General features: G+C 46.0%; 1 protein-coding gene across 6 annotated transcripts; it reads left to right on the top strand.

The window, feature by feature from the left end:
* Positions 1 to 34,111: 34,111 nt before the first annotated feature.
* Positions 34,112 to 62,115, top strand: SUCLG1 (succinate-CoA ligase GDP/ADP-forming subunit alpha). Of its 6 annotated transcripts, none has more exons than XM_084855362.1 (9): positions 34,112 to 34,194; positions 38,708 to 38,811; positions 42,359 to 42,475; positions 44,909 to 45,121; positions 45,859 to 45,916; positions 47,503 to 47,586; positions 53,028 to 53,179; positions 59,108 to 59,296; positions 60,273 to 62,115. In XM_084855362.1, the coding sequence occupies exons 1-9, from the start codon at positions 34,143 to 34,145 to the stop codon at positions 60,297 to 60,299; spliced, it is 996 nt and encodes a 331-aa protein (XP_084711488.1). In that variant the 5' UTR covers positions 34,112 to 34,142; the 3' UTR covers positions 60,300 to 62,115. The 6 variants fall into 6 exon arrangements, with proteins under 6 accessions (XP_084711488.1, XP_084711487.1, XP_084711490.1 ...); XM_084855361.1 differs by lacking the exon at positions 60,273 to 62,115 and adding an exon at positions 59,745 to 59,886; XM_084855364.1 differs by lacking the exon at positions 42,359 to 42,475 and having other exon boundaries at positions 60,273 to 62,108.
* Positions 62,116 to 71,665: the final 9,550 nt, after the last annotated feature.

The raw sequence follows: 71,665 nt of genomic DNA, 5'->3' as shown, positions 1-71,665 counted from the left end.
TCTAAACATGCATAGGATTGTGTCCTTAATCATGATTAAGGCCGCAACTCTATACACACTTGCCCAGAAGGAAGTCTTATGGAATTTGAGTAATGTAATATTGTATTATATATATGATTGATTTGCATGTTTTAGGCTGCATCAACCCTGAGTGCTCATTGGAAGGACAGATACTGAAGCTGAAGCTCCAATATTCTGGCCACCTAAGGCAAAGAGAAAACTCCCTGGAAAAGACCCTGATGCTGGGAAAGATTGAAGGCAAAAGGAGAAGGGGAAGGCAGAGGATGCGATGGCTAGATAGCATCACCGATGCAATGAATATGGACTTGAGCACGCTCTGGGAGAGAGCGCAGGACAGGAAGGCCTGGCGTGCTATGGTCCATGGGGTCACGAAGAGTCGGACACGACTTAACGACTGAACAACAACAACAACCTATATATTCCTGCATTTTCAACCAGGCATTTAAACTAGAGCTGTGTGCAAATGGCCTCTCAAAATTCTCCACCCTATTTGTGGGCAATGGGGGGGGGGCATTTTCGCCGAATTTATCCAGGGGAAGGCAAAATTCTCAACATTTTCTCACAGGTGGGGCTCACCGTTGGCAGGGGTTGTAGCACAGCTTCTTTGCACAGCTTAAGGGTTTTTGAGGGGGCTTGTGCTGGTATTGCAAGTGGCAACAGCATCAACTGTGTTGTAGGGATGTACGAAAATCACTTACCATTCGGGGATTATGCTAATGGTTGGGGGGGAGGCGCTCCGTTCCTCCCCCCCCCCCCGGAATCCTGGCTGGCCAGCTTCGCTCTGCAGGGATTCTGCGGAGCCCCTGGCCGGCTCCGCCAGAGGCCGGACATCCGGCCGCTGGCTAGCAGGGACGCTAATGGCGGCGGCTGTAGCCACCGCTGTTTGCGTCCCTGCAGTCAGCCATGATAGGCTACGTAAACATTTACATAGCCTTTACATAGTAAAAGGAAACATTTACATAGTAAAAGGAAACATTTACTATCATGGTGTTTTTAAAAAATCTAGCCGTGATAGGCTATGTAAATCTTTACGTAGCCTATCACGTTTTTTTGTTTTTTGTTTTTTTTAACTGGAAATGGCGGCGGTGGCAGCCGATTGGAAGACCGGCCGCCGCAGCCGCCGTTGGAGCCGCCACTGCCAGGAAGATCCTCCCAAGGTAAGTCCTGTCCTGGTGGGGGCGGGGGGGCAGACCATTCCGCCACCGAATTTGGGGGGCCGAATGCGCTGGCATTCGGCCTCCCCGAGATCCGTGGCGGAATTCTCTGACATCCCTACTGTGTTGGCAGCCTAGCCCCCATTTTGCATCCACTACAACGCAGGTGTCAGGGAGGCAGTGTTGTGTCCAGCTCCAGGGAAGAGGCAGAGCTAGTCCTGCGAAAAATCTGTCCCCCGATTTCCTGAAAGTTTTCTTCTCTCATGAAAGAGGCTTCCATTGTTCTGCCTCATTCTCAGGGTGTTTTAAAATTTATTTTGGTAGTGTTTTTGAGCATACCTAATCAGTGTGAGGTGGCTGAGGGTGTGGTGTGTGTGTTTCGTTTCTATTACCCATCTCCCCATTGCTCTGCAGCCTCTTAGGCTGCCTGTACTTCCAGACAGAACAAGTTCTCTGGGAGGAATTACCTCATGATGTCTTCCCCCTGGGCTTTAATTGAAGCATGGGAAGCTGAGGAGGCTACAGGTTATGGGAGAGATGATTGTACAATGAAAAAAAAAGGACATTTGCACACACTCTTCAGCCACCTCAGAAGTAAGGTAAGCACAAGAACCCCAAACACAGCCCATGAGAATTTCTCTGAAATTTTCTTCCCCTTTGAATTTCTTTTCAAATGCAATTTCTTTTCTATTAAATTGAATGAGAATGGTTGAAAATGATGTGGGAGAAATGTTTGGCACAGCACTAACTGAAACACACATTGAACAGGCTGTGAGACATAGGCTGCAATCCTACATAGTGACCTTGGCTGCAAAATTAAGCCACAGCTAAACATACTGCTTTTATTTTAAGGAGGAGGATGGTGAAATCCACTGTCTGCCTTTCGCCTTCCCTGAAAGCTTGCTTAGAACTGCTGCTGCTGCTTTGGATGGCCAAGTGATGGATAAAAGCAGCAGGTGCGGCCCAAGATGGATAAAAGCAGCAGGTGCTGGAGGAAAATTCTGAGAGTGCAGTGGCGACAGCCGACAGGGAGCTCTGGCGTGGGCTGGTCCATGAAGTCACGAAGAGTCGGAAGCGACTGACCGAATAAACAACAACAACAAGCGGCCCAAGGGACCCCTTTTTGTAGTGCCAAGGTGACGGATGCCATTCCCTCACAAAGCTATTCAGTGTCCATGTCAACAAAAGTGCGGCCTGTAGTTCCCTTTAGGGGGAAAGATCTCTGTCTTCAAAGCAGAAAGGAATGGGGCCAGATGCTGTTTCCAGCTGAACTACCGTACCATTGCAAGATGTGACATTCTTTCCCCTGTTTCTCCTGGAAGTTAACAGAGAAACAGGCGCTTTATAGGTGAAGAATTTCCAGTAAAGCTGCCCGCAAGAATGTGCTGTTCGTGCAGAAGGAGAGAAGTGTGTGTGTGTGTGTGTGTGTGTGTTAGAGAGGCAGAGAGAGAGAGAAGCTTGCATCAGATCTAAACAGCAGAGACTCAGGTGTAGGAAACACAACAGATCATATATACTAATTGCAAACTCATGCTCTGGCTGCTGATCCTTTTATGGCCAAAATGGCATCACCCGGATGCCAGAGGGAGGTACCAGCAGACTTGAGGGAATCCCGAAGTTTGCAGAAGTGCAGAAAACAAGAACCCGAAATTGGGGCGGTGGCGGGGGGAGGAGACCCAAACCAGCCTAATTAAGGCTGAGCATGCCCAGTGGCCACAAAACACCACTATTGGAAGGAAAGAAAAGGAAAATTGGGATGTGGGAGGAGGAACGGAATGGTGTATCATGTAAAAGAGATAGGCCAGTAGCACTCTGCACTGCAGTTACACACTAACAGAGTTGAATACACAAGGATTCAAACCCAGACTTTTGGAAGCAAAGCACTCGAAGCCCTGGACTTGGAAGGAAGAATGTGTCAGTTCTGGTTTCTGCCATTTTTTAAAACTTTAAATCTGAAATTCTTTAAATCCGTTATATTGTATTTTATTCTTGCAAACATTTGTACTGTGTGTTATATTTTGAACTGTTATATGGCATTTTAGTTTTTTTCGAACTGTGGTGCTGGAGAAGACTCTTACGAGTGCCCTGGACTGCAAGGAGGTCAAATCAGTCCATCCTAAAGGAAATCAACCCTGAGTGCTCATTGGAAGGACAGATAATGAAGCTGAAGCTCCAATATTTTGGCCACCTAATGCGAAGAGAAAACTCCCTGGAAAAGACCTTGATGCTGGGAAAGACTGAAGGCAAAAGGAGAAGGGGACGGCAGAGGATGAGATGGCTAGATAGCATCACGGATGCAATGAATATGAACTTGAGCACGCTCCGGGAGAGAGCGCAGGACAGGAAGGCCTGGCGTGCTATGGTCCATGGGGTCACGAAGAGTCGGACACGACTGAACGACTGAACAACAACAAATCTGCTCAGAGGACACTCATTATTGGGCGGATTAGAAATATTTTATTTTTGTCTCAAATACGGAGAACGTTGTGAAATTTGGAAAATTCTTATCAAGACTGAGCGTAAACATTTTTTTTTCCTCACCCATCCTTAGACACAACTTGCCCCTTCATAAATTCTATACCTTCCTCCATTATGCTAGCTCCCCAGAAAGATAAACGCTTACCCATACTTCCCTCCCTCATTTCTCCCTTCCATGGGGGCTGAAAGAACACAAGGTGACAGCTGGGGATATCAGAGAATTCCGCCACGGATCTCAGTGAGGCCGAATGCCAGTGCATTCGGCCCCCTGAAATCCGTGGCGGAACGAAGCCCCCCACCCCCCCGCCCCACGAAAGGTGCACGAAACGGAGCACCTACCTGCTACCATTTGCGCTGCCATTCGCTTCTTCATTATAGCCATGATTTGTTGTTGTTCAGTCGTTCAGTCGTGTCCGGCTCTTCGTGACCCCATGGACCATAGCACGCCAGGCCTTCCTGTCCTGTGCTCTCTCCCGGAGTGCGCTCAAGTTCATATTCATTGCATCGGTGATGCTATCTAGCCATCTCATCCTCTGTCATAGCCGTGATAGGCTACATAAATACTTATGTAGCCTATCACGGCTAACGCAGGGACACCATTTGCGTCCCTGTGGAGGCCATGATAGTCTACGAAAGTATTTCCATAGTCTATCACGGCAAAAAAAAAAAAAAGGGGGGAACGCAAATGGCGGCAGCTACAGCGGCCGCCATTTGCGTTCCTTTTTTTTTTGCTGTGATAGGCTACGTAAATATTTACGTAGCCTATTACAGCAAAAGACAGGGGCGCAAATGGCAGTCACTACACCATTTGCAGCCCTGTCTTTTGCCGTAATTGGCTACGTAAATATTTACGTAGCCTATCACGGCAAAAAAAAGGGAACGAAATGTCAGCTGCCGTAGCCGCCGCCATTTGCGTTCCTGTTTTCTTTTGCCGTGATAGGCTACGTAAATATATACGTAGCCTATCATGGCAAAATAAAGGGACGCAAATGGCGGCGGCTACGGCCACTGCCATTTGCGTCCCTGTGCAGGCTGCCCAGTGGCTGGATGTCCGGCTGCGGGCGGCCCCAGACGGCGGCTCCATGGAGTCGCCGCAGAGCGGAGCCAGCCGGGGAGAATTTCGGGGGGAGGGATGGAGCGCCTCCCCCCCACCGTGAATGTCACCCTTCGAAAAGGTAAGTGACTTTCGTACATCCCTAGTGGCAGCCACTTCCAAAGCATGACCTTGTACACAGGTGTAAACATGGCTTACACTGCATGAACAGCAGCCAAAAAAATTGTAAGAGGGAGCCATAATCTCACTCTAAGGTGGATAAACTTTAGACTTGTGGGATCTCTTTGAATTTTTACTGAACCCTGAGGTCCACCAACTAGAGATAGGAGAACTAGGGATGCTCGAGTTCACTGAGATTCTCCAAACTCCTCTGTAACTCGGTTCATCTCACTCCCATTCTCGTTTTTGACCTGTTTTTCCTCTTGTTCAAAGGGAAAAAAATGTGCATTTCAAACAGAAAAACTGCATTTTCATGCACACTTTTCTCCCACTGATTACAGCATGAAAATATGTATTTTTTTAATGTTCATTTAAAGTGTGCATTTTTCAAAAGACACATTTCTTGAATGAGATCACAAGATCGGGAATTTGGGAGCTGTTCCCCAAAAAAAAGAAAAAGAAAGATCCCATTTGCATTCGGGATTATGAGCTATTCGCAAATGGATATGAAATACTTATACATCCCTACTGCCAACTGAAGCCAAATGGGAAATACTGACTGGGGGTGAAGCCAGACTCCAAATACTAGCACAGAGGATGGAGCACTTTATCTACTCCACCCTCAGGAGCCTTACACTGAGATAAGTGCATATACAAGTACAAATCTACATCTGAGCTACTACAAAGCAGAGATGCTAACACAAAACTCTAAAACTCACCAGGAGAGCAACATAAAGAGCATCTCTTCTTGTTGTTGTTCAGTCGTTAAGTCGTGTCTGACTGTTCCAGCCTAAAACCCTACATTTAAAATGGGGCTTTCTGCTTCTGTTTTAAATGCAGGATCACGACAGACCCCCTTTACATGTGCTTTCTCCCTGCCTCCCCCCCCTTCTCCCCCTATCTGAGCTTTGAATATGTTTCATTTGTCTCGCTCCTCTTCTTGTGGCTTTTCCTTTTTTCATGGAGGGAACTCAAGCGGGATACAAGTGGGGCAATTTGATAGCTCATGATCTCCGATCTTTTAAAAAATGGAATAAAGGTCATTTAGTGCGGGAGACACCCTGGAGGTTGATGACATCATCTAATGGACCCGCAAACTTCTGTGAGTAGCCAATCTCAATAGCAGGATAAAAGCTCCATGTGAAGAAGCCCAAAGACTTGGACAAAGGCAAAGAATTGCTATTCATATTTTACAGCTGAGCGACACTGAAGATGAGAGGTAAGTGTTAGCATAAAACCAGCCAAGGCAGCCAACAGTGTACTTGTAATTTTACTCATGTTGGTTGAACTATTGCAAGTCAGAAATCTTTGCCTACCCACTGTGAATCACCCAGAGGTCTGTCTTCTACCTGCCTCCAATTTGGCTCGCTTTAACGGCTTGAGCACGTCCACTGTTGAACCTTAGTGCCCTGGCTTGAATATTCGGATGAAAATTGGTTTCCACAGATCAGAGCATCATGCACATAGGCTTCCATGTGTATAGTGGAGTCACTCTGTGTGCATGCTCTTCTGCTGTGTAGTTTTTTTTTGGGGGGGGGGGCTATCATCAAATTGTAGCGTTGGAAGGGATCTCGGAGGTCAGGACAGGTAGTCCTACCCCTTGCTCAGTGCCAGAATCTGCAGCTACAGCATCCCTCATGGTCGGCCACCTAGGATTTTTTCAAATCCCTCCAGTGAAGGCGAGCCCACCACATCTGGACAGTGGAGGCTGGTGGCTCTGATTTCAGTGGGGCTGTAAATCCATTCTGGGTTTCAGCCAGAACCAGCCAGAACTCTGAAGGAGCTATCCAAGGTGGTGAAGCTATTTTAGGGATAGGGTTAAGCATGTCAGATAGTTCCTTTAGACTTCTGGCTGATTCTGACTGAAACCAGGAATGGATGCACAGCCCCACCGAAATTGAAGCCACCAACCTGCACTGCATCCGGCATCAGTCTCTTCCAGAGTTGAACAGCTCTTGCTCATAGATAGAACATTTGTCCTAATGTTTAGCTGAAATGTGCTTTCCTGCAATTCGCACCCATTGGTTCTGGTCCTACTGTCCCAAAGCACTGGTCCCACAGGATAACCTTGCAAAAGAAGGAAAATGAATGCCCTTTCAAAACTTTTGCAGCACTTGCCTTTTGCTGGGCTCTGCTAGGGTCTGCACGTTTGGCTGAACCTTAGCACGGTGAACTCCATGATGAATACAGCAGCTTGGTAAGAAAACAAGCCCAAGAGGAAGAAGGAGTCCATTCTTTTCTCAGCTGGGCAACTTGCTACAAACACAGAGGGCTTTGCAAAGCCAGGGTGGTAAGAGGGATTGTGCAGAAAAACCTGGCAATGACCATTATTCCCTGAGCATCAGATCAGCTATGCTGATTTGTCTCCATTCTTCTAAAGATCAGGTGAAAACACTGGGTGACATCAAAGGCTCATAGCAATGAACCAGAAAGGCATGGACTAGACACTGGAAAGACTCAGGATGCATTTAAGTCTGAAACAGCATAAGTGAAAGAAAGAGGGAAGGAAAATGTGCGTTTGACCTCAGAGGGTCCTTATCAGATTGCTGCTGCCCCAGAACAATCCATCCATCTGCGAAGCTCATTTGAAAGGGGCTTTTAAATCAGCCCAATATTCTTTTCTTTATTTAAAATTATTTAAGGGTGTAATCCTATGGCTGCTGGACAGCATCTAGACCACAATAGGATATTTTATTTTCTGAGAACCAAAATAGCAGCGCGGAGGAGCAGGGCAGAGTGGCCGGAAAGGGGGCATCCCCAGGGGTTGGGAGGGGATTGCGGAAGTGCCATTATGACACTTCTTATGTGCCATCTGGCCTCCTCCCGCCCCCCCTCTCCGAGGCCTCCCAGTTAGACAGCTGAAATCGGACGTCTAGGCACAAATGCAGGGGGACAAGTTCAGAGGTGGCTGACTATCTCCATAGGATTGCACCCTTAAATGCATTTACTTAAAATTATCATTTTGTTTCAGAGCTTATTTAATTTTCCAGCAGGTTGTGTAAACTTTCAGAGCAGCACCTGTGCTAGGTTTTTGAGAGCTCTTGGGCAAGACACCTTCAATGGGCTCCTCCCTCAGTGAGTCTCCCTTCTTACTGCCATTGTCACCAGCTCTTGCTCCTCATCCTTTCCCATCTTTGTGACCACTTGCTTGCTTGATGGGCAGAGAGCCAGTGAGTAAGCAGGAAGAGGCATCTACTGCTCTTTATTGGGAAGGAAACTCAAGAACTTTGGGGCCCAGATAGTTTTCTCATCCATCCTTCCAGTAGTTAGAAGAGGGATAGAAAGGGAATGAAAAATACTCCGGGTGAATGACTGGCTACGAAGGTGGTGCCGACGAGAGAGATTTGGATTCTGGGACCACGGGCTATACTTCCTGGAAGATGGGCTGTTGGCAAGGGACAGGTTGCACCTCACAAAGGATGGGAAAAATGTGTTTGGCCACAGCATGAAGAACTTCATCAGGAGGGCTTTAAACTGAATCCTACGGGGAAGGGAGATGTAATGTTGGGGGTAACAATGGATGTAGGCGCATGCACTGCAACGGAGAGAACAGCTCTGATAGCGCCCAATAATAGTCTTCAGACACATGTAGGAAGAAAGCCAGACTATGAAGCACATGGTCTTCAATGTCTATATACTAATGCCCAGAGTATGGGAAACAAACAGAACGAACTTGAACTCTTAATACTGGAGGGAAATTATGACTTGATAGGAGTAACTGAGACTTGGTGGGATGACTGTCATGACTGGAATACAGCAATTGAAGGATATAACTTGTTCAAAAAGAACAGGAGGAACAGAAAGGGAGGTGGGGTTGCACTGTATGTGAAAAATACATATCTCTGCACAGAAATACAGGAGGAGGAGCTTGGTAGCCCCATCGAGAGCATCTGGATCGAAATAAATGGAGCAAAGAATAAAAGGAACCTGGTGGTCGGAGTCTACTACCGGCCACCCAACCAAGGAGAAGACAAGGATGAAACTTTTGAAAAGCAAATAGCCAATGTTTTAAAGAAGCATGATGTAGTAGTAATGGGGGACTTCAATTTCCCTGATATTTGTTGGGAGACAAATTCTGCAAAACATGGCCCCTCCAGGAAATTCCTGACTTGTGTGGCGGATAACTTCCTCCTACAGAAAGTAGAGGAAGGAACTACAGGATCAGCTATCCTTGACTTGATCCAAACCAACAGAGATGATTTAGTGGATAAAGTAGCAGTTACAGCAACTCTAGGGGAAAGCGACCATGTTGTACTTGAGTACTTGGTTCTAAGGGAAGCAAAAGCCGAGTGTAGTCAAACGCGTACCCTGGATTTTAGGAAAGCTGATTTTAATAAACTCAGAACAATGATCAGTAAGGTCCCATGGCAAGCGACGCTAACAAGAAAAGGAGTCCAAGATGGGTGGGAGCTTTTAAAAAAGGACATTCTTAAGGCACAATTACAAACAATTCCAACAAGAAGAAAAGGTGGAAGACAACAGAAGAAGCCAATGTGACTTCACACAAAGCTTAAGTTTTTTAAAATACCCTAACCCACCCCAAATGCCTGCCTGAACAACCACATTTTTAATGCACGACGGAAGCTCATTAAAGAGGGGGCATGACGGAGTTCCCTAGGGAGGGAGTTCCACAGAGTGGGGGCCACCACAGAGAAGGCCCTCTCCTTCGTCCCCACCAGTCTAGCTGTCCTGGCTGATGGGACAGAGAGAAGGCCATCTGAGGCTGATCTTGTTAAGCGGCCTGTCTGGTGTTGCTGGAGGCGCTCCTTAAGATAGGCTGGGCTGGAACCATATAGGGTTTTAAAGGTCAAAACCAACACCTTGAATTTGGCCCGGAAAACAGTTTACATGGCTCAACAACACTACAAGCGAGAAAGATCTAGGAATTATTGTCGATCACAAGCTGAATATGAGCCAACAATGTGATGTGGCTGCAAAAAATGCAAATGCTATTTTGGGCTGCATTAATAGAAACATAGCTTCCAAATCCCGGGAAGTACTAGTTCCCCTCTACTCAGCACTGGTTAGGCCTCAGCTGGAGTACTCTGTCCAGTTCTGGGTACCACACTTTAAGAAGGATGCAGACAAACTGGAGAGGGTTCAGAGGAGGGCAACGACGATGATCAGGGGACTGGAAACAAAGCCCTATGAAGACAGACTGAAATAACTGGGCATGTTTAGCCTTGAGAAGAGAAGACTGAGGGGAGATATGATAGCGCTCTTCAAGTACTTGAAAGGTTGTCACAGAGAGGAAGGCCAGGATCTCTTCTTGGTCATCCCAGAGTGCAGGACACGGAATAATGGGTTCAAGTTACAGGAAGCCCGATTCCGGCTGAACATCAGGAAAAACATCCTGACTGTTAGAGCAATATGACAATGGAACCCATTACCTAGGGAGGTGGTGGGCTCTCCCACACTGGAGGCATTCAAGACGAGGCTGGACAGCCATCTGTCAGGGATGCTCTGACTTGGATTCCTGCACTGAGCAGGGGGTTGGACTCAATGGCCTTGTAGACCCCTTCCAACCCTACTATTCTATGATTCTATGATGCTATGATTCTATGTTCCATTGTTGGCTGAGCTAGAGCGAGAGGCAGGTGACCAAGCAGGTTGCAACAGCGAAGAGGAGGAGCACGTCCAGGGGCTCTTGTCAGAGGGTCCCTGTTTGGGTGTGGGCTTTCCGCAGCTGTCCAGCCATGCTTACCCTTCAGGCCAGCCCTGTTTCAGAAGCTTGGGATCTGAAACTAAAGTTGTTTGGACCCTGGAGACAGAATACTAGACCACATGAACCTTTGGTCTGATCCAGCAGGGCTTATCTGACCAAAGGACCATCTGGTCAAGCATCTTGTTTCCAGCTGCAGCGAATCACATTCCAGTGGGAAGTCTACAAGGAGGACTTAATACCCACCCCTCGGGTTTATCACCTTCCGATATTCAGCAGTACACTGCCTCTAAACATGGAGGTTCTGTTCATCTAGCCATGGCGAAACCTATCCTCCATGGATTTGTCTGTACCTTTTAAAAACAAAACAAAACATCTAAATCGGGGCCAGCAAATTCTATATGTGAAGATATATAGAATTTGCAGGGGAAATTACTTCCTGTGGGCTGTCTCAAACCTCCTGCTAATTGATTTCATTGTACCACTGCAAAACTTTCTTGCATGAAAGAGCACATTTTGTTACCTGGAAGCTCATCTCTTTGCTCTGTCCCAGAGCCATTGGCTGAAATGCAGTGATGTCATAGAATGTTAGCATAATCACTGCTCCAAGTGAATATATCAGTAGCAGATTGTTGTTAAGCTTCTGGGAAAGGGAGACAACTTTGTTTAGATGGGCACAAGGCCTACAGATAGGAGGGGCTCTGTGTTTTCACTAAGTGGAAAATGGACAGGCAAGTTTTGGAAACAACAATAAGAAAATGTCATGAGTTTTGTGTTCGTTCTGCAACTCAGAAATGACTCCATGTGAGCATTAAACTGAACCACTGCTTCCTATTGTGTCTGGCTCTATCAAGAAACCCATTCCAGAGGTTTGAGGAGGGCAATGTTCAGTCATTTATCATACAGAACCAGTGTGAATCTAGATACTCCTGAATTATGAATTTGTGTGGTTTGAAAGCTTGGCAGTGGGGAGGGGGGAACTGCCACTAACATCCTACTGAAATGTCACCCTGGGTTCTATTATTATGCTGTTGTGGAGAACTGCATCAAGGAAGAATTTTCTCTCTAACCTTTGAGTGTGTGTCAGTATACTGCAATGGGCAAAGCAAAGCAATTTTTTAAGCGAGTGAATGGCTGCTACTGAGAACAGCTTCATAGTTGAGTTGGGTCTTCCAGCAATGAAAGACTGGTGACATCTAGCGGATTTTGGAGGAACATTAGCGAATTAGAAGAGAATAGCTTAGAATCATAGCATCATAGAATAGTAGGGTTGGAAGGGGCCTATAAGACCATCGAGTCCAACCCCCTGCTCAATGCAGGAATCTAAGTCAAAGCATCCCTGACAGATGGCTGTCCAGCCTCGTCTTGAATGCCTCAAGTGTGGGAGAGCCCACCACCTCCCTAGGTAATGGGTTCCATTGTGATATTCCTCTAACAATCAGGACGTTTTTCCTGATGTTCAGCCGGAATCTGGCTTCCTGGAACTTGAGCGTATTATTCTGTGTCCTGCACTCTGGGATGATCGAGATGAACCCTCCCCCCTCCCAGAGAACCCTTGGCTTGGGAAGGCTTGGGATCCCAGAGAAGGCTTGGGATCTTCTTAGCACCCTCCCCAAACTAGATGTCCCATGATATAGGGGGTGGGGAGTGGAAGAAAGCCATGCCATTTGAACTAGTATGAAACTAGTCTCTGGGTAGTGTCTATGTATGCCTTAGAACTCTTTCCAGCCTATTTCCTCTCAAAGCAATTCATGTTGCCTGTATTAACATGCCACTAGCCCATCATGATTTGACATATGAACAGGTTGCCAGCTCCAAAATCAGAGGATCAATTTTGCAGCCCCATTTCAGAATCCAGGTGAAAGGCCCAGGCTTTGACATGAGTGAGTCCGAAAGGCCACTGGGCCCAGCGGCACTCCTGATGATGAATTCAGGAAGCAGTTGAAGTCTGAGCACATCTGGAGGGCATCTGGTTGGGCAAGATTGCAAAGGACTTTTAAACTGTGGAGCTTCGTTTGCTCCTTCTGGCAAGGTTCAGACATTCCCTGATGCCCTCATCCCTTCAGATAGCTCTGTGGTGTGGAAGGGGCAGGAAGGAGAAGCTGGAACTGTACTGGGAAAGGTACAGTCTGCAGGCCCCAGGTGACTTCCAATGGCCTATTTGGGAGGTTGTAGGGAGTCTTCTAGGACTTCAGCCTAGAAGACTCCCTACAACCTGCCTGGATAAAATCCTGTCATCCGACTTACCCACACTTTGCATTAGGGCAGGAGTAAAAAATATGTGCTTATGGCAATTATGCCCCACTTGAAATCATACAAACTAAATTTTTGAGAGCCATATTTGAAGTCCTGAGTTGTTTGTGTGCCCAATGTAATTTTATTACTAGAAGCAGGGCAGATTTCTGTAGAAGCTCATGCATGGGTTTATAAGATAAATCTTTGGTTGAAGATGATTTTCTTTCCTGTGGGATTGGCCCCATCAATTTTAACTGATGCCTTTCAGACAAAATGGATAAGGACATTCAATGAGAAGTTACGAAATCTGGGATTCCCCCCTAATGCCCTTGTAGCTCTCGGATACGAAAAAGCCAAAGTTACTATCTGTTAGCGAATGTGGGATATTGAATTGCAAAAGCGTTTAGGTTTGGCCATACTATACCCTGATTTCAGGGACAATGGGAGGGCACTTGCCTGCAAATTATTTGTCAAATCTGATTATTTCCAAATTCAGAAAGGCTTTTACGTTGGCCAGATTCAGTGTTTTGCCATCTGCACTCTTGGAAGGCGGATTTAAGAGGGTCCCATATCAAGAACGCTTATGCCCTTGTGAAGCGGGGGAAGTGGAGACAGTTGGACACATTTTTATTGTTCTTTTTATCGTGATATTTGATGCACTTTTATTACCCCAATTTTACAACAAATCCCTAGCAGATCTGTTTTGTCTTACTTATATTTTTTATCTGATCAGAATCCCCATATAACAGCAAAAGTGGCCAATTTTTGTGTAGCTGCTATCACTTGCCAGAGGATGTTGACAAAATAATATTATTTTAACATTATTTTAACATTGTAATGATTTTTTATATTGGGATTGTATGTTTTTAATCATGTATTGTGCTTATGTGGTCTGATAGCATGAGTTTTGTATGTTTGTTATTATTTATGCACTGGTCTTGGACTGAAATAAAAATATTCATTCAAGGCAGGAGTAGAAGAGATCTGTGGCATCTAGGCACCATAAGATGTTATCTAGGCCTGTCAAGTGCCAAGCCTCCGGGCATCTTTGTAGTCACATAAGGAAGATGTTCTCTTGGTAAACTTTTATTATGCAAATCACAGTCCTAATTACAGATTACAGTACAGATTAAGTCTGTAATGCTCTTCACATTACAGACCTAATCAACACCCAGAAACACAGAGCTAAGTTCTCTAATCAGCTTTGCACAATACTAATTAGACAATAGGAAGTTCTCTTTGTTGAATGTAGTATGGCAGGACATTGTGACACAACTGGCTCCCGTCAGCAGTGGGAAACATGAGTGGCTATTCCAGACCTGCCCTCAAGGAGGGTCTTCCCCTAGGGACCTCTTTTGGGAATAGGGTTGAGCATCTGGGATATCTCCTTTAGAATTCTGTCTGGTTTTGGATGAAACCCAGAATGGATCCACAGCCCCACCAATATTGGCACCACCAGCCTCCACTACTGGAGGGTCCATTAGCTAGGGATGTAGGAATGTCACTTACCTTTTCGAAGGGTGACATTTCTGGTGGGGGGGAGGCACTCCATCTCTCCCCCCGAAATTCTCTCCGGCTGGCTCCGCTCTGTGGAGATTCCATGGAGCTGCCGGAAGGGGCCGCCCACAGCTGGACATCTGGCCGCTGGGCAGCCTGCAGGGATGCAAATGGCGGCTGCCGGAGCCGCCGCCATTTGCTTCCCTGTATTTTGTACGACAAGGCTGCATATTGTCACCCTGCTTATTTAACTTATATGCAGAGTACATCATGAGAAATGCCGGGTTGGATGAATCAGAGGTCGGAATTAAGATTGCCGGGAGAATTATCAACAACCTCCGATATGCAGACGATACCACCCTAATGGCAGAAAGAGAAGAGGATCTCAAGAGCCTCTTGTTGAGGGTGAAAGAGGAGAGTGCAAAAGCTGGTTTGAAACTCAACATTAAAAAAACTAAGATCATGTCATCTGGCCCTATCACTTCCTGGCATATAGAAGGGGAAGAAATGGAAGCAGTGACAGATTTTACTTTCTTGGGCTCCAAGATCACCGCAGACAGTGACTGTAGCCATGAAATTAAAAGACGCTTGCTCCTTGGGAGGAAAGCTATGGCAAACCTAGACAGCATAGTAAGAAGCAGAGACATCACCTTGCCGACAAAGGTCCGTCTAATCAAAGCTATGGTTTTCCCAGTAGTAATGTATGGCTGTGAGAGCTGGACTATAAGGAAGCCTGAGCGCCGAAGAATTGATGCTTTCCAACTGTGGTGCTGGAGAAGACTCTTACGAGTCCCCTGGACTGCAAGGAGGTCAAATCAGTCCATCCTAAAGGAAATCAACCCTGACTGCTCATTGGAAGGACAGATAATGAAGCTGAAGCTCCAATATTTTGGCCACCTAATGCGAAGAGAAAACTCCCTGGAAAAGACCCTGATGCTGGGAAAGACTGAAGGCAAAAGGAGAAGGGGACGGCAGAGGATGAGATGGCTAGATAGCATCACGGATGCAATGAATATGAACTTGAGCACGCTCCGGGAGAGAGCGCAGGACAGGAAGGCCTGGCGTGCTATGGTCCATGGGGTCACGAAGAGTCGGACACGACTGAACGACTGAACAACAACAACATTTTGCCGTGATAGGCTACGTAAATATTTACGTAGACTATCACTGCATAAAAACAACTACCAGTAGACGCAAATGGCGGCAGCTACGGTGACCGCCATTTGCGTTCCCTTTTTTTGCCGTTTTAGCCTACGTAAATATTTACGTAGGCTAAAACGGTGGGGAAAAAAGGGAACGCAAATAGCAGCCACTACACCATTTGCGTTCGCTTTTTTTTCTGCCGTAATATCCTACGTAAATATTTACGTAGGCTAAAACGGCAAAAAAGAGGGAACACAAATGGCGGCTGCCGTCATCTGCTGGTTTGGGTTTTTTTTTGCCGTGATAGGCTACGTAAATATTTACGTAGCCTATCACGGCTATAGTGATGAAACCATTAGCAAGTCAGTGCAAACGGCAGCAGTTTGGTATCCCGTTTTGCACACCTTTCACAGGGTAGGGGTGTGTGGGGCTTTGTTCCGCCACGGATTTCGGGGGGCCGAATGCGCTGGCATTCGGCCTCACCGAGATCCGTGGCGGAATTCTCTGACATCCCTACCATTGACATCCCTATCATTAGCTAGCTTGGCTAATAGCCTTTGGCATTCTTGTCATTGGTATGGATGGGCTACAGCTCAATGGTAGACAGCACATCCTTTGCGTGCAGAAGGTCCCAGGTTCAATCCCTGGCATCCCCAGTCAAACAGAATCAGAGAGCAGGTGATGGAAAAAATCTTTCTCTGTCCCAGAACCTGGAGAGCTACTGCCACTCAGAGTAGACAAAACTGGGCTAGATGGTAGGGATGTTGGGGGAGTCCAAGAAGGGGGTAGAGTCCAACAGATTCCCCCCGCCCCCGCCGCTGGGCCTCCCAGCCCCATTCACTGAGCTGCTGTCACTTACTGGACCCACTTGCTGAGCGCCCACAGCCATAAAGGGGCCATTTACGAAACACTGCAGGTGTGAATGGCCTGTAATGTTGCGTAAATGGCCCCTTTACAACCACCATTTACATAACAGACCACTTTACCTGTCTCCTGAGAAACCTGTACGAGGGTCAAGAAGCAACAGTAAGAACCGGACATGGAACAACCGACTGGTTCAAAATTGGGAAAGGAGTACGACAAGGCTGCATATTGTCACCCTGCTTATTTAACTTATATGCAGAGTACATCATGAGAAATGCTGGGTTGGATGAATCACAGGTTGGAATTAAGATTGCCAGGAGAATTATCAACAACCTCAGATACGCAGACAATACCACCCTAATGGCAGAAAGCGAAGAGGATCTAAAGAGCCTCTTGTTGAGGGTGAAAGTGGAGAGTGCAAAAGATGGTTTGAAACTCAACATTAAAAAACGAAGATCATGGCATCTGGCCCCATCACTTCCTGGCATATGGAAGGGGAAGAAATGGAAGCAGTGACAGATTTTATTTTCTTGGGCTCCAAGATCACTGCAGACGGTGACTGTAGCCATGAAATTAAAAGATGCTTGCTCCTTGGGAGGAAAGCTATGGCAAACCTAGACAGCACAGTAAGAAGCAGAGACATCACCTTGCCGACAAAGGTCCGTCTAATCAAAGCTATGGTTTTCCCAGTAGTAATGTATGGCTGTGAGAGCTGGACTATAAGGAAGGCTGAGTGCCGAAGAATCGATGCTTTCGAACTGTGGTGCTGGAGAAGACTCTTACGAGTCCCCTGGACTGCAAGGAGGTCCAATCAGTCCATCCTAAAGGAAATCAACCCTGACTGCTCATTGGAAGGACAGATACTGAAGCTGAAGCTCAACTATTTTGGCCACCTAATGCGAAGAGAAAACTCTCTGGAAAAGACTCTGATGCTGGGAAAGACTGAAGGCAAAAGGAGAAGGGGACAGCAGAGGATGAGATGGCTAGATAGCATCACCGATGCAATGAATATGAACTTGAGCACTCTCCGGGAGAGAGCGGAGGACAGGAAGGCCTGGCGTGCTATGGTCCATGGGGTCACGAAGAGTCAGACATGACTTAACGACTGAACAACAACAACAACAACATAGCAGGAAAACCCCAAGTCTCCATTTTTACATGAAATGGAGGCTTGCTAAAAGAATAGGCAGCCCTGCAGCACTTGCAAGGTGCTCGTTGGGTGCTCCAGCGGCATGAGCGGCGAACAGGGGTGAGTAGTGGTGGCTCAGTGAGTGCCTGGTGAAACCAGATGGAGGTGAGTCCATCCATCCCAACTGGTTGGACCAATGTTTGTTTGTTTATTTGTCATTAACGTCTATGTGCCAAATGTGGCAGCCCGATTAATAACAGGGACTAGAAGGTCCAAGTATATAACACCAATTCTGGCCTGCTTGCATTGGCTGCCTGAATGTTTCTGAACACGATCTAAGATGCTGGTTTTGATCCATAAAGTCATACATAGTTTGAGACCAGAATACCTGCCGGGGCACCTCTCCTGAGTTGAACCTACCTAGACGCTATGATCAACATCAGAGGCCTTCATCCAAGTCAGTGGAGGCTGGTGTCTCCGATCTCAGTGGGGTAGTGAATCTGCTCTGGGTTGCAGTTGGAAACAGTAAGAACTCTAAAGGAGGTATCCAAGGTGCACTGGTGGACCAGGATCTCTTCTTGAACATCCCAGAGTGCAGGACACGGAATAATGGGCTCAAGTTACAGGAAGCCAGGTTCCAGCTGAACATTCACTGGTTCCCGCCAGTTTGGCCCCCCAGATGCCACTCCGCAACTTCCTGCTCTTGCCCAACTCGGCGCAAGCAGAGTCAGGCAAGCGCGGCGGCCCCACTCCTTGCCTGAGCAGTGACAGCAGGATGGGAAACCTTCTCATTCTGCCCCTGAGAGCAGCTGCACCCCTCTCTGCCGATGCTTGGCCGAGAGGGCTGCAGTTGCTCCGGGCGGCTGCAGAGATGGCTGGATGGGAAGCAAGAGGGAAGCGGCGCTTCCCTCTCACTTCCCATCCTGATCCTGCCACCAAGAGCAACTGCACCCCTCTCTGCCGGTACTCTCTGCCGGTACTCGTCAGAGAGGGATGCAGTTGCTCGCGGTGGCGGCAGCAACAGTGTTTGCTGGGCCCCTGTGAACCACCAGCTGGCTCACATCTCAACACAAACCAGGTCCGGCAGTGGGCAGGGTTCCAGCGAGCGGGTCGCGAGGCGGACTCAGGTGAGTTCGCACAACCCTACTAGATGGCCATAGGATTGGTTGGTCCCCAGGATCCGACTTCAGAGCCCGTGTTCTGAGGTCGGTTCCCAGAGAACCAACCCCCACCTGCGCTGCCTTGTAGGCAGCGCGGATCGGCCCAGCGCTCTGCACTTGGAAGAGCAGTGTGGCGTGGGGAAAACGGGGTGTTCCCGGGGGTGGGGTGAGGAGGTCGGAAGTGCCAGTACAACACTTCCTATGTGTCGTCCGGCCGCCTCTCCCAGCGCTCCAAGGTCCCGCGGGCGGCTAGACAGCTGAAATTGGCTATCTAGCCGCAAAAGCACTGTGGCGGGAGCACAGAGGAGATCCGCTCACCACTCCTCCCACCCTGCAGTGGATAGGCGGTTGTCCCCAGGCTCGGAGGTGACCGTCGATCCAGACAGGATTGCTCCCTAAAACAGCTACCCAGCTTAAAAGGCTAGATTACATGGTAATAAGGCAGCTTCCTATGTTCCTAGATTTAGGGCACAGTCCTACACATATTTAGACAAAAAGAAATCCTACAGCTCCTAGCATTCCCCAGCTAGCCATGCTGGCTGAGAATGCTGGGAGTTGTAGGCCTTTTCTTATATCTAAACATGCATAGGGTTACACCTTTATTCTCCTAACCTATCCTGTGATGAGGTTCTGTCTAAACATGCATAGGATTGTGCCTTTATTCTCCTAACTTTAGTTCCCCCAAAGTCTAAGAGAAAGAAAAGGACCTCACCTCCCTCCAGGCATTGCTTGCAAAAGTTTTGGCTGTAAGGGTCGGGGGAAGAGGGACATATAATGAAATCTGATATTCTGGAAGCAATGGCTCACTCCCCAAATCCTGGAACTTGTTACACCCCCTCTCCACAAGTCCCCTGTAGTTGTTGTCTTGAGATCTGCTGTGAGTATCTTGACTCACATGTGGAGATCCAGGCCTCTGCAGAGAAAATTGAATCCATGGAGCTACGGAGTTTCATGATGCAAAAGAGGAGATGCTACGGAGATGCAAAAGAGGACAAGGCTCCTGCACTGTTAACAGCTGTGTAGCCGAGGGAATTTCAGCAGGCATGGCTTGCTGTCCTCTGTTTTTAGCTAGCCCACCCTAGCTTCAAGCCCTAAAGCTTTGTGGGTTGCAGAATAGTCTTCATTTCCATTTGTTTTGTTTTCGTATATTCAGACCTACCTGTTTTTACTTGTTTCCCATGTAACTGGATGGTCAAGCAGGCTGGCCGCTTGGAAGGAGAGCTTGACACCTGCAAATTCCCCCAAATGCACACTTCCAGAGGTGGTACTGATTTTCTGTGGCTTGACACCTGCATTTTTGGGAGATACATTTTAAAAATGGGAAGCCCTGCACTTGAATAAATGAATAACAGCCCAAAAAGGAGGGAATGTTAGTGGATCGTGTTTGCCTCCTCTGCCTCTGGCCCACGCAATTGTTACAAAAAGCAGTCAAATGTCAAGGTTGCCTTTAACAGTTTGACGTGACTGAGCCATCCCAGGGAAATTTACTGAATAACTCACTGTCAGCCTCGATAAGATTCAACAGGCGATCAACGTGAGACAATGAGATAGGGCCAATGGGAGGGGAGGGAGGGAGGCTAAAAAAAAAATGGTAGGAGAAAAATATAGAATTGAAGGAGGTCCATGAAATGGGCAGCAACTATGTGATTGAAATTGTGAATGAGGTATTGCAGAGGAAATTAACTTAGGATGCAATCTTATGCATATTTAGACAGAAAAAAATCCTACATCTTCCAGCATGGGAGCTGTAGGACCTTTTTTCTGTCTAAATGTGCATAGGATTGCACCATTAGGGTATGAGCATTTTGCAGGGGGAGAGATGAATCTCCAAGATACAGAAGATAAAGTCAGTATCCCAGCCTAGACAAATATTTCAGCATGTGGTAGACTTGTTTCCTGGGCTGCTTCCAGACAGGTGGCTTCTAGAATAAGTAATTATTGCTCATCTGCTGTAAGCTACAAACACAATTGCAATTGATTCCCCACGCCATTGGGGCTATCGCATATTTTTGGCATGTTGATCCCATTTTGTTCCATGTACACCAGTGAACGTGATATGGGGAAGGTGCAATTCAAATCAGCAGCCATTTGAGGCGCTACAACCTTTATAGCGGGGGCCATTTTATCACCCCATGTATTATGATTTTTAGGTCGCAATCCTATGCAGATAGGCGGCTGCCTCCAAACTCGGAGGCGGCTGCCTATCCAATGCAGGGCAGGAGAAGCATGGAGGGTATCATTCCCTCCATGCTTCTTCTGCCCTGTATTTTCGGCTAGACAGCTGATTGCATCTGTCTAGCCACAGGAAGGCCAAGCGGGGGAGGAAACTGTATGACACACTGGATGTGTCATACCGGCGTTTCCGCCCTCCCCGCCCCAGAATGCCCCCCAGGAATGCCCCATTTTGGCCGCTCTACACTCCTCTTGCTGTGTGGGGGAAGGTCGGTTCCTGGAAAACCAGATATCCTATGGCTGTCTAGCCACTGACTAGCAGCCATAGGATTGCTCCCTCCATCACTCTTAAGAGTGTGATAGAGCTGTTGTATAATGCTAACTTAAAAAAAAAAAAAATGATGGAGGGGAGACCCCTTATGGTCACTGTGATTAACCCCGTTGTTTAAATGGCAATGACGAGTGGTGGTGGGGACCCATTTAAACAAACAAAACTTGGCAGTATAGCATCATAGTGTCATAGCCGTAGAACACTCTTTCATTTAAATGGCATATCGGCAATATTTTAATGTATATATGTATATATTTTTTACATAAAATATAGCTGGAAAACAATTTTTGTGCTAATTAAAAGACTGATGAAAAAATAAACAGGTCAATAAATAGTACCAACTGCTACAGTGAATGTGTGCTGAGCTGTGACGGGCTCACCTGCCCAATATGTCACTGTCTGTGTCAAAATTCCAACCTTTTAAAAAGATGGGAAAGTAGCACTAAGGGCAACGAGTCTGGTCAGAGTGATCCATGCATTGGTAACCTCAGGACTGGATTCCTGCAATGCACTCTGTGCGGGGCTTCCCTTGAGGCTGGGCCAGACACTGTAGCGAGCGCAGAATTTGGCAGTTAAGTTGCTGAGTGAGGCAGCCTCTCACAAACAAATTACACCTTTGCGAAAAGAACTACACTGGCTGCCAATATATTACCAGCGCAAGTTCGATATTCACATATAAGACCCTAAGCAACTTGGAACTGGGCTACCGGAGGGAGCGCCTTCTCCCATACCAACGTGCTCATTCACTGAGATCCACACATCAGGGTGTCCTGGTTGTCCCATTGCCTGCACAGGTACAATGCAGTGTGGTGTAGTGGTGTAGTAGAGAGCCAGTGTGGTGTAGTGGCTAGAGTGTTGGACTGGGAGTTGGGAGATCCAGGTTCTAGTCCCCACTTGGCCATGGAAGCTTGCTGGGTGACTTTGGGCCAGTCACAGACTCTCAGCCCAATCTACCTCACAGGGTTGTTGTTGTGAGGATAAAATGGAGAGGAGGAGGATTATGTATGCCGCCTTGGGTTCCTAAAGGAGGAAAAAAGGTGGGATATAAATGTAATAAATAAATAATACATCTGACGGTAGGCCAAGGGAGGGTCTTTTCTGTTGTGGCACCCCATCTTTGGAATCCCCCCCCCCGCAGTGTGGCAGGCAACATCTTTGACAGTATTTAGGCGCCTGTTGAAAATGTATTTCTGTATACCCAGGGATTTGCTGATTTGAATACCTATCTTGTTAGATTTTCTTTGTTGTTGTTTTTATCTTTGTATATTAATTATTGTTTTTAAGGCATTTTGTACACCCACCCTGTGATTTGATAATGAAGGGCACTATATATTTTAAATAAAACAATAAAATAAAGCTATACCTGTGGAGATTGCAATACAATATTTAAAGAAGTCAGACTTTCTGCAGCTTGAGAAAAGATGGAAGACTCACAGGGAAAATACAGAATGACAGTGACTTGATGACAGTATTGTGTGGCTGCCCAATAAAAAGCATGTGAACAAAGCATGGCAATTCCACAGTAAAAGTGTTGAAGCTGGACTGTAACACTTCAAATTATTTGCGGGGGGGGTGTGCATAACTGAATGCTCCTTGGATAAGAAATTCAAAAGAATGTAAGAAAAGCACTGGGGGATCAGACTAATATCCATCCAGTAGTCCAGCATCCTGTTTCCAGCAGATATTTCCAGGGAGCTCACAAGAATGGCATGCTGCCCTGCACATAGAAAGCTAGGAGCGGATTTGCAGCTTAGGAACGCTCCAGGATCTGGTGTTGCTCCTGGCTGTTCAGGGGGCTGCTGTGTCCAGGAGTGCTTTTGCCCAGCTTCAGCTGGCACACCTTCTTCAAAAAGGCAGATCGGCCACAGCAGTGCTTGCTTGGTCACCTCCTGATGAGATTAGTGCACCATGCTCTACGTGGGGCTGCCCTTGTAAAGTACTCAGAACTGCAGCTGATGCATGATGTGGCAACCAGATTGCTCTCTGGAGTATGCTTTTCAGACCACTTTACACTAATTGTATGTCAGTGTCACTGGCTTATGCTCTGTTTCTCGGTTAGATGGCTTAGGCCAGAATATCTGAAGCTCCATCTCCGCCCTATGAACCCGCCTATCGTTTGAGATCAGTTCTGGAGGCCCTGCTATATGCCCCCCCCCCCCGGCCTTTTCTGTGGCATTACCCTGGTTATGGAATTCTCTCCCAGTGAAGTGAAAATGCTCCTGCCCCACTTAGCTTCTAATAATTTTTAATATTAAAGGTTTTAACTCTGCTCTGCTGGTGTTAATTTTTGTTCATTTGGTTTTATTTATTTTTTTCATTTGATGTTGCTTTGTTTTGTAAACTGCTTTGGGGCCCCTTGTTAGGACGAGAAATACTTGTATAAATAAATAAGTAAATGCATACATGCATAAATGTTAAGAAGAACGTTTTAGCTTAACCTTCTTGATGTCATATTAGTTTGCTGTGTTTGGTGTGGCGTGTTTTTTTTAAAAGTTTTTTTTTAATGTATTTTTGTAATGGGGGGATTACACCTACACTCCTAGAGACCCGTTCTTGGCTTCCGAAGCCTTTGCACACCACTTTTTCATCTACTTTGTGAAAACAGGCAGTTATTGAATCGGAGCAAAGTCTAGTCTGGGTTTCAAGGCTTTTGATTTACTTCTTGGTCTCTTGAGTTTATTGCCTTTGAAGAGAGTGTTTACATAAGTCCAGCAGCAATTTTGGACTGAGTTGATGTTTCCTTAGTGTTTTACAGCCTCAATCGACTTCAGAGCAAGGGCAGTCTCTGCCTGGGGTTATATGTGTCCAAGGAGAAAAAAAATGTGACTTGTAAAGCACAGTTGGTGCTTTACAAGTCAAAGTGGTGAATCTACCATCAATGGTGAATCTACTGTCTAAAATGGAAACTCTGTGTGTTAAAGAATAAGGTGAGGAAAACAAATTCCATGTTATGGAATGGAACTGAATATGACACAGCAGAGTTTTGTGTCCTTTTTTCCTCTATTACTTATTACAGAATATATAAACTGTTCCACATCAAGAGATATTGGAGTGGTGTACAAGAAATAAATTCACAAAATACAAAAAGTTACAATAAAAACAAGTAGATCACTAAAACAGTGTCCTTGTCAGTCAGAAAATACTTGCCTGAAAAGAAGCCTTCAACAAACATGGAAACCAAAGCAACAAAGGTGCAAGCCTGATCTCATTTGGAAGGGCATTCCATAGGGTGGGACCCACCACATTCAAGGCCCTACTCCTAGGGGCTTCCAAGCAGATCTCTGACCCAGGTGAGACCAGCAGGAGGTGTACAAAATTATGGTGTGGAGAAAGAACATAGGGAGACATTTTTCTCCCTCTTTAGAACCTTGAAGCTGACTGGTGGGAGATTCAGTACAGATAAAAGGAAATACTTCTTCACACAGCACATACTTAAACTATGGAATTCACTACCATAAGATGGCCACCAATTTGGATGGCTTTAAAAGGGGGTTAGACAAATTCCTGAATGGCTACTAGTCCTGGGGGCAATCTCCTTTACAACTTTAAACTGGTTTCAAACCTGTTTTTAGTGATTATGGCTACCAAATACAGGAATTCTGTACCTAGCAGCTCTAGGAAGAAGAGCCGCTTGGGCAGGGGACAGGGGTCTCTAGCAAAGAATTCTCAGTACCCTCATGAAACTGCAGGATCCCTTTAGATAAACCGGTTTGAAACCAGTTTAAAGCTGTAATGTAGATTGGCTCCTGATGGCTGTGTGCTGCCTCCAGTGTGAGAGGCAGTTATGCCTAGGTAGACCATTTACTGGGGAACATGGGCAGGGGGTGCTGTTGCACTTATGTCCTGCTTGTGGGTTTCCCGTGGGCAGTTGGTTGGCCACTGTCTGAAGAGAATACTGGACTAGATGGACCCTAGGTCTGATCCAGCAGGGCTCTTCTTATGTTCTCTTCAGAAGGCCTCCGTGATCCGACCAGTAGATAAGGGGAAGGTGGGTCTCAGTTGTAACAGTAAACCTCAGTCTTACCTGTTGAAATTGATTGGTAGCAGATTAAGGACAGACAAAGCAAAGGTCTCCTTCACAGAAGGCCGTTAACTTATACCATTGGTATATATTAACTTATACAAGTTATACCATACAACTTAGGGACTGGGTAAAATGAGAATCCTTGAAATCAAAAAGGGATCCTCATGATTTTGTATGATTTTTAAAGGGGACAGCCACAGAGCCACCATCCAGTGACAGAGCACCATCCCCAGCTACAGGAATCCTCATGATTTTTACAGGGGAAATCCCCAAACCCCAATCTAATCACAAACTACATCTGCCTCCATGGACTGGACCATGAAAATCACAGATCCACCACTCATGGGCAGAGCCACGGTGCAAAAACATAGATCTGAGGCAGGAATCCTCTTGATTTCATAGGATTTTTACAGAGCAAATCCCCCAAACCACCATCATATCACAGAGTACATCTACTTCCACAGACTGAACCAGAAAAAACAGGTATCTGCCACTCGTGGGTGCAGCCACAGTGCTAAAACAGGGATCCGGGACAGAGATCCTCAGGGATTCTCATGATTTTTACAAGAATCATACCCCAAAACACCATCATATCATAGAGCACATTTGCTGCCAGGGACTGAACCAGAAAAAAACACAGATCCTCCACTCATAGGTGCAACCATGGCACAAAATCAGGGATCCAAGGCAGGGATCCTCTTGATTTCATATGATTTTTACAGAGCAAATCCCCCCAAACCACAATCGAATCACAGAGCACATCTGCATCCATAGACTGAACCAGAAAAATCAGGGATCTGCCACTTATGGGCACGGCCACTGTGCAAAAACATGGATCCGAGGCAGGGATCCTTAGCAATCCTCATAATTTTTACGAGAAAAATACCTACAAACACCATTGTATCACAGATCACATCTGCCTCCACCAACTGAACCACGAAAATCAGGTCTGCCACTCGTTGGTGCCACCACAGCACAAAAATGTGGTTTAGTGGCAGGGATCCGCAGGGATCCTCATTTTTTTAACAGGGAAAATGCCCAAACCACAATCTAATCAAAAACTACATCTGCCTCCATGGACTGGACCATGAAAAATCACAGATCACCATTCATGGGTGCAGCTGAGGTGCAAAAACATAGATCTGAGGCAGGCATCCCCTTGATTTCATATGATTTTTACAGAGCAAATCCCCCAAACCACAATCAAATCAGAAAACGCATCTGCCTCCATGGACTGAAGCAGAAAAACCAGGGATCCACTGCTCGTGGGCACAGCCACAGTGCAAAAACATGGATCTGAGGCAGGGATCCTCAGGGATCCCCATGATTTTTACAGGAAAAGGCCCCCCAAATACCATCATATCACAGAACACATCTGTGCCCAGGGAATGAGTGACAACCCCCCCATAAATTTAGGGCTTCATAGCACCGTCATGTCGTAAAACCATGGATAAGACGCACAATTCAATATGGGTCCCCTGAATTTTTACATTGGGTCCCCCACTCTCCACCCCACCCCCAATCAAAGCACAGAACTCATCTTTGTCCAAGGATGCACACTAAGAATCCCAGGTCTGCTGCTTCTAAGGATGGACAAAAGTCCCTTACCTGGTCCCGCAGCTGTTTTTGGTGTGGGGGGGAGGCACTTCGGTTCTCCCCCCGAAATTCTTGGTGGGGGGGGAGGCGCCCCGCCCCTCCCGGCCGAAATTCTGGCTGGGGGGGAGCGCCCCGTCTCCCCGGCCGCGAAATAAAAAAGTAAATGGTAAAAAAAAAAGAAGTGATAGACTACGTAACGATTTACGTAGCCTATCACAGCTAGATTTTCAAAATCAGCCGTGATAGGCTACGTAAATTGTTACGTAGCCTATGACGGGTGACTTTGAAAAAAAAAAAAAAGCGCGTATGCAAATGGAGGCGCCCATGGGCGCCGCCATTTGCATTCACGCTTTTTTTTTTCTTTTTTCTTTTCAAAGTCACCCGTGATAGGCTACGTAACGATTTACGTAGCCTATCACGGCTGACTTTGAAAATCTAGCCGTGATAGGCTATGTAAATCTTTACGTAGCCTATCACGTTTTTTTTTTTTACTGGGAAATGGTGGCGGCAGCTGGTCAGAAGACCGGCCGCCGCCCCCGCCGAAACGCCACCGAAACGCCGCCGGGACCCGCCGCCAAGAGGGACATTCGACAGAGGTAAGTCCCATCCCGGAGGGGGGGGCAGGGGGGCGGAGAATTTCCCCACCAATTTCAGGGGCCGAATGCGTTGGCATTCGGCCTCCCGGAGATTCGTGGAGAAATTCTCTGCCATCCCTAGCCTGCTTCCCAGCAGATCCCAGATCTTCTGCTTCACCTCAAATGGTGTAAACCATTTATGCAAGGTAGGGATCCTGATGGATCATCTGGATTGTATATGCAATGCAGTGCATCCAGAATCATAGCTGAATCACAAAGCAAGTCCATGTCACTGGCATAGATCCTTTATTTCCCAGATCCAAGATGGCAAGAAATAAAATGGATTCAAGATGCAGTTCCTTATGGGCCCTCTGGATTTTAATATAGTGTCCCCACAAATGCACCATTACATCACAGATCACATCCATGGCCACAGAGCAAAGTATTAAAATTATCGATCCTGTACTTCATGGAGCAAGTGTGATGTAAAAACATGAATCCATAAGAACCACACTCCCATGCGTCCATAAGAACCACCATGGCATAAAAACATGGATTTGGGGCATGGGTCCTATATATATATATATATATATATATATTACAGAAGATGCTACCAAAATAACCAACTAATCACAGATCATTCCTGTGTCCATGGATCACATTATGAAAATCATGGATCCACTGATTTGTGGTGCTGCCATGCCACAAAACATGGATCTGAGTCATGGATACTCATGATTCTCCTGGATTTTTATGGGGATGTCTCCAAAAGCACCATCAAATCTCAGTTCATGTCTGTGTCCAGGGACTGAACCATAGAAGGTGGTTGGGTCTGATCTGCTGATCAGCCCCCTTCCAGAAATGAGCATTTCCACTCATTTTGGGTTGACCTCAGAAGTGCTAAATCACCGGTAGTGGCCACTTGTGGAACAAAATTGATGGGGCTGTCCGCACACACAAGGGCTGCATTGGATTCTGCCTCTGGTCATGTAGAAATTAGAAAATGAAGCATCCAACAGTCAACTGATTTTTCTTCTTCTTGCGCTCATATTGTGGTTGAACTAGTAGCCATCCAGTTATATTGGTGGATGTCTCCCAGGCTACTGTCAGGAAGCCAATTTTCTGGAGCAAATTGCTCCTCTGTTTTTTAAGCTGCATTGACTCCCGGTAAGTTTCCATGCCAAATTCAAAATGCTGGTCTTCATCTTTGAAGATTACCAGCCTCAGCCAGTATTATATGTGCCTCCATGTGATCAAGCCCACCTGTTTAATATCTGGAGGGAGGGTTCCGCCTCACATTCTGCCATGGTCTGTAGTTGGTTTCCTTGGTACACTGGACAGGTCCTTCTCTGTGTTGGGAACAAAGCTTTGGGACTGTCCCCGGTGGCATATGTGCCTGGCCTCCTCTCATTCCACCTTCTGAGAAATGGTGAAGAGCATCCTTCTTCGCCGGGCTTTTAATGATAATTGAAACTGCAGTTTTATCCCCCTGAATCTGTATATTTGCTCTCTTTAAAGACATTGGTGCTGTTTTGTTTTGTTTTGATTTTATATTATTTTATTTTGTAATCACTGATGTTGTATTACTAATTTATGTGGTACTGCTAAATGACTTGTCTTAGCAGGAAAGGAACAGAGAAATAAAATAACATACTTTTAGTTAGGGATGTTGGCAAAATCTGCAATGGATTAAAATGAGTTCAGATTTCTATTTATCTGACCTCCGGATTCTGCTGCGACCTGGCTTCTTCTGCATGGATTCTGTGGACTTCCAGACCATTCTTTTACTTTTGGGGGACATTTGCATTGTTGCTCATTAGTGCTAATGCGTACTTGCAATAATGTGTTAATGCACATTAGTGCTCATGAGCATTAATGAGAATGTGCATTTGCAGAAGTGGAAAATAATTCTCGTAGAAAGTAATTGAGTGGCCAATGGAATTAAAGACACCTGACAAACACAGACGGAAAGGATCTAACGAAATCTGTACATCCCCACTTGTACTGGATTACCTGCAGGTGGATGTGAGCTATAATTAGGTGGTGGGCATACCTCCAAAAACCATGAAGATGCATTAGATCTCGTGCCTCAGAGACAGTTTTTTACATCCTTATGATTACATGGTGGGGCCTGTGTGCAAGAATAATGAGGGCCATGCTTCTGAGCAAAGCTTGTGCAGCGTGATGTGGTACAGCACGCTGGATCCATGCTGATTTTTACGGTGTACTCCAGAGATAAGGGTGTAAGGTGTGACTTAACATTTGATTTTAAGTGTTCCATGTAAAAACTATTAAGATGATTCATGAGGATCCCTTCCTCATATACCTGTTGCTGTGGGTACATCTTGCTCCGATGGATACATGCTTTTTAGAGACCAGCGAGTATAGAAGGAAGAGAACCGATTTGATTATGGATTTGGAGAAAGAGGCCTGGTAAACATATCACAACAATCCTGGGTTGTGAGTGTGTCAGCATGCTGGTGAACACTGCCTGATCGCCTTTGCTGTGAGTAGGCACACCGAAACAACCAGTTGTGACACGAAACCAAGAATGCTGGATTGCTTATTCATGATCAACCCAGAGAAATAAGCCACAGTTTGGTTTGGGGTTATTTCTTAGGCTTGATCTGGAAGAGACAAGCCAGACTTACTTGTTTGCACATCATGACAAACAACCCAAGAACTAAACATTCCTGGATTATTTAGCCGCTCTCACTCACAGCAGAAGATCAGACAACGTGCACTAGCGTGTTCCCTCATTCCTAAAAACCCAGGGTTTTAAAAAAGTGATTAACGGATCCAGGATTTTTAAGGTTCGGTTCTGAGGATATGTGCCTTGAATCAATGTTTTTGACTGTAGCGGAATGGTCCAGTACAGGATCAGTAATTTCGTTCAGTACATGGGCATCTGTGTGAGCTATGATTTGACCATGGCTTCATGTGGATTCCATATACAATTCCTATCCATGTTTTTGTGACATGCCTGTTAGGGATGGCGGAGAATTCCACCATGGATTTAAGTGAGGCCGAATGCACTGGCATTCGGCCCCCCAAAACCCATGGCGGGACGGCCTCCCCCCCTCCCCCGCGGAATCCCCCCTGGGACGTAAAGGCAGCTGCCGGCGAGATCACATCACTCCAGTGCTGAAGGAGTTGCACTGGTTACCAGTTGTTTTCCGGGCCAAATTCAAGGTGTTGGTTTTGACCTTTAAAACCCTATATGGTTCCGGCCCAGCCTATCTTAAGGAGCGCCTCCAGCAACACCAGACAGGCCGCTTAACAAGATCAGCCTCGGATGGCCTTCTCTCTGTCCCATCAGCCAGGACAGCTAGACTGGTGGGGACGAGGGAGAGGGCCTTTTCTGTGGTGGCCCCCACTCTGTGGAACTCCCTCCCTAGGGAACTCCGCCATACCCCCTCTTTAATGAGCTTCCGTCGTGCATTAAAAACGTGGTTGTTCAGGCAGGCATTTGGGGTGGGTTAGGGTATTTTAGAAAATGTTTTTATTGTAGAATTTTATTGTTTTAAACTGTTTTATTGTATGCTGTACATTGCCCAGAGTGGCTGGGTGACCAGCCAGATGGGCGATTAATAAATTTAATAATAATAATAATAATAATAATAATAAATAAATAAATAAATAAGCAAGCTTACCTGGGGCAGATGTTCTGGCGGTGGTGGCTCCAGCGGCAGCTGCTGGTCTGTCGGCCAGCTGCTGTGAACTCAAATGGCAGCCACCACGCCATTTGCGTAGCTGCCTTTGGTGATAGGCTATGTAAATACTTACGTAGCCTATCACGGCAAGCAAAAAACCCACAAAAACCGCATACGGAAATGGCAGCGGCTACGTACGGCGGCCACCATTTGCATTCCCTTTTTTTCGCTGTTTTAGCCTACGTAAATATTTACGTAAGCTATTACGGTGAAAAAAGGAGAACACAAATAGTGTAGTGGGTGCTATTTGCGTTCCTTTCCCCCCTGCCGCTGTAATAGCTTATGTAAATATTTACGTAGGCTAAAGCAGTGAAAAAAAGGGAATACAAATAGCGGCCGCCATAGCCACCGCCATTTCCGTACGCAGGTGTTTTTTTTCCGGAAGGCTGCCCAGCAGCCCGATGTCTGGCTGCGGGCAGCCCCGGCCGGCGGCTCCATGGAATCTCTGTGGAACGGAGTCAGCCGGATCAGGATTTAGGGGGGAGGTGCTCCGTACCTCCCCCCCACCGCGAATCACCCTGTCGAAAAGGTAAGTGACTTTCATACATCCCTAAGCCTGTGCCCACGAATGGCTAGGAGTGCACGAAAGCCACATACCTGGTCTCTCAGCTTGCTTCGCGGTGGGGGGGAGGCGCTTCGCTGCTCCCCCCGAAGTTCAAGCTGGGGGGGTGAGGCTTCCTGCCTCGGCCAGCCAAAATTCAGGCCGAGGGGGAGGCTTCCTGCCTCGCCCGGCCGAAATTCAGGCCGGGGAGGAGGCGCCTCGCCTCACCCGGCCGCAAAATAAAAAGTTAAAAAAAAAAAAACGCCCCCGTGATAGGCTACGTCAATCGTCACGTAGCCTATCACGGGTGACTTTAAAAAAAAAAAGCGCGTACGCAAATGGCGGCCCCCATAGGGAGCCGCTATTCGCGTTCCTTATGTGGTCGCTGTAATCTACGTAATCTTTACGTAGACTACAGCGACCAAATAAGGAACGTGAATGGCGGCTCCCAATGGGGGCCGCCATTATCGGTACGCGTTATTTTTTTTTTTTAAGTCACCCGTGATAGGCTACGTGACGATTTACGTAGCCTATCACGGCTGACTTTGCAAATCTAGCCGTGATAGGCTACGTTAATCGTCACGTAGCCTATAATGGGGGCGTTTTTTTAATTTTTACTTTTATTGGAATGGCGGCGGCGGCAGCCAGTCGAAAGACCGGCTGCTGCCCCCGCCCCTGACGAAGAGCTGATGAACCGCCACCGTGACCCGCCGCCAGGAGGGACATTCGGGAAAGGTAAGTCCCGTCCCCGGGGGGGTGCGGGGGGCGGGGGGGTGCGGAGAATTTCTCCCCGAAACTACTTCGGGGGGCCGAACACGTTGGCACTCGGCCCCCCGAAGTTTCGGGGAGAAATTCTCCCCATCCCTACAAATGGCGGATCTGCAATTTTTCTGGTTCAGTCTGTGGAGGCAAATGTGCTCTGTGATACAATGGTGTTTGGGGTATCTTTCTTGTAAAAATCATGAGGATCCCTGAGGATCCCCGCCTCGGATCAAGTTTTGCACTGTGGCTGCTCCCATGAGTGGCGCATCCGTGATTTTTCTGGTTCAGTCCATGGAAGCAGCTGTGCTCTGTGACACGATGGTGGCTTAGGTGATTCGCTCTGTAAAAATCGTATAAAATCAAGAGTATCCCTGCCTCAGATCCATGTTTTTGCACTGTTGCCGTGCCTACAAGTGGCGGATCCATGATTATTCTGGTTCAGTCCATGGAGGCGGATGTTCCCTGTGATACAGTGGTATTTGGGGGTATGTTTCTTGTTAAAATCATGAGGATCCCTGGGGATCCCTGCTTCGGAACCCTGTTTTTGGGCGGTGGCTGCACCCATGAGTGGGTGGATCCAGGGTTTTTCTGGTTCAATCCATGGAAGCAGACGTACTCCATGATTGGATGGTGGTTGGGTGTGCGTGTGTATATGTGTGTGTCTCCCCTTAAAAAACATACGAAATCATGAAGATCCCTTTTTGATTTCATGGATCCTTGTTTTACTTTCTTCCTACAACTTATACGACTGGTACAAGATGTGGTGACGCCCTTGGCTTGAACAGGGGATTAAGGCATTTCTTTCTTTCCCTTTTGGGGCCGCGGTGGCTTAGTGGTTAAGACGCTGAACTGCAGACCGGAAGGTCGGCAGGTCAGCAGTTCGAGACCCGAGTGCTGCATGTCGGAGTGAGCTCCTGTCTTCAGTCCCAGCTTCTGCCAACCTAGCAGTTCGAAAGCAAGACATTGCAAGTAGATAAATAGGTACCGCCTCGGCGGGAAAGGTGACAGCGTCCCGTGCACCTCAGTGTTCAGTCATGCCGGCCACATGGCCACGGAAGCGTCTTCGGACAGCGCTGGCTCTTCGGCTTAGAAACGGGGATGAGCACCGCACCCTAGAGTCGGACACGACTGGTTGGGGACACCTTTACCTTTACCTTTTTTTCTTTCCCTTTTCCAGAATTAATTGAATTTTAAAAACGGGAATGAAGTCTTTTATTATTACAGGAGCGCTGCCAAAAGCCCAGCGCTGTCCTTCCCCCCGGCGCAATCCCATGCACGTCTGCTGCTCAGAAGGAAATCCTCTTGTGCTCGGTGGGCCTTACTCTCAGGTAGGCACGGCTAGGGCTATTGCAGCCTTTAATCCGATGCACGCTGGCCACATGGAGAGTGTCTTCCGAGCAAGCGTGCTGGGCACGCGACGAGGCTGCAGCTCTACCTATTGCACACACCGACTTGTGACCACGCCCCGCCGGGCACCTTCGGACCAGACCTCAGCGCGCTCCGCCGCGCCTCCCAAGGCGCGAACTACAGCCCCCACAATCCCTCGCGGCCCCGTGGGACCGGCGGGGTCCTTTCGCCCCGCGGCTTCCCCACGGGGAGGCTGCCCGTCGAGCCGCCTGCTTGCCCCTCCTCCCCGTAAGCTCCGAAGCGGGCTCGCTCCCGCGAAGCACAGCCAACGGCCCTGCCTCGCCACGAGCCGCGGGGCTCGCCGCCGCCGCCGCCTTCTCCGAAGCCGCTCGCGGCAGCTCAGGCGCTCGGTAGGCCCAGCCAGGCTGCCCGGGCGCATGCGCGCTGCCGCCGGCGCGCGCGGCCGGAAGGGGCGGGCGCAGCGCCAGCCTGGCGAGGCCCCCTTGTCATTGGCAGCCGGGGGCGATGTCGCGCTGTGGCAGCGGCGCTCGAGGCCTCGGCCGCCTCCTCCTGCTCCGTGAGTGAAGGCCGGGGGGGGGGTCTGAATCGCCCCCAACTCTGCCCCTTCTCATGGGGGCGACACTCCCCCCAGGACGCCGCGTGGAGAATCCTTCCCCTCCCTCGAGGCCCCGCCGAAGGGCCGCAGCCCCCCGGGCTCCACGCCCCCCAAGGCAGCCGAGCTAACTTCTCCGTGGAATCGGGGCCACGGCCCCCTTGGGCCCTTACCTCGGGAACACCCCCCCCAGCAGAAGGGCTTCTCCGCCCCCCCCAGTCAGCGTGGGTGGTGTGGTGTAGTGGTGAGAGTGTTGGACTGGGAGCTGGGGGATCCGGGTTCTAGCCCCCACTCGGCCATGGAAGCTCGCTGGGTGACTTTGGGCCAGTCACAGACTCTCAGCCCAGCCTACCTCTCAGGGTTGTTGTTGTGAGGATAGAACGGAGAGGAGGAGGGTCATGTAAGCCGCCTTGGGTTCCTTGCAAGAGGGGAAAAGGCGAGGATATAAATGCAATAAATAAATCACGGCCTGAGCCTGCCCCAGCCTTGGGTCTGCTTGCAGTGGTGGGGCGACTCGGGAGCCGCTGGACGGAGGCTCCCGCCCGGCCTGGCCTCCCTGGGTCTCTCTCCAGGGGCCTCAGAGTTGGGTGGGGTGTGTGAGGCTGGCCTCATTCAGTCATGGGGTGGGTACTTGTGGCCCTCCATGTGTTGTAGGACTCCCAGCACAGGAACATCCAAGCTGCCTTATTCTGAGTCCAATTATAGGTCCATTTAGCCCGGTATTGTTCACACTGGCTAGCGGCGGCTCTCTGGGGTGTCAGGCAAGAGCTTTTCCTGCCTTATCTGGAGATGCTGGGGATCGAACCTGGGTCCTTCTGCATGCGAAGCAGGTGCTCTGTCACTGAGCTGCAGCCTTTCCCTTGCATCAGATGTGGCCAGCATGGCCAGTGGTCAGGGATGATGGGACTTGTAGTCCAGCAACATCCAGAGAGCCACAGGGCCCCCACACTTGCATTGAATGTAGTTGTTAGATTCTCTTTATTTAACTGTGTCACTTGTCATTCTGCAAATTCTGTTCTCTAGATTTTATTTTATGTTTTTTTTCTAGAGTCTGCTAAATACCCTATAGACTCCCCCCCCCCTTTAGCAAAGGCATAGTTAGCCCCAGCCCCTTTCCCTCCCACACTGGCCAACCAGATGCCCATGGGAAGCCCACAAGTAGAGCATGAGGGCAATAGCAGCCTCCCAGTCATGGACCCCAGCAACTGGCGTACATCAGCATACTGCCTCTCATACTTAAGATAGCTTATGGCCATCAGGACTAGTAGCCACTGATAGCCTTATCCTCTTTGAATTTGTCTAGTTCCCTTCTAAAGCCATCCAGATTGGTGGACATCACTATATCTTGGGGTAGTGAATTCCATAGTTTAACTATGCACCGTGTGAAGAAGTACTTAGTTTTACCTGTTCTGAATCTCCCACCATGCAGCTTCATGGGATGACCCCATTGTGTTCTAGTATTATTATGAGAGAGGGAGAAAAAGTCTCCTTTCCACTTTCTCCACACCTTGCATCATTTTGTACACCTCTATCTTCTGTGCCTGCACTCACCTTTTTTTCTAAGCTGAACAGTCCCAGATGTTGTAACTTTTCTTCATAGAGGAGTTGCTCCAGCCCCTTGATCCTTTTGGTTGCTCTTTTCTGCATCGCTTCTATCTCTGCAATTCCATCCTTTTAGAAGTGGTAAGCAGAACAGCACAAAGTATTCCAAGCGTGGTCACACCATAGATTTATATAAAGGCATTATCTTGCTTTCAGCTTTATTTTTGATTCCTTTCCTAATGATCCCCTAATGATCAGTTGTAAGTATTGTCCATGCTCTGTATCACACCTTTTGTCAGTCAAAAACCTATTTCTTGGTCACACAGAACATGGCTAAACCTATCTAGCTATAGTTTTCTATCCACACTTTTCTAGGGGTGTTCATTTTATTGGCTTCACACAGCAAAGGTGCATTGCTATGTAGAGCTAGTTGAGTTTTCATAAGAAATCAGCTGAGTGGCTTCCTGAGGCTTTGGGACAGTTGTAAGGTAAGAATACATGCTGGACTGCAACCCCCCCCCCCCCAACCAGAATGGTTTTTGCAACACTGCAGAGTTAGTTACGGTGATGGGTTTGCTATAAATCTGTCTTCATTCTTATGTCTTCCATGGCAACTGAGGTTGGATTGACTGGAATTGTCTCTTGTCAAGCAAGAGCCAGGAAGTTGCAGCAGCAAGGAAAATAGCTTCTAGCCCCTATTCTGTTCAAGATGGGTGAACATCTGCTTGCTAGGGTTCAGATTTTTTTTTGGGGGGAGTATCAGGAGCCCTCAACCAGAGCTACAGCTAACTTGTGCCTGTTGGAGACTTGTAGCATGCACAATATTCATGAACTAGATAAAGACCAAGCCACAATTGATTCAAATAGGCTTATTTATCTGTTGAAAATAAGTCTGTTCTGCAATTGGATTTTACCCTAAAAAAAAGCCTGATTAAGCACCTATTGAGACTTCTCAAGTGCTTAAAGAATCATGAGGTTTGAATAACAATTAATTGGGAATTTTCCCCTTGCCTCCTTGTTCCATATCTTTTACGCCATTGGGCTTTAGGAGGTATTTCTGCTGACATGAATTCTAGAAATTTATTATTAAAAAAAAAAACAAGCAAGGGTTCTCTTCTTGTGGGCTGCAGAGTAAGTGCCTTAGAAGAACCGTGCATTCCTCCCTGTCCATGCTGTAACTTGAGAACCTTTGGGGAACAGGGATGGGAAAGTGCATGTTGCTGGTATTGAGTTCAAATGGGCTGTCCACAACTGGGCTAGCACTGTGCCAAATCAGTGAGGAAGAGTGTCTTGTTTGCAGAAGGGGTGGATCCTTCTGTAAAGAAAACACAGGTTTCTGGCTTGAGACAAGCTAATTCTGCTAGGAAGGTTAGCTTGAAATGTGTGCAGACAGACACTTGCTACTTGCTTCTGCAAAATGTTCAACTCCTCCTGAGACATTGCGTTTGTCACCTTGTGCTTATAGCTGCAGATTTTAATTCCCAAAGTAGACATGCTGCTGCCACAGATTTCCTTTTCCTAATTTAACTCTTGGTGCTGCTTGAGGTGTATTCTGTCTCTTCAAAAACAACACGAGCACACAAATCCCCAAACTGTTGTCGGCCATATGAAGTTCAGTGCCCCGTTGAATGCTTTCTGGAGGGAAAGCATCTTATGCCATCTCTTTTTCTTTCTTGGAGTCTCAAGAGCGAGCATTACATTTTCGCTTTGAAAACTTTATATGCTCTGACACTTGCAAGAGCATACATTTGTCTTGTCCCACCTTCCCCAGTGGCCATGCTGTCTGGGAATGGTTGGAGTTGCAGTCCAGCCCATTCGGAGGGCACCAGGTTGGGAAATGCTGCTCTTCTTTGACATACCTTTACATTCCTTCTCAGAACTTGCTAACCAGGCATGAGTGATCAGTTATTTAATTTAGATCTCGTCATTCCACCAAAAATAGAACTCAAGGTGACTTGTGGTCACACCCTCCCGCCTGATCCCTCAATTTCTTCCCTTCCCAATCTTCTGGAATGTGCAGGGGGAGGTGAACCTTGTGGAAGGTGGTGTGGTCTTATCCCCTGTCCTTGTGCTGCAGCTCCAAAATGTGCCATATGATCAAGGACAATACCTTGCTCCCCTCCTCAGTCTCATGCTTGGAAGGTCAGTGGTGGTGGTGGGTGAGGGAGGGGGAATGGGGTCATTCCTACAATCATACTGTTCTTCCAAGGGGCTCCAAGTACCTTGAAAGTGCAGCATCAAAACGAACACCAGCTTTCCTTTCTAGCTTGGAGCTGGAGTGTGGGACAGGATTCATCCCCGCAATTGTCTAATTGCAAGGTTGATCCCTGCTCCCTCCCCCCCCCCCCGATCTAAATTGGAGAGGAAAACTGCAGTTTGTTCTGGCTATGTGTTTTTGAGGCACTCCAGGCAGCTTGGAAGTGCAGAGCCAAATCAACTAGTCCAAGCCCCATTCTCATTGGGAAGAAGCCAAGGGCTTGTTGTCCATGCTAGAAGGCGGTGGATCACTTCTTATGGTGACTGAAATTGTGGACTCCCGTTTTTTGTGTTAAAAGTGAGGGAAGCACTTCTGATTGTGGACTTTGAACGTTCTGATGTGTAGTTCATAGTACAGATTCAAGACGGAGTGTTAAGATTCCCATCAGTGATTTCTGACTTGCAGCCCACAGTTCCACTCAGATCAATTAGGCAATTTTCTGTGAACGCTCCTGCGATGTCAATAAAATTGTTCCAGTTGATCTTAAAGGTGCAGTTAATCCTAAAGGAACTCTTTTTAAAAATAATATTAATAATAATTAAAACTAACACAACAAACCTCCTGTATTTGGCAAAAAAAAAAGTATGATGTGGGTTAATTCACTGAGTTTTTGTGGGTGTTGTAGAAATGCACAGTGTGATTATCGATCATTCTTTCCTATATCTTTTTATTTTCTAGTGCAGAAAAATGGGGTACGGCATTGTTCATATTCAGCCACACGGAAGAACCTTTACATCACTAAAGACACGAAGGTCATTTGCCAGGGTTTTACCGGCAAACAGGTGCGTGTTTGGGTGGCCAATCAATTCTTTGTACCTTTTCTCATGCTGTAGAACAGTGGTTTCCAAACTGTGTTTGGGGAACCCTGCCTGGGATTCTTTGGTGAGCCTCTCTCAAGTTCCTCTGGGAGAAGATCAAGAATGGATGACGAGCTTCCTTGAAAGACAGCTTGCCCACCATTACTGGTCTTCCTCTGTGATGCACAGCTGTAGAGATGTTTCCGATGCATTTTAGGATGTGGTCTCATTGAGCAGAATCCAACGGGGCATGTATGCTCCCACTGATTCTCCCAAGACCTGCCAATTCCATTGCGCAAGCGTGGCGATTTAGCGCTTCCAGGGCAACCCAAAAGGAGTGGAAAAGGAGCGCTGCCTACCTGCCTCCTTTCAGAAACTAGTGTTTCCGCTCATTTTGGGGCTTCCCCTAGGAAGTGCTAAATTTCCCTTGCATAAGCAGTGGGTCCCACTTGTGCAACTGGATTGGTGCGACCCACTGCTTGCGGAAGGGAATTGATGGGGCAGAAGGAAATTGTCAGGGGCATAAGCGCCCGTTTGGATCCTGCCCAGTTTGCCCAGGTCAGTGACAATACTCCTGACGGCCCAGCCTATTACTTGCCCTCAGTATGAACGGAGTGTTGAAAGTGATCTCGTGTGCTGTGTCCTCTGCTACACCAAGGGATTTGTTGGTAGAGAAGCTTATGTGTATACGGTGCCCTGAAGGCAGAATTCTTATAAACCTAAGAAGAATCTTGCTGGGCTAGACCAAAAGTCCATCCGGTTCTTACAGGAGCCAAGAAACTGCAAGGCATGAAGGCAATAGCTCTCCCTTTGATTTTTCTCCAGCATCTGGTATTAAGATATATTTCCTCTGCACATGGAGATTCCATTTAACTATTGGGGCAGGTTGATGGACCTCTCCTCCATGTTACTGATCTAATCCCCTTTTAAAGCCAGCTAAGCCTGTGGCCGTAGCTCAGTGGCAGAGCATTTGCTTTTCATACAAAAAGTCCCAGGTTCAGTCCCTAGCAACTCCAGGTAAGACTCGAAAAGCTCCTGCCTGAAACCCTGGAGAGCCATTACTGCTAGTCATTGTCAACAGTACTGGGCTAGATGGACTGACTCAACATAAGACAGCTTCCTTTGTGGCCATTGCACCATCTTGTGGTGTTGACTTTTCTAAGCTCACTATGTGTTGGGTGAAGAATTTTCTTTTGTCTCTCCTGGATCGGCTTGACATTAATTTCATTGTCTGATCCTCAGTTAATTTAGTAGTATCTGAAAACCTCGGCTATGGAACGCCATTTTTATTGAACAGCTGCTATCTTTTTGATTCAAGTTTGGAGAGTTATTTCCACTGAGATGGTCTGATTCCCATCCCAGGTCAGAGCTGACTTCTGTTTCCTCCTGCGAACCCTACTGAGCAGAAGAGTGCTATGAATGAATAGTGGCTGCCAAAATTCATGTGAGGTACTAGATTTCAGGAATACATAGAACATTACAGCCACTATGTGGAGGTAGCTCCATGTAGTTGTGGGAATCTGTAAGAGCTGCTTACTCTGTGGATCGATCCCGTTGTGTTGGGAATCTGCCAGGAAGGTGTGCTGATGCAGTGAGTGCTACATTGTGGCACTCATAGAATCCTAGGGTTGGAAGGGGCCTACAAGACCATCAAGGCCAACCCCCTGCTCAATGCAGGAAGCCTGATTCCCAGGCGGTCTCCCATAGAAGTACTAACCAGGGCTGACCCTGCTTAGCTTACGAGATCAGGCGCATCATGTGGCACTGCAGCCATGCAGAAGTGGCCACCATGTGGCTGCTGCGAACAGCTTGAACTGACTCATTGGCTGGGTTCAGATAACATGCTGAGCCATGGTGGGTCCGTTCCAGGAGTGACCCATGAGGGGTCAGCTTGTCACGGGTGGTTGGGTGGGGGGTGCTCTCTGCCCACAATGAGTTAATTACGTCTGTTAAGCCACCCTTGTAACCCACGCTCTGCAGAAGGGTTAATGTGCCCCATGATGGCTTACTCTGTCGTCTGGTGAGCACACGTAGGTAACCGGGACCTACCATGGAGATGCATGCCTAGAGCGGCTGAAAACGCCACCAGGGGTGTGCTCCGGGATGGATGACCGAACCGCACTGTGCAGCGTGGTTCTGCAGTTGTGTGTTGGGAGGGTGGCCCGTTCTTTTGGTAACCCTCTCCGCAGCGTGGGTACTGCACCATCTTTACTTAGCATGTCGTCCGAAGACTCCCATTGTGTCATATTTTGTATTCTGTTAAAACTGGAGTTGGAACTGCTCTGGTGGTAAGTAATTTGGAAAAAGGCTTTGGAGTAGGGTTGAAGGTTTGAGTGGGTCATTTACAGTGCAATCCTGTACAGGTCTACTCAGAAGTAAGCCCCATTGAGTTCAGCGGGACTTACTCCCATGGCTGGCTGGGGGATGCTGGGAGTTGTAGGACATTTTTCTGTCGAAACATGAATAGGATTGCACCCTTAATCAACCAAAGCTGTTATTCAGGATTGGGGAACCTTTTTCTGTTAAGGGATGCATTCATTCAGGGATAATCTATTAGTGGCTGTTGGGGTCTCTCTCCCCTCCCCTTTGTTCTCTGTTTCTCCCCGTTGCTCTTTCTAGAGGTCTGAACTGATCACTTGGAGAGAACTTTTAAAACTAGGCTGATGCATTTCATATGGTTCTGGTTCTTAGAGCTTCTGGTTACCCACTTTGATTGATAGGTTGGGCTGCTCAGGCGGGGAAGGGGGGATTTTAATCTGCAGAGCTGAGAGTTAATGGCATACTTGAGGCTTCTTTAGTTCTGGAATATTAGGGAATAGCAGACAATATTAAACATGCCACTATTCTTTCTTTGCAATAATAGCTATCTAATTTTTTGTTAAAATTGTTTTATAAAATTCATTATCTTAAAAAAGGAACTGATATTGAAGTCTTGGTGATATAAAGTTATTTAAAGGATAGTTCTGATAATGTAATCAAGTAAAATTATTTAACTGGTTAGCAGTTCTACCTCTGAAACCATCTTCGAAGTTCTGAACTTCAGTGCAAGCACGGCTTCCATTTCCTGCATATAGTATGTATCTATACTGTAAGTGATGTCTTCTATTTATAGTCTGTCATGCCACACTTATATTTGGAGCGTGTGACATGGTGTCTTAGTTCTAGGAGCAATAGGACATATTTCTAATCTGTTAATTTGTTTGTTTGCCATTTTGGGCTTTTCTACTCTGAGGAAAAATGCAGAATTGATCAATCTGCCCATTTTGATTAATTGCCTATGCAGGGTAATTACATGATATTGCCTTGTTTGGATTATGCAACTTTAGACTGCAGGTTTAGGATTTTTTCCTTTCCTGCACTTGGAAATCTAGCACCTCACAGAGTGCTCTTTAATGTGCTAGATTTTTGAAACTAGGGCAGTCTGGAGGATTCATTTCAGGGAGGCTTGTGCAGGAGAAATCTTGTTCAGTGAATTTTTTTCCTCGTTTAAATTGTTGTGGTGTTTCGGGTCACGTTTGTGTCTCTCTTGCAGGGTACCTTTCACAGTCAACAGGCATTGGAATATGGAACCAATCTAGTAGGAGGAATTTCACCAGGCAAAGGGGGCAAAAGTCACTTGGGGCTTCCAGTTTTTAACTCTGTGGAAGAGGTAATATTACAGGGCTGTATAATAAATGATCATACGTCTTGGTTACATACATACAGACTAGACTTTTCTCACACTTTTTACATGAACTTGCCTTTAAAGGCAGAACACAATCAGCAGGATGCTTGTGGTGTCAGGTGTTACACCAGATCACATTACACCAATTCTCTACCGTTTGCATTGGTTGCCTGTTCATTTCTGGGCTCAGTTTAAAGGGCTGGTTTTGACCTTTAAAGCCCTGAGCTGTTTGGGACTGGTTTTCTTCAAGGACTGCCCGCACCTGCATGAACCTCCCCCAGAGCTGTGTTTGGCTGTGTCCTTACTAGATTTTGAGCAGATTTTTAAAACTTATTTTTTTATTCCACACAGTTTTCTTACTGGTTTTATTTGGCTTCACATTTTAGTTGCTGCTGTTTTTAATGGCTAACTTAAAGATTTTTGTCTCTCCTGTGTTATTGTTCAGTATATTTATGAGGTGTCTAAGTTGCCTTGTGAGAATGTTACTCTAAAAGGTGGGGTATGCATAAATATAATGGGGTGAGGGAGAGAATTAAGCTGGAGTGGAGGTTTTAAAACAAGGGCAGGCAACTTCTGGGCCTCCATGTATATTATATATTTTTTATTATATATATATATAAATAGAAAAATAATATTTTTTGCCTACAACTTCCAGCTTAGCTAAAGGTGAGGGATCATGGAAGTTGTAATCCAAAAATCCAGAGGGCCACAAATTGCCTACCCCTGCTTTAAACGTTTGCACTAAGGACATATCCCAATTGAGTGGTGTTTTCCTCATGGGGAATGCTGTCCACTCAGATATTTCCATATCTGAATATGTAATATTTCCAGTGTTGATTCCTCTGTGGCAGCCTTCCAGATTAACAGGAACTGAAGTCAGCCCGAGGCAGTATGACCAGTGATCAGAAATGCTGGGAATTATCATCCATCTGGAGAGTACCAGGTTGGTCTGTGGAATTCCCGAGGATGAGGAGCATTATGAAACCAGACCGAGGAATGAAACACACATATAATGCATAATTACATTTTTCTGACTTGGGATCAGTCATTTAATACATTTATCTTAATAGTAATTCCCAGTTGGCAGGAACAAAATGTTTTGGAAGTCTTCTTAGATAATACAGAATTGGAAGGTTATCTGGGTGACTTCCAGATCAAAATATTCAGGTGGACTGTACACTGTGTTACTACCACACAGGGGCTCCCATTCATATGCTCTTGTTCCCTTATCCTTACCTTCTGATTGCTCAAGGGTAGACACCTGCACCCCCTGTGAAGGTTTGAGGCCTACAGAGGCAAGGAAAATAAACAGGATGGGCTTAGATGCCTGGGACTTTTTGTTGGGAGGGGCATCCCTGAGAGGAGTCGTTTCATTTCCCCAGTTAAGTTTCAGTTTCCCAGTTAAGTTTCATTTCTTTAGGTTTGAAACAGTACTTTCAGTTTTGGGGGAGGAGGGTATAAAAAGAGAGAGTCGGTAAGGGCAGAGCCAGGGAGACCGCAGCCTGAAGAGGGAGCAGGAAGAAGCAGCCTGGAGAAGTCTTAAGTATAGCTAGAGTAAAGGAACTTGCATTTTGCAACTTTTATTTTCTCTTAAGGCCTTTTTTATCACTCATCTCTATTGTATAAATAACTTTAGTTGTGATTTGCTTGCTTTAATTTATCAGTAAATTGTTGTGGTTAAACCCTGTGAGTGTCAGTCACCCCATGTCTACAGCCTAAACCCCACGTTATTGGAAAGAGGAAGGTAAAAGAAGGAAGGCGGGACTTCAAAGAAGGCAAGAGGTCCTTAAGGAGTTGCTCAGGGGGTCCAAGTCATAAGGGGAACCCTGACACCACCATATCCTGTGGGTATGCCCTGAGGCTTGTATCCCCTGCCCTTACATCTCTAACACAGCCCAGTCTATATAGTTTTACCCACAGTTGTGGTGTAGCACAAAGGTCAGGAAGCCACAATTTTGATGGAAGAAACCCCTACGAGCAGAGCATACCTTTCAGTGCCTTCAAAAGTGGATATGAAACTTGAGGTAATGTGATGCTGTCGGCCAAGATCCAAAGAACCGCTCAGCTCATTCCATACACACAGTGGGAGCTGAGATGTTGCATCAGGACTCTGTCAAAGCCAACTTTCTGTAATGTCAGTGCCTTAAAGTCTTGTTTGTTTATCACTTTGAGCTCTTGCATAAGCTGCAAAAGCTTAGGGGCCATGTGCTTTAGCATTCAGCTGCATGCAAGTTGGTTCGCGCATGATTCTGGCCAATAGATCTTAAGGAATAGGCCTCATGCAGAATTACTTAAATGCTTGATCAAATCTCTGGATAGCAAAAAGAGATCTTTTGTTCCTGGTGATGAGTTATCTTACAGCATGTTGAATGTTTCAATGGAATGATGGTTTTCCTTTTTTATGTAATTGGATCTTAGGCTAAAGAAAAAACGGGTGCTTCAGCCTCTGCAATATACGTGCCGCCTCCGTTTGCTGCTGCTGCAATCAATGAAGCCATTGACGCAGAAATCTCCCTTGTTGTGTGCATTACAGAAGGTATTCCCCAGCAGGACATGGTGCGTGTCAAACACAGATTGCTTCGTCAGGACAAGACTCGGCTTGTTGGCCCAAATTGTCCGGGAGTTATCAACGTAAGGGCTCGAACGACATTAAAATGGATTGGTATCTTTTTCCTAGAGAATAGATTTTTTTTTTGCTAAAGATTGGTACACGTTGAAATTAGTATCCTTGCTTGCTCTTTGGCATCACCCCAATGAGTGACTGTGTTTTGATTTCACCCCTGCCCCCCAAACACATGCCCCTTTTAAGACGGTATAATGGCGCATGGTGTGTTACATTCGGATGTGGGGAAACCCAGGTTCTAATCCCCGCTTAGCCATGTAACTCGCTGGATGCTAAGTCACTATCTCTTAGCCCCGTCTACACAACAGCATTGGTGTGAGAATGAAACTGGGCATACTTATAAAACTGTCTTTTCCAAACTGTGTTTGAGGAATTCCTGGCATTTTTCAGTAAGATCACTAATGGCAGGCAAGCTTCCTAGAAAGTCAGCTTGCCTACCACTGCTGGTGTAGCTGTATGACAGTATGTTCTGTTCATGTGGGGTGACAGCAAGGCCAAAAAGGCCTTCACATCATCCCATGAGAACTGAGTGTGTGCCCCAGAATATTCTCCGGAATGTTTTGCACAGTATAGTGGTTCTATTGCAGATGTACAAGAAGTTTTAGGCAGGCTAGACACAGTGGTGAGGTTTTCCTATGCATCTAGAAAGTTTGCAAAGATGTCTTTCTAACTTCTCTTTCAATAGACTGGGAAAGAAATCTAAACAAAATCTGATCAAGTTTGTTTTTTTGGGTTTTGTTTTTAGCCTGGAGAATGTAAAATTGGTATCATGCCTGGCCACATTCACAAGAAAGGAAGAGTTGGTAAGATCTCGAAGATTAATCTGGTGCATTTCTTTGAAACTGCAGTTCTGTTTGTCCTGTTGCAATAGATTGTGCATTTGAGTTAAGATCCTTGCAATGCCATCTTAAGTTAATTGAATTGGACACATCTATCTTGATTTGATGTGGCTGGTCTAAGAGGAACTATAAAGCATGCAGGTTTGTGTTAAAAGAGCTTGGCTTCAGTGGCAAATTCAGTGGCCAATAAAAACAACAACACCTGTGTATCTTACTATAGTAGCTAGGAGCAAGTGCTTTCATGCTTAACCAGAAGCCTGAGGAGGGGAGATGGGAAGGGTGGTATTCTGAGTAAGTCCCAATTAAGTTCAGTCTCAAAAGCTCCAATCATGTATGGAAGCCACTGACCTCAGTTTATAGCCTCCAGCAGCTCATCCTTCCTGGTGTAAGTGCACTTGAAAGGAGAGATTATCCTTGTTATGGATTGATTGCTCCATTTGCACCAATCACCCTGTGACTGAATTCTGGTTTCTTCAGTAGTAGTGCATTATTGCCTTTCCACTTGCAGAAGGGGCAGAAACCAACTGTAAAAATCATGTGCTGCTTTCCTCGGAATGCTGCTTTCCTAGCATTTTGAAATTGCCATTCCATTCTCTGACATTGTCAGTGTTGATTGCCATTATCTTAATAATAATTCTGTGCTTGCTATAGACCCCATTTTTAAAAAAGTAGATGGTGAGAGATTTTTGAAGTCTACATGTGTTTCAGGTCCATGTATGTAAACACTTGGGTAGACATGCACATTCCGTGGTATTCTGTAGCTATTTTTATGGTTTCTATTGCAAATCCTGGATTATCAGAATGAAATGGGGGAATGGGAACATGGCAGACCACTGAATTTTTGCAGGTGTTCAGTTCTTCTCTGGTGTGATCGAGACATTCTCCAGCATATTCTAAGCTTTTGAGTAAATAGGCTCCAGAAGGCTGATAAGAAGCCTTCTCTGTGAAGCTGCTTCCTCCAGCTGACTAGGAAAATCCTGGGTCCATAGTGCAAATTTGTTTCAGTTGAACTGATGCACCAGGACAGATCATTTGTATGTTGTGTTGTGATTCAGAAATCATAATGTAACATACCGTAATTATTCTTGTAAGAATAATTTTGAATGCAATGATTTTATGTTAACCAGGGGTAGGCAACCTTTTGGGGCATTGAGCACATTTGGCAATTTGAGAAACTGTCCTGGGCACTAACACAAAATGGCTGCCATAGCAGAGGCCACGTAACCTGCCCAGAAAGACTGAGTACAAGGCAGAAGTAGGATGTGAGCCCCAACATACTAAATTCCTCCTTTAAACCCACAATTTTCAGCACCAACAGAAATCTATTTCACAGCAATCCCAGCTGCTGGTAAGAAGATGTGTTGTTGCTGTTGTTTTTAAAGTGGGAGGGGTAGGTTATCTTGATGGGCATCAAGAAAGGTGTCTGGGGGCATCCATTTTGCCTATCCCTCGTGTGAACCGATTATGTCCCTTCTGACATAGGAACTAAGGCCAGCTTATCATTTACGTTATTTTTCCTCTGTGCCTGTCTCTTCCTCCTTGCTCTTCAGGTATTGTATCAAGATCTGGCACGCTAACATACGAAGCTGTTCATCAGACAACTCAAGTTGGACTGGGACAATCCTTCTGTGTTGGTGAGAGAGGCTTAGTCCATGTGTAAGACAACACATAAGGTTGTAGAAACTAGTTAGAAACACTGATTCCCCCTTCCCTTCTTATATTTGTGTTAGAAATAGTGGTGAGCCAAAATGCCCCCTAATCATAGCCTGTGAAGAGGGTGGCAAAGTCAGGAGGCATTCTGGTGATTGGGATGTATGAACAGGGGTGAGCTACAGGACAGACATGCCCACAATTACACTTGCAGCTGCTTCTGAATGCCTTTTATTACCCACAAGACACCAGAGTGAATGCAGGAAGCATTGCCCTCCCTCTGATTTGGCTTCAGGGTATCTGAAGCCAGGTCAGAGGGAGGGCAGTGCTCCCAGCCCTTACTGTGGTGTCTTTTAGGATAAACAAGCACAAGGTGCACACAAGCAGCTGGAAGCATGCTGGCCACCACCAGCAGGGCCATGAAAAAGGTGGAGGGGGTTCATGAAGCTTTATCCCAGTGCTTCCACTTATGAACCAAAGAGAATTTGAGAACTCTCAGCTAAGTTTTAATTTGGATCTTTTAAAGACTTATGAGGTCACTTCACAAATAAATTCTTGCTTTTCCTTTGAAGACACTGCTACCATGCAGAGAGGCTTGTGGTATTAAAAATAGTTGTGACTTCCCACTACTGCCTGTATTCCTCTCTGTGTGAAGGGAGTATTGTTATTCTTATTATTTATTACATGTCTAAACCACCCCATAGCTGAAGCTATCTGGCCGGTTTACAAATATTAAAAATAATTAAAATACAATTTAAGGACCATATACATAAAAACACACAGACAATATACACAGGGACAACATATACCTAAAAACCACTTTGAACAGTCAAAGCATACAGAAGGAGAGAGCTATTGCCCTTCTGTCTTGTTTGTGGGCTTCCCATAGGCTCTGGCCACTCTAGGGAACAGGCTAGGCCTCTGATCGGATCTAGCTCTTCTTACGTCCTTAAAAAAACTGAATGGCTTTTGTGAGGAAGTTCACTTTTTAATTTACTTTTGTGTGTGTTTACTGAAAAGAAACAGAAAAGGAAGCAGAAATCTTCCTTCACTCCGCTTTCAGAATTCTGGAAATGTATCTCTGGAATTTTGAGTTCCGTTCCAGTAAAACTGTCCTATGCAGTGGAATCTTAACATCTAGGTCGGAATCCTGCAGAGGCAGATTGCATGAGCATCCCCAAGAAAAATGACAACACATGACGGTAGGGGCTGAAGCTAAGCCTAACCTAGACATCATATCCCTCCTTTGGAACTGTAGCCAAGAGAAGGGTTGCAATGGAAGGCTTACGGCCTTGGGTCAGTGTTCTGTTAGCATTCCTCTATTAAAAGAGGCTGTTCAAAAAGATTGTTGTTGTTGTTCAGTCGTTCAGTCGTGTCTGACTCTTCGTGACCCCATGGACCACAGCACGCCAGGCCTTCCTGTCCTGCGCTCTCTCCCGGAGTGTGCTCAAGTTCATATTCATTGCATCGGTGATGCTATCTAGCCATCTCATGCTCTGCCGTCCCCTTCTCCTTTTGCCTTCAGTCTTTCCCAGCATCAGGGTCTTTTCCAGAGAGTTTTCTCTTCGCATTAGGTGGCCAAAATAGTTGAGCTTCAGCTTCAGTATCTGTCCTTCCAATGAGCAGTCAGGGTTGATTTCCTTTAGGATTGACTGATCTGACCTCCTTGCAGTCCAGGGGACTCGTAAGAGTCTTCTCCAGCACCACAGTTCAAAAGCATCAATTATTCGGCGCTCAGCCTTCCTTATAGTCCAGCTCTCACAGCCATACATTGGCCATACATTGGCCATACATAGATGGAGGGCCATACATTGGCCCTCCATCTATGGGAAAACCATAGCTTTGATTAGACGGACCTTTGTCGGCAAGGTGATGTCTCTGCTTCTTACTATGCTGTCTAGGTTTGCCATAGCTTTCCTCCCAAGGAGCAAGCGTCTTTTAATTTCATGGCTACCGTCACCATCTGCAGTGACCTTGGAGCCCAAGAAAGTAAAATCTGTCACTGCTTCCATTTCTTCCCCTTCTCTGTGCCAGGAAGTGATGGGGCCAGATGCCATGATCTTAGTTTTTTTAATGTTGAGTTTCAAACCAGCTTTTGCACCCTCCTCTTTTACCCTCAACAAGAGGCTCTTTAGATCCTCTTCTCTTTCTGCCATTAGGGTGGTATCGTCTGCATATCGGAGGTTGTTGATAATTCTCCCAGCACTCTTAATTCCGACCTCTGATTCATCCAGCCCGGCGTTTCTCATGATGTACTCTGCATATGAGTTAAATAAGCAGGGTGACAATATGCAGCCTTGTCATACTCCTTTCCCAATTTGGAACCACTCGGTTGTTCCATGTCTGGTTCTTACTGTTGCTTCTTGACCCTCGTACAGGTTTCTCAGGAATAGGTAAGGTGGTCTGGTACTCCTATCACTTTAAGAATTTGCCACAGTTTGTTGTGATCCACACAATCAAAGGCTTTAGCGTAGTCAATGAAGCAGAAATAGACGTTTTTCTGGAATTCTCTTGCTTTCTCCATGATGCAGCGAATGTTGGCGATTTGATCTCTAGTTCCTCTGCCTCTTCTAAACCCAGCTTGTACTTCCGGTAGTTCTCGGTTCGCATACTGCTGAAGCCTAGCTTGTAGGATTTTGAGCATCACCTTGCTGGCATGTGAAATGAGTGCAATTGTGCAGTAGTTTGAACACTCTTTGGCGTTGCCCTTCTTTGGAATTGGAATGTAAACTGACCTTTCAGTGTTCCAAATTTGTTGGCATATTGAACGCAGCACTTTAACAGCATCATCTTCTAGGATTTTAAATAGCTCAGCTGGAAGACTGTCATCTCTGCTAGCTTTGTTGTTACTAATGCTTCCTAAGGCCCACTTGACTTCACTCTCTAGGATGTCCGGCTCAAGTTCACTGACCGCACTGTCATGGCTATCAGGGACATTCAGATCTTTCCTGTATAGTTCTTCTGTGTATTCTTTCCACCGCTTCTTAATCTCATCTGCTTCTGTTAGGTCCCTGCCTTCTTGGTCCTTTATCATGCTCGTCTTTGCACAAAACGTTCCCTTGAGATCTCCAATTTTCTTGAAGAGATCTCTAGTCTTTCCCATTCTGTTGTTTTCCTCGATTTCTTTGCATTGTTCATTTAAGAAGGCCTTCTTGTCTCTCCTTGCTATTCTCTGGAAATCTGCATTCAGTTGGATATATCTTCCCCTTTCTCCCTTGCTTTTTGCTTCCTTTCTTTCCTCAGCTACTTGTAAAGCCTCCTCAGACAGCCACTTGGCTTTCTTGCATTTCTTTTTCTTTGGGATGGATTGAGTTGCTGCCTCCTGAACAATGTTACGGACCTCCATCCATAGTTCCTCAGGCACTCTGTCTATCAGGTCTAATCCCTGAAATCTATTCGTCACCTCCACTGTATATTCATAAGGGATATGATTGAGGTCATACCTGTATGGTTTAGTGGTTTTCCCTACGTTCTTCAATTTAAGCCGAAATTTTGCAACAAGAAGCTCATGATCTGAGCCACAATCAGCTCCAGGTCTTGTTTTTACTGACTGTATAGAGCTTCTCCATCTTTGGCTGCAAAGGACATAATCAATCTGATTTCGATATTGACCGTCTGGTGATGTCCATGTGTAGAGTCGTCTCTTGTGCTGTTGGAAAAGAGTGTTTGCTATGATCAGCGTGTTCTCTTGGCAAAACTCTATTAGCCTTTGTCCTGCTTCATTTTGTACACCAAGGCCATGCCTGCCTGTTATCCCGGTGATTTCTTGACTTCCTACTTTAGCATTCCAATCCCCTATGATGAAGAGGACATCTTTTTTTGGTGTTAGTTCTAGAAGGTGTTGTAGGTCTTCATAGAACCGATCAGCCTCAGCTTCTTCGGCATCAGTGGTTGGGGCATAGACTTGAATTACTGTGATGTTGAATGGTTTGCCTTGGATTCGTACTGAGATCATTCTGTTGTTTTTGAGATTGTACCCCAGTACTGCTTTTCCCACCCTTTTGTTGACTATGAGTGCTACTCCATTTCTTCTAAGGGATTCTTGCCCACAGTAGTAGATATGATGGTCACCTGAATTAAATTCGCCCATGACTGTCCATTTTAGTTCGCTGATTCCCAAGATGTCGATGTTCAATCTTGCCATCTCATGTTTGACCACCTCCAGCTTACCTTGATTCATTGATCTGACATTTCAGGTTCCTAAACAATATTGTTCTTTACAGCATCGGATTTTCTTTTCACCACCAGATACATCCACAGCTGAGTGTCCTTTTGGCTTTGGCCCAGCCGCTTCACTCTTTCTGGTGCTACTTGGAAATACCCTCTGCTCTTCCCCAGTAGTATATTGGACACCTTCCAACCTGAGGGGCTCATCTTCCGGCATCATATCTTTTAGCCTTGTGATACATTTCATGGGGTTTTCTTGGCAAGAATACTGGAGTGGGTTGCCATTTCCTTCTCCAGTGGACCACATTTTGTCAGAACTCTCTGCCATGACCTGTCCGTCTTGGGTGGCCCTGCACGGCATAGCTTATGGCTTCACTGAGTTACGCAAGCCCCTTCGCCACAACAAGGCAGTGATCCCTGAAGGGGGTTCAAAAAGATACGTTGTGCTAAAAATGTAATGTGTAGGAAGGGCTCCTTTTTAACCTTATTTGGAGGTCTGGAGTTTACATGGCTTTTGCACAAAGCAGGTAGTGAATGTGTGTCTCACTGCATCTGCTGTAACAATATGTGATCTTCTCTAGCTGTCATAATGGCTACAACCACCAATGTTTACCAACCCATATTGTAGGATGCGTGTTGGGAAGTGGCTCAAAGATCTGTGAAAAGGCAACTTGCAAACAGAGCAGTTCATATCTTTTAAAATGCATTGGCTGTGTGTTGAAATCTCTCAGTGTAAAGATTGTGGCATAGTTGTGGGCAGTGGTAGCACTGGAGTTTTGCACGTAGAAGGCTCCAGGTACAATCCTTCAGCTCTCCCACAACTCTAGGAATGGGTTCTTCTAGGGAACCAGTTGGCAATGGTACCAGTCAAAATGGCCCATTGATCTTAAGGTAGCATCTTGTAGTAGTACCGGGAGCAATCCTATGCACGGTTAGAGAGAAAAATGTCAGACCTTTTTCTGTCTAAGCATGCATAGGATCGCGCCCATGGCAAATTTTTAATTGGATATATCTCAAGTTTTCTGTTTTTCTGGAAATCAGAAGGGTTTTTATTTCCTTGAAAAACAACAAGTGAACAGCCCAATTGGTAGTTAAAAGCTGAAATTATTGTTAGCAATTGCACGACTATTGTCCTTTAACTGAAAGCAACTGAGCCAAGGTAGCAGCCTTGAAAGTTGGCAACCTCTCTTAGTAGAATTGCCCTCTGAAAGCACCATGCTGATTACCCTTTGTGTTGGTCCTCTTTGAATCCCTTCAGGAATCGGAGGTGACCCGTTCAACGGAACAAATTTTATCGACTGTCTGGATGTCCTCCTGAAGGATCCCAACACTGAAGGGATTATACTGATAGGCGAGATCGGTGGAAATGCTGAAGAAGATGCTGCTGACTTCCTTAGGAAAAACAATTCTGTAAGCTTAAACATTCTAGAAGAGCATTTTTTCCTATGTGTGAATATTCTCACCAAATCCAAACAGTACTTCCGCTTGCACAGCCTTTTTGCCAAAGCATAAGGACTGAGTCTTTCTCTGTTACTCACAAAGTGGTGTGTAACCAATAGGTCCATCAATAACCTTATCAAAGCTGTCAGTTAAAGCACTGAGAGACACGCTTCAGGCTTGCAGGATCTAGTTTGTTCTTTTTTTCTAGAACTCCAAGGTCCAGCGACTGGAGCCAGGTGCACAAAGGGGGTGGGGAAGAAATACACAGAATTAAGGCAGGGATGCAGGACTTGTGGCCCTCCAGATGTTGTTGGACTGCAACACTCATGTTCCCTCACCATTGGTTATGCTGGCAAAGGCTGATGGAAGTTGCAGTGGCAACATCTGGAGGGCCACATGTTTCCCACCACTGAATTAAGGAACAGGGTGCCTCTCAGCACATGCTCAGGCCAGGAATGTTTTGTCTGCAACATTCCTTTTACACAAAAAATCACTCCTGGTTTCCCCCTCTGTCTTCAAGCGTTCTTCAGTTCAGCACCTGAGTTTAGGGGTGGGTGGGGGGAAGGGAGTATTTTTGTTGTGTGTGTTGGAGGTGGAGGAGTATTGTTGTTGTTGCTATTAAACAATTGCCTATCTACTGTAAATCTCCCTGAGATCTACCAGTAGATCCTGACCTATAGTCTCCTTGCCCCTGAGCTAAAGTATTAAAGCATTGCTTGGTTGATAACATGCAGCCAAGTATTTGCTGGTCCCCTGCGGTTCCCATCTCACATGGCATAAATAACTGTATCGGCTCCAGCTGCGTAGACTTCCTGACTAAATTTGTCATTGTGGTGTGGTTTGCGGAAAGGATGGTTTCTCTCTTTCTCAACAGAAAATGCCCACCCATTTCAATCTAGCGCGAAAACAAGGCTGTGGGTCCATTTGAAGTGTAACATCCTGTACCACGTGTTGCAATCTCCATAACTGTCCATGCAGGCAAATGGCTGATGAGCGAGTGAAACTTGCTCATCAGGCAAATGGCTGATGAGTGAGTGAAACTTGCTCATGGGTGGCCCTTTGAACCAGCAACTTCGATATGGTTCACAGGACTGTGAGGTCAGGTGTGTGGGTTACTTATTCATATGGCAGGAGTGTTGAACCTCAGGCCTGTGGGCCAGAACTGACTGGCCTGGAACCCCAGTCTGGGGTCCCAGATAGCCACATCCCCTTACCCTGGCCCCAGTCTCTTTCTCCCAACCCCAGATTGTTTGGTGGTCTCGTGGCTTTTGTGTGTGTGTTTCTCCCCATTCTAAAAAGTTGAAATTGCTCTCCTAAGGCTTATTTACTGGCAGTAAGAGTTTAAGCTAAAACATGCTGGTAATTTTGATATTTTGCCCTGCCCCCTTTTGCCTTTGGCCCTGCCCAACGCTGGAATGCAGCCCCTGAGAGCTCTGAAATTAAATGTGTTCCTCTGGCTGAATGAGGTTCAACACCCCTGCCGTGAAGTGCCACATGAATTACTCTAGCAGCTAGTTTAAGACATTCTGAATCCTTGTCACATGACACAACCCAGTTGTCCCTAGGAACACCTGTTAATGAAGAAGGGGTGATATCTCACTCAGATATTTATGGGAGCAGCCGCCCATAAGCGATATCCATGCCATGGCGGAAAAGCACAGTGCTATTTGTGTAGTGTGCTGCCTGGAAGCTGCGGCTCAGTCGATAGGGTTGCCAGAGTTGCACATTACTTCTTCTAGGAACTTTTGGGCACATTATGCGGAGAACATTTTGAATGTTTGGGCCAGCCCTAGGAAGTTCTCTGTGGCTGCAAAACATTGCCAGAACTGCCCTTTGATTTATTTATTATTTACAGTATTTTTACCCTGATCTTCAGCCAAAAAATTCTCCCAGAGTGGCTTACAAAGATTAATAATGACAGTCTCTGCTCTCAGGCTGACAGTCTAAAAGACACAACACAAAAGGAGAAGGTATTGGGAGGGAGGAGGGAAAAAAACAAAACTCAGGCACCAGCTCTTAGTTTCAGAGTTCTTATAGATGTTCCTTCTGGCAGACTGGAGTAAAGCAAGCTCCCTGCAGCTGCTCCCTCTCTGGCTAATGTGTAGGCCAGGTTGGTCCCCCACTTGCCCTGATGTTCCTCCTAGGAGGCAGGGGGTGCAGCCTTCCTGTGGCTCTTGGTTCACTGGGATTTCTTGTGTTAGCATTTGCTGACTTTCCTGCTGTATACCCCTCACCATTCTCCATTCAAAAGCATTTGTGGGACAGCTGCTAACTGTCTGTTGTTGTTGTTGTTCAGTCGTTCAGTCGTGTCCGACTCTTCGTGACCCCATGGACCATAGCACGCCAGGCCTTCCTGTCCTGTGCTCTCTCCCGGAGCGTGCTCAAGTTCATATTCATTGCATCCGTGATGCTATCTAGCCATCTCATCCTCTGCCGTCCCCTTCTCCTTTTGCCTTCAGTCTTTCCCAGCATCAGGGTCTTTTCCAGGGAGTTTTCTCTTCGCATTAGGTGGCCAAAATATTGGAGCTTCAGCTTCATTATCTGTCCTTCCAATGAGCAGTCAGGGTTGATTTCCTTTAGGATTGACTGATTTGACCTCCTTGCAGTCCAGGGGACTCGTAAGAGTCTTCTCCAGCACCACAGTTCGAAAGCATCAATTCTTCGGCGCTCAGCCTTCCTTATAGTCCAGCTCTCACAGCCATACATTACTACTGGGAAAACCATAGCTTTGATTAGACGGACCTTTGTCGGCAAGGTGATGTCTCTGCTTCTTACTATGCTGTCTAGGTTGGCCATAGCTTTCCTCCCAAGGAGCAAGCGTCTTTTAATTTCATGGCTACAGTCACCATCTGCGGTGATCTTGGAGCCCAAGAAAGTAAAATCTGTCACTGCTTCCATTTCTTCCCCTTCTATATGCCAGGAAGTGATAGGGCCAGATGCCATGATCTTCGTTTTTTTAATGTTGAGTTTCAAACCAGCTTTTGCACTCTCCTCTTTCACCCTCAACAAGAGGCTCTTGAGATCCTCTTCGCTTTCTGCCATTAGGGTGGTATCGTCTGCATATTGGAGGTTGTTGATAATTCTCCCGGCAATCTTAATTCCGACCTCTGATTCATCCAACCCGGCATTTCCCATGATGTACTCTGCATATAAGTTAAATAAGCAGGGTGACAACATGCAGCCTTGTTGTACTCCTTTCCCAATTTTGAACCAATCGGTTGTTCCATGTCTGGTTCTTACTGTTGCTTCTTGACCCTCGTACAGGTTTCTCAGGAGACAGGTAAGGTGGTCTGGTACTCCCATCACTTTAAGAATTTGCCACAGTTTGTTGTGATCCACACAATCGAAGGCTTTAGCGTAGTCAATGAAGCAGAAATAGACGTTTTTCTGGAATTCTCTTGCTTTCTCCATGATGCAGCGAATGTTGGCGATTTGATCTCTAGTTCCTCTGCCTCTTCTAAACCCAGCTTGTACTTCCGGTAGTTCTCGGTTCGCATACTGCTGAAGCCTAGCTTGTAGGATTTTGAGCATCACCTTGCTGGCATGTGAAATGAGCGCAATTGTGCGGTAGTTTGAACACTCTTTGGCATTGCCCTTCTTTGGAATTGGAATGTAAACTGACCTTTTCCAGTCTTGTGGCCACTGTTGAGTGTTCCAGATTTGTTGGCATATTGAATGCAGCACTTTAACAGCATCATCTTTTAGGATTTTAAATAGCTCGACTGGAATACTGTCATCTCCGCTAGCTTTGTTGTTACTAATGCTTCCTAAGGCCCACTTGACTTCACTCTCTAGGATGTCTGGCTCAAGTTCAGTGACCGCACTATCATGGCTATCAGGGACATTCAGATCTTTCCTGTATAGTTCTTCTGTGTATTCTTGCCACCTCTTCTTAATCTCATCTGCTTCTGTTAGGTCCCTGCCTTCTTTGTCCTTTATCATGCCCGTCTTTGTACAAAACGTTCCCTTGAGATCTCCAATTTTCTTGAAGAGATCTCTAGTCTTTCCCATTCTGTTGTTTTCCTCGATTTCTTTGCATTGTTCATTTAAGAAGGCCTTCTTGTCTCTCCTTGCTATTCTCTGAAACTCTGCATTCAGTTGGATATATCTTCCCCTTTCTCCTTTGCTTTTCGCTTCCCTTCTTTCCTCAGCTACTTGTAAAGCCTCATCAGACAGCCACTTGGCTTTCTTGCATTTCTTTTTCTTTGGGATGGATTTCGTTGCTGCCTCCTGAACAATGTTACGGACCTCCGTCCATAGTACCTCAGGCACTCTGTCTATCAGGTCTACCTTAAATCTATTCCTCACCTCCACTGTATATTCATAAGGGATATGATTTAGGTCATACCTGAAAGGTTTAGTGGTTTTCCCTACGTTCTTCAATTTAAGCCGAAATTTTGCAAGAAGCAGCTCATGATCTGAGCCACAGTCAGCTCCAGGTCTTGTTTTTACTGACTGTATGGAGCTTCTCCATCTTTGGCTGCAAAGGACATAATCAATCTGATTTCGATATTGACCATCTGGTGACGTCCATGTGTAGAGTCGCCTCTTGTGCTGTTGGAAAAGAGTGTTTGCTATGATCAGCCTGTTCTCTTGGCAAAACTCTATTAGCTTTTGTCCTGCTTCATTTTGTACACCAAGGCCATGCCTGCCTGTTATCCTGGTGATTTCTTGACTTCCTACTTTAGCATTCCAATCCCCTATGATGAAGAGGACATCTTTTTTTGGTGTTAGTTCTAGAAGGTGTTGTAGGTCTTCATAGAACCGATCAACCTCAGCTTCTTCGGCCTCAGTGGTTGGGGCATAGACTTGAATTACTGTGATGTTGAATGGTTTGCCTTGGATTCATACTGAGATCATTCTATCATTTTTAAGATTGTACCCCAGTACTGCTTTCCCCACCCTTTTGTTGACTATGAGTGCTACTCCATTTCTTCTAAGGGATTCTTGCCCACAATAGTAGATATGATGGTCACCTGAATTAAATTCGCCCATGCCTGTCCATTTTAGTTCGCTGATTCCCAAAATGTCGATGTTCAATCTTGCCATCTCATGTTTGACCACCTCCAGCTTACCTTGATTCATTGATCTGACATTCCAGGTTCCTAAACAATATTGTTCTTTACAGCATCGGATTTTCTTTTCACCGCCAGACACATCCACAGCTGAGTGTCCTTTTGGGTTTGGCCCAGCCGCTTCACTCTTTCTGGCGCTACTTGGAAATACCCTCTGCTCTTCCCCAGTAGCATATTGGACACCTTCCGACCTGAGGGGCTCATCTTCCGGCGTCATCTCTTTTAGCCTTGTGATACGTTCCATGGGGTTTTCTTGGCAAGAATACTGGAGTGGGTTGCCATTTCCTTCTCCAGTGGACCACATTTTGTCAGAACTCTCTGCCATGACCTGTCCGTCTTGGGTGGCCCTGCACAGCATAGCTTATGGCTTCACTGAGTTACGCAAGCCCCTTCGCCACAACAAGGCAGTGATCCATGACGGGGGCTAACTGTCTACCTGCCTTTATTTTTTCACTGTAGCTTATACAACAATCAGCAAAAAGCACCAAGGCTGAAATTCTAACCAGATTTTAAAAAATAATAATACATAAGACTTTTTCTTGGGATGTCTCCTGTGGGAGCTGGCTTCTGTAATCAAAACTGTTTAAGTATTTCCTTAGGTTTCATGATCTGCACATGCTCTGTGCAGGATTTCTGCCTCACGCTTCTGCATCCGTTTGCCTGGCTAGAATCCTCAGCCTCTCTGTCGGCTTCCTTATGTGCAGATGTCTACCTCCTTGTCTGGCAGTGCCATGAACTGCACCCACCGGGGTAGTTGCATTTCTGCCATCACTCTCTCCTCCCCCGCCCCTGCCTTCATGAAATATGTCATTTTTCATCACAGGGTCCGGACTCCAAGCCGGTTGTCTCATTTATAGCTGGAGTCACTGCTCCACCAGGCAGAAGGATGGGCCACGCAGGGGCTATCATCGCTGGTGGAAAAGGTGGAGCGAAAGAGAAAATCACTGCTCTTCAGAATGCTGGTGTTACTGTCAGTATGTCTCCTGCTCAGCTGGGCTCTACTATGTACAAGGTTAGTTAAGCAGCTCTTAGAAGTTCATGGAAATGGCACTGCTTGTCGGAAAGTAAGTTGAGTAATGCGGAGTTTGTCAGGGTAGAACCAAAACTTTGGTTCCTGTAAAGGAAGTGCTGCTTTATTCCTATGAACAAGTGTTTCAATGCAACAGAAATGATGTAAGTGTCACATTTGTAGGGCTTGGGCCAGTGAGACCCCCAGGTTCAAATTGCCACTTAGCCGTGAAACATCTTGGCTGGTTTTGTTCAAGTTGCTCTCAGCCCAATCCGCCTTGCAAGGTTGTTGTTGAAGACAAAATGGGATAGCCCATAGATGCTGAGGGCAAAGATAAATAACTTTCATCGGAGTTTGTTCATGCTTTTCTTCCAAGAGCAATTCAGAAACTTGTTGGGTTTTTGGTTTCTTTTTTAGCTCCACATCCTGTAACTCAATCTTCCCCAACCAGGTGCTCTCCAGACCTGTTGGACTACATCATCCCCCGGCCAGCTGAAGGACATGGTGGGTATTGTAGTCCCAACACATCTGGAGGGCAGCAGATTGGGGAAGGCTGCTGTGACTTAACTCTTGTTTCAATTGTCCTCTTCCTTTCCACACTCTTAGTCCCTTGTGGTGCAGGTTAAAAGAGAACAAGCGTTCCCTCCTTAGGTGGGTCTTAGATGGAGGGATTGAGTTTGCCAAAAGTGTCTGAAGGCCCTTGGGATTTGCTCAAGGGTTTAAAGTTGTCGATTGGAACCCCTGCAGTCAAGCCATCTGACACCTCTGTGACATCAGAGCATTTTACCACCGTCTCTCTTTCCAAACGAAGTCCCACCATTACTCTGAGAGCCAATCAGCCAGCGCCATCAAGAAAGGCGGGGCAGGCAAAGAGGACCCAGGACAAGGAAAAGATTACAGAAGTGGAGAGGGTGAAGTGATTGGCAGATGCATGCCATGGCTATAATCAAACTTTTTCTCCTTTTTATTATTCCTCAAGGAGTTTGAGAAGAGGAAAATGCTGTGAGAGGAGAATCCGTCGGAAATATCAGCACAGCCCCTCGCCTCCCTCCATGCTCTGTATTTTTCACCCACTGATTTTTATTTGCCTGAATACAGCTAACATCAGTCTTATGAATCCAGATTTAAAGCCACACGGTTTTATTTCAGTGGCTCCTTTGTTCAGACATGATTTGTTCAGACGTCATAACAAACAAATAAACTTACCACTAAACTTGATTATTTGAAACTCTGAACCTTCCTACATTCTTATTTTTCTCAAATCATTCTAATACAGACTATTAAAGGTTATTACTTCAACTACCTGGAAGCTTTAAGAATGCATATACTTTAAAGTAAAACTGTTATTCTTCCTCTGCTTTGGGTTTTTAAGCTTTATTTTTAATGGGTGATTGTACGTGATGTGGAAGTTGGTGCCATCTACAGGCTATATCCTGTTGGTCCAGTGCATCAGGTATTTGCTGAGCCATATAGAATTTAGGTCTGGTGTTGGTGACAGCCACAAGTTGCTTCATGTGAGAACTTTTAGGTGTGCAACCTCCTTGAAACCATAAATTACTCGCCAGCAATGAGATGAGGGTTGAGGACCCTCTTGGGCGTAGCAGTGCCTAAGGTCACATTTCATGGCCCAGCTGTACCCTCTTACTGTGCTCTGATGTCATATCTCAAGTCCTATCCACATTGTACAGGTAGGAGGTGTGGTGCCTGTTAAATTTCAACAGATGAAAATAAAAATAAAAATCAAGCTATCAACATGGGCTGTGTGTGCATGTGTGTTTTGGTGGGGGAGGGTATTGTCCCTCTCAGACGTTTTAAAACGGAATTCTTTTAGTGTCTGAGAGGGTATCGCATATTTTCCCTCCTTTCCACTTTTGACATTAAGCCATTTTCCATTGGATGAAGGTATGTCCTTAATTTTTATGAAACCGATTACCATGTAAAGCAGATTCCGGATGAGTTTTGAGGCTTAATTAGACCTTCAGAGGCAGCTGTTGACACTATATCCTCTCAGATGTCATGTTCCCTGGGCTGTTCCACACATACAATGCCTCTTCCTACATATATCCTGCTTCTGAATAAACCATTTCCATAGCAACTTTTTTTGAGATCTGGCTTCCAATTTGCTTTTGTCCTTATGCTATGCTCTCCTGTTGAGAATTGCTTATGCCATTTGCTGTGCAGCAGATCAGATCCTTTAACAACATGGAACTCAGTTTGGAAACATTGGAGCAGAACAACGCCCCCTCTGCCCCTTTTTAAAATGTCTTATTTTGATCTTGCAAATGTTTTTTACTCACCGTGAAAGTTTATATCAGCCAGCATCCAAAGAGCGATGCAACTAGTTCCATGGCTATAAGATTTTTTTTTTTTAATTCTCGTGTTTCTTGTCCCCTTCACCCAGCAGTTTGTAATATACCATGGTGGGTGGGGAGGCCACTCAGATTTTCAAAGGGCAAGAATGTCACCAGGCATGTCTATAGGTATCTCTTTGGATCCACACCATAGTTTCCTGGGAAGGTATATATTTCTTATCTCTTTGTAAAATGCTGTTTGACTATTTCTCTTGTTCTTACTTATGTGATGCTCAGATTTTTATGTGGTTTGAACTGCGAACGAGTTGCTGCAGCTTAGAGAGAACATCTACTGGGGACATATTTTCTGCAAATAATTACCAGTGATCCTCCACTGACTACTTTTGTTACTTCTGGGCATAGATAAAACGTGATGGTCATAAATGCACGTTGCGAGCTATAAGAAAATTTGATGAAGTTTTCACTTCGGTTTCATTATGAACAGGAATAAAATCAACTAAGGCAAAACGGACCTGGCTGCTTATGTAGCATGACGTTACTTTAAACAGAAAACTGATTTGTAAAGGCTGAATTTTGGGAAAGGGGGGTGGGGGGGAACAACCTGCATACATGCTTTTCATAGTCTCAAGACAGTTTTTCCCCTATGCCAGTTGAGACCAGTTCCAAAGCTCTCCCAGCTTACTCTAATTTTTGCTTTAGTGGACAAAAAAGGTGTTGAAGCAGCACCGTCCGCCCTTGGGCTCTGGCATTTCAGTAGTGAATCGCATTCTGCGCAAACTCAGATGCTATGCATGCCCCCTGATTTCACCTTGCGAGTGTAGAATTTGGTATTCTACAACGCAGCAGCCTGAACATCTCTGCTGTTATTTTTGGGAGAGAGAAAAAATGAGTTGCTAGATCTTAAGGCTGTGAAGGTAGGCTTGAAAGTATGTGGGCAAAAACCAGCAGGAAGGTCACTTGTGCAAATTCCATTGAAATGAATGGGAGCAGTGCAAGTGGGAACCACACAAGATCATGGTAGTGGGTTTGTGCTGCTCATCTTTCAGTGGGGCTCCCGTAGGACCCCTTCAGGTTGGATCATGGTCCTTGTGACTGCAGAGACTGATATCACCTTGTAAACCTTTTCTTTACAAACATGACTATTCCTTTTTTTTATTAAACCAAAGACCTATTAGGTGTGGTGTCCTAACTGGAGTTTACTTAGTAGCTTTTGTAATAACTGAGGAACTGATAACTATTTGTGACAAAAGAAAAGCCCAGTGGTGTGATGCAGATCCATTTGTCCTTGTGACTGTGGCAACCACCAGTGACAAGTTGCATTATAGCAAGTCAGACTTGGCTCGTCTAGCTCACCGACTAGCAATAGCTGTCCGGAGTTTCATTCAGGAATCTCTCTGAACCCTTACTGATGATGCCAGAGGTCGAACTGGGAACCTCTCGCATATAGGGCCTGTCCAAGGCATTTTGCTGCCTGAGGCAAAGAACAAGATGGTGCCCCTTCCCATTCCATGCTCAGAAGCTGACTTTGGCTGGCAGTTGAATCTTCCTTCAACATTGTGACAGGACAGCATCCACCACTCCTGAAGCCTGCAGGCTAGTTTAGGGGGCACATGACAGGCCGCTTGGAAGCTCTCCCAACGCCTTGACGCCACCTCCCACCATTTGTTGCCTGACGCAACTGCCTCACTGCCTAATGGTAGGGCTGGGCCTGCTTGTGTACAAATACGTGTTACTGCTAAGCTATGGCTCTTCCCCAAAGGGTGGAGAACCCACATTCCCCCATCTACTGACACCAACCAGTGTGGCATTCAAACCTGGGCCTTATTGGCACGACACTTTGGGCAACACAGCTGGCTGGCCTATCATGGAAGGCCAGTTCAAGCCTAACCTTCCTATTCTCTGTTGCTAGTCAGGGAGTGGGCAGTATAAAGCAAGGAGAACTTCTTTGGATCCACCACAGTGCTGTCTACTCTGAGCAGTATAGGCTCTCTTCTGTCTCAGGTAGAAGTTTCCCACTTCAGCTTTGCTACCTGAGACTGTTTTGACTGGAGATTGGATCTGGGCCTCTCTAAACACGAGATGGTTCTATACCTATTGAATCAGAGGTGGGAAACGTGTGGCCCTCCAGATACAGTCCAACAACAACTCCCATCAGCCCTAGCCGGCGTAGCCAATGGTGAGGGATGCTTGGAGTTGCAGTCCCAACAACATCTGGACAGTCACCCCCACATTAAATAAGAGTGCTGCTAGGCCCAACTGTCTATGTCAGCCTTCCCCCAAACCTGGTGCCTTCCAAACGTTCTGGACCACAACTCCCAGCATTCCTGATATTGGTCATGCTGGCTGGGAGTGGTGGGAGTTGAAGGCCAAAACATTTTCAAGCCTCTAGGCTTGATTTCTGTAATGCACTGTACTTGGGTCTGCCTGTATATTGAATTTGGAAACTCCAACTGGTACAAAATATGGCAGCCAGGTTGGTCTCTGGGACACCCTGTGGAGACCATATTTCACCGGTTTTAAAATCTTTACAAGGGCTGCCAATTTGGTTCCAAGCAAAATACAAAGTGCTGGTTCTTACCTTTAAAGCCTGCCATGGTCTAGGTCCAAGGTACCTTAGGGAGCGCCTTCTCCCCTATGTCCCAGTCTGCCACCTAAGGTCCTCTGAGGGCTCTGCTGCAGCTGCCTCATGCAAGATTGGCAGGGACATGCAAGAGGACCTTTTCCTTTGCCTCCCCTCAGTTGTGGAATGACCTGCTGGTTGAAATGCGCCTGCTGACCTCGTTGAAGGTTTTTAAGCAGGCATTAAAGACTAGTATTCTGGCAGGCTTTCTCGTTTTAGAACTCTTTGCTGACTTTTGCTGACTTTTATTAAGCTGTGTTTTAGGCTGTGTTGTTTTATTGTTGGATTTTTTTAAAACAATGTTTTTAGTTCAAAGTTGCTTTTAGATATGTTTGTATCTATGGTCTGTATGCTTTTATGTAAATGGTTTTTAAACTTTGTATGTTTATTCGGTCAGTCGCTTCCGACTCTTGGTGACTTCATGGCCCAGCCCATGCCAGAGCCTCCTGTTGGCCGTCGCCACCCCCAGCTCCCCCAAGGTCGAGTCCATCACCTCCAGAATATCCTCCATCCATCTTGCCCCTGGTCGGCCCCTCTTCCTTTTGCCTTCCACTTTCCCTAGCATCAGCATCTTCTCCAGGGTATCCTGTCTTCTCATGATGTGGCCAAAGTACTTCAGTTTTGCCTTTAAGATCATTCCCTCAAGTGAGCAGTCTGGCTTGATTTCCTGGAGTATGGACTGGTTTGATCTTCTTGCAGTCCAAGGCACTCTCAGAATTTTCCTCCAGCACCACAGTTATACAGCTCTGTATTTTAATGTTTTAACTTTTGTAAACCACCCAAAGAGCTTCAGCTATGGGGCAGTATAGAAATGTTGTTAATAACTACTACTACTACTTCTACTAAAAAATAAATATTTTTCAGGGCACCAGGCTGGAGAAGACTGGTCTATACCTTTGCAAGGGAGGCAAAGGACCTGGGAAATAGTCATATTAGCTTCCCTCTCCCTATAATTCATTCCTTTAAATGCAGCAAACTTTACCAGTGGATGACATGTTGCCCCTTAGGATTGTGTGCAGTCCAGCAACAACTAATACAGACGCACATCCGACTGAAGTTTATTGCCTGTAGTTTATGGTTAATAATAAAAACAATGGTGATGTGTTTTCTCCAGGAGCTCTGCATTCATGCACTTGAAAACCCAAGTAAAAAGATTGTCTTTCCTTCCACCCCTTCCCTTATCCTTGCAGTAATATCTGAACTGCTTTGCTGTGGCACACAGTACATGCTCAATGAAGTCCCCTCTCCTGACACCTTTAAACACTCACAGTAATTTTATGTTTTTTAAGAGCAGCTGCTCCTTGCAAATGGATTTTCTAAAATTTTAAAGTACAGATGAAAGAGATAGCATCTTGCTCACGAACTGGCATTTCAATTAGGTCGTTGAAAAGTTTGATCCCATGCAATTAGGCATGTCTGAGTCCATTGAAATCAAGCTGTTAGGCATTTGGAATGGGCAGATGTTGCAAAATCAACATCTTGCTTATAAGTGGGGTGGGGGGAAACCATCCTCCTAAGAAGAAATCTACTGTTTTCAGCTGTTGCAATGTAATTTTAAAAAATGTTCATCTGTCAGGAAAGAGGAAAAACAAAATGTCTTCATAACTTTCTTAAACCCTAAGTTTGCTGTTCAAAACTTGAGCAGTAAAAAAAAAAAAAAAGCCAGCACAAAGACTTGTTCCATCCTAATGATGCGTTGCTGCAATTCATTTGGAAGTTGTTAAAAAGTTGAACATTATTTTTTTCATGATAAAAAGGGAAATGAGAACAGCTCATGTGAAAAGGCTGCTTGGTCAGGTCTGAATTAATGTCTGAGTAATAACAGTATTAGAGGAAAATGTATTCTTCTACAATGACTTTCATCATGTTCCTAGAATCTCACATGCTGCTTTCTGTCTGGCTCCTGCCTCTTAAGTGGTTCTGCTGAAACCATTTGTGTATATATAAATATACATACATGCATGCATGCATATAAATAAACATTTTTGGTCCAGTGTTGTGTATTGGAAAACGTGAGGGCCTTCAGCCTAGAGTGACACGAAGGTTGGAATTTCTTCTAAGATTTTACGAGCCAAGTCATTGAAATGACACTGGATGGTCTTTGAGAAGAGTGACCCGGTAGCCAGAATGTGCGTTGCCACACTCAGTCTCCGTAATAATGGTCAGGTGTCATCCAGCTGTAAGAACCTCTCAGTTATAGCTGGGACCTTACATGCAAAATACCAAAGAGTAGTGCAACGTTCTCTCCCTCCCTCTCCACCTTGAATACATTTTGAAAAGGTTGTCTTGGACCAGATCCAGTGCACAAACCTTGGGCCAGATTCAGTCATCCCTGTTTCAAATGTCAGAGAGTAAGACATGTACCAGGGAGACCTAAGTACTGGTCTGTGGGAGCCACTCAGCATGCTGATGCTCAACACAGTGTTACCCATTTCCAATGTTCCGCTGTTCTCTTGTTTCTGGTGCCCTTTGTAAGCCGGGCAACAAATCCAGCCAGGCTTCTCCAACCCGGAGAAGGATCCAATGGTATGCTACTGCCAGTGCTAATGATGTTGTGCCAGCGGAAACCAATGTTTGCTCAGCATCAATAGTGCTTGCTTGTGTGATGGGTTTCTGGGGAAACATGCTAGCAACCTCTTTTGACATTGTACAAGGGCTAGTTTCTGCTGGCGCAATGTCAAAAGTGGTGGTATGCCCTTGGATCCTCCCCCTGGTGCCTGCCAGATATGTTGGACCACAACTCCCATCAGGCCTGGCCTGCTCTGCAAGTGGTCAGGGATGATTAGAGTTGTAGTCCAACACATCTGGCAGGCACCATGTGGGAGGAGGCTAAATTAAACCCTTCTGCTGTCAAAGGTTTCATATAAAATCTCATTATTGGATGAGGTGTAGCTTATGAGACAATATCCATATTCACTTGCAAAGCTCTTTGTAGCTCTGGAAAATGTTTAGGAAAAGGCAGTAAGGCACCCAGAGTGAACACTGGGTTGTTGGGGCACCTTCCCTATGAGGAAAGGCTGAAGAGTTTGGGGCTTTTTAGTTTGGGATGGGGAGATGACTAAGGAGACACATAGGAAGCTGCCTTATACCGAATCCGTCCATTAGTCCTTTTAGCTTAGTCTTGTCTACACCAGGGTTGGAGAGTGTGTGGTCTTCTAGAAGTTGTTGGACTGCTACTCCTATCACCCCTCACCATTGGTCATGCTGGCTAGGGCTGATGGGAACTGCAGTCCCAACAGCATCTGGAGGGCTACACTTTACCCCTGGCCTGTACTGATTGACAGTGGCTCTCCAGGGTTTCAGGCAGGAGTGTTTCCGAGCCCTACCTGAAGATGCCAAGGATTGAACCTAGGACCTTAGCACAAAGGATGTGCTCTTCCACTGAGCTATGATCAAGCATAAGTTCTTTAAGAAATTATGCATGCTGTGGAAGAAAAAAAAAACTGGGTGCATAATGCAATCCTATGGATGTCTGCTTGGAAAAGTCCCACAGAGTTCAATCAGACTTATCTCTAGGGAAGTTGGTTTAGGATTGCAGCCAGAGAGGAGATTTTCTAGTATTATGAGGGATACGTTGGGGTCACCCAGGGGAAATTGATTAGTGGTAGATTCCGGAGAGACAAAAGATGGTATCATTAACTTACAAAAGTCACTGCCATAGGATGAACCACAGGAATTAGTTGTGATAACTATACAGAACCTCCATGTTCAAAGTACACAAAGAACTGAACAGAATGTTCTGGGGAGCAAGAGCAAGGGTGGAAGAGACCATCACCTTCAAGCCCTAAGCATCTGTTTGGTTACTTGAGGGTGCAGGATGCTGAACTTAGATGTATGTTTTGATCTGATCCAGTGGAGCTGCAGTTAAGTTCTTACCCCAAGAAGTTTGGGGTGATACCTCTCCCCCACCCCCCAAATTACCGCAGAGAAACTAAGAACTGAGATTTATACAGTGTATCCATCTTCCAAGTTGTATATTTGGAAGTTGTTTTTCACAGCTGGGGCTTGAATGCTGTGAACTGCTGGAATGGAGCATACAGGCCCTGTAGGAAAAAGAAGATTGAATGTACATTTCACATTAAATAACCCTCATCCAAGGGGAGGGTTCTGCCACTCACACGTCATTCTCTTTATGCTCTCCTCTCCAAGTGACAGGCTCAGCCCCTCTGTCATAAATTGTCCTGGATGCTGCTGTTGCTATGTGAGGGAAGAGAAATTGTGAAGGAGTTGAAGAATGTAAGAACTGCAGTGATGCTGGGTCCAACCAATGGTCTACTTAGTTCTAGCAATGGAAAAATCTGTCAATTTCAGTTTTTCATTTTCCTCATCTTAAGTATTTTCTGAACAATTTCTGCATCGGTTTGTCATCATCGTCGTCGTCTTCCTCCTCCTCCTCTCCACATGAAAATTCATAGGCATTTTTGTGCACACTTTCCCCTAATATGCTGTAAGGCCCCAGGCCTGAACCAAGCTATTAGTAGTTTTAGAGGGGTTTAGATGATCCATGATGCTCTCTGACTTTGGTCAGTTGGCTGCTGTTTTCCCTAACAGGCCTCTTGATTTACCAGGATTAGTCAAAGGTCAATAGCACGGCCTCATCGTATTCCATACTAACAAGCTAGAGTGTCTTATCAAGATGTGCCTGGGAAGTGAGGCATGTTTGCCTTAAAGCTGCAGGTGTCTGTGCTGGGAAAGTTTCCTTCTGAACAAGTACTGTTAGTTATCCTGGGAATGAACGCTAATTAACGCTTGCTGTTTTCATGCTGCCTCACTGCTAACATGTATGGTATAAAACCCATTTTACCCCATGGCTCTGTGTTCCGAGAAGCTGTCTGATCCAACCATTGGGTACACCTCTGTGCTGACTGTACTCAATAAAGTAACTCCTTGTAAGTAAACCTGGATCTGATTTATCACTATCTTGGCACCTCTAAATTAAGAGTTCAGAGCCTACTGCAGGGGCAATACATATGCTCATCTTTGTACACAGTTTCCTTAATGTATGCATTCCAGTGCATTTTGCTGTAGTCGTTGTTCAGAGAACTTCATCACAAAATTTGGAGAAGTGTGAATACCAAAGGATAATTGTGTTCTAGTTCGTATATTCATTTGGTAAGTATGAACGCGGCACATTCTTATTGAAATGGGAACTGAACAAAATTATCTCCCATCCCTACTTAGTTCAGCATTCTGTCTACCAGCGTGTCATGCCTCCCTTGGACTCCTCTGAGGATGAAAGGGAATGGCAGGCTCCAAACCAAGGGGAGGGACCAGTGCAGAAGGAACCCAAGCCCCCTCACCTCCTGTGGATGTTCCATGCCCGGCTGCAGCCCCCCAGAGGATTCAGAGGGTGAAATGCCACTGAGCCCCACAGAGCGCAGGCAGCTGCATGCAGGTGAGCCTCTGTCCATTTAAGACAGGCTCTCAGAGGCAGGAGGACCAATTGGATGCAGCTGCTTCCGGACGCGGCAGTTAAAAGCAGGAAGCAGGCAGGAGCAAGGCTGCTAGAGAACAGCTGTCAGGAGCGCCCTAGCTGCCTCTTGCAGTCCCCTCCAATAGCTAACTCAGGACACAGACGAGGAATTATTTCCAAGACTTTATTCCTTTATGACTCTTTCAGATGCTAATCACTAGTGACTAAGCAAGGAACAGCACTGGGGAAAGATAGCAGAGTAGCCTAAGCTCCGGGTAAGGCAGTTGGTCCCCGTTTGAAGGAGAACCATGGGAAGACCCTGAACTTTTGGGCTAGGGAGAGATCCTCCCTCTTTCCCTTGGGTCCTCAGGACACAACCATTGTTTGCGCACCAAACGAGTGCTACGCCTCCTTTCCACGCCCTCCATCTGTCATCGCTCCCTGCATCTGCGCCAAGCATCCAGCAAGCCCCCCTCCAGCACTCTCTCAGTGTCAGTGTCACTATCTATCCCAGGAATGCTGGCAGGAGGAATCTCTGCCAGCTGCTGTGCTTGTGAGAGATGAGCGAGCTCCTCTTCCACAGATTGCTGTTCCTCCTCAGAATCAGGACTGCTCTGGGGCTCTATTGGCTCAGTTTCCACCCTGACAACAACGTCAAATCTTGCACCATATCTCAGCCTCGCCCCTGGACCTGACCCGCTGCCTTGCTTGTGTTCCCCTGTGTGTTTTGGACTTCGGATTGGAAAATGGACTTCTCTTTGCCACATCACTTTGGGTTCGACTGCCCTGAAAGAAGTTCCCTGCTTCAGCCGCCTTTCCCCTCTTGCAGCCTTGGGCAGATTTACGACCCTGTTATCAGCCAGTGATTTATCACTGTCATCTGGCAGGAGCTGACACAGTGGTGGTCAAGCAGGTGGTGTCCATGTGGTTCTACAAGCAGGGCAAATTGTTAATCTTCAGTATCTGGGATTTGGAGGTACAGTGCATCAAAACCTGCTGTGTTTAAGACAAATAGGCATAGGGGTATTTGTGTTAGATGCCTTTAATTTTTAATTTATAATTTTTAATTTATTATTTATAATTTATAATTTATTTATTTATATTTATTTATTTATTTATTTATTTATTTGAAGTGAGCTCCCGATACCTTTTAAAAAAAATTTCTTGGCAGAATTGGATGAAAATGGCAGGTATAGTTGCATTGCCTGAGTCAAACAAGCCTGTTACTGTATGTGTCAGATTCATAATTTCAAGGGGTTTTGTGCACCTTTGCAGTTTGGGAGTATCCTAAAAAAAGAAAGAAAAAGGATGCATTTACCCCCTTTGGGTTTTGGTGGGCAATTATTATGAAAATGGCATTTAGCATAGAGTTGGCCATAGCTAACAAAGCTGCAAAATAATTCAAGGAGAGGTGCAGCAGTTTTTTGTGGAAGGGATGTGATTTGTTCCCTTTCCCTTCGTCTGTGGGCTTTTTTTGGGGGGGGGGATTTCAGTGACAGTGGCACACATCATAGAGGTTTCCCTAGGCAGGAAACTGGCAAAATTTCAGAAGTATGGGTGCAGAGGTTAGGGAGTTATGAGGAATGAAAAAGAGTTCAAGTGTTTTTCTTTTCTGCTCAAGTGTCACCAAAGTCAGAGAAACTGCAATAGGACAGGGGTGCAGAGTGGATGTGGAGCAGGATCATGCAGCAGCAGAAGGACAGTGAGCATTTTTCCAAGAGAGCTTCCAATGCTACACCCTCCCAGATCCCACAGACTTCCCTAAACCTTTTTAATGTTCCTGCTCCTGGGAAAGGGAACTAGGAAAAAGCACTGAACATTCATTCATTCATTCATTTAATTTCTATACTGCCCAATAGCCGAAGCTCTCTGGGCGGTTCACAAAAATTAAAACCAAACAGCACACAATAAAACAATTTAAAATATATAGAACATTAAAACCACAATATAACAATGCAACCACAATAAAACCTGGGACCAGTCCTGCAATACGTTGCTTCATTGCCCTTCCCACGAAGCACTGGGAA

This window comes from Heloderma suspectum, chromosome 5 (assembly GCF_057233095.1).
Source record: "Heloderma suspectum isolate Gila_16-S chromosome 5, 16-S_ref, whole genome shotgun sequence".
Lineage (NCBI taxonomy): Eukaryota > Metazoa > Chordata > Lepidosauria > Squamata > Helodermatidae > Heloderma > Heloderma suspectum.
The sequence above is the reverse complement of the archived record's forward strand: the minus strand, read 5'-3'. Positions and strand labels throughout refer to the sequence as shown.

Coding starts and splice junctions, on each gene's coding strand:
- SUCLG1 (XM_084855358.1), top strand. CDS start 38,614: ATGATGTGGGTTAATTCACTGAGTTTTTGTGGGTGTTGTAGAAATGCA. Junction 38,812..42,358: donor AGGGTTTTACCGGCAAACAG/GTGCGTGTTTGG, acceptor TCTCTCTTGCAG/GGTACCTTTCACAGTCAACA. Junction 59,297..59,744: donor TGGGCTCTACTATGTACAAG/GTTAGTTAAGCA, acceptor TTCCCCAACCAG/GTGCTCTCCAGACCTGTTGG.